Source organism: Paramormyrops kingsleyae, chromosome 22 (assembly GCF_048594095.1).
Source record: "Paramormyrops kingsleyae isolate MSU_618 chromosome 22, PKINGS_0.4, whole genome shotgun sequence".
NCBI lineage: Eukaryota > Metazoa > Chordata > Actinopteri > Osteoglossiformes > Mormyridae > Paramormyrops > Paramormyrops kingsleyae.
In genome coordinates, this window is record NC_132818.1 from 9613547 (window position 1) to 9669281 (window position 55735).

Sequence of the window (55735 nt, forward strand, 5' to 3'; positions counted from 1 at the left end):
AAATGACACAGAAGAAATATAACCGACTTTATTTACATTTACGGCATTTGGCCATACGCAGATATGTGATTATAAGCCCCATCAGTGCATCTCTCATTGAATTTTATTCCATGAAAAAATGATGCAAGATGAAAATAAGGAAAAGGGCATCACGTCCAGTCACTGGGATGTTTGTACAATTTAATACTTAAGGTCCCTTGAATATTATGGAGGGGGGGGGGGGGGAACAGCACAAATTACATTTCCCCACAGCCTTTTTAATATTTATGAGCATGGGGGGGGGGGGGGTTGGGTGTTGTAAGGACCCTTAAGTGACAGAGGCCCTTTAGAATCCTGCCAGGAGAACCACTGGAGGTGACACTAATCCACGACAATGGAGAAAAACATTCAGCTCCAAAGAATGTGAAATTCATTAACTTTTATTTCTTTAAACCAATCCTAGATTACATGACAGAAATCAGAAACCGGAGTGGAAAAAAAGGAAGTATTTTAAGATATTGCTGAACAAACTGAATACTTGACGATATAAAATAAAGACCAAATCCTCTACATTTAAGTATATACAACCTTGATAAATATACAAATACTCTCAGCCATGTGACTTGGGGGGTCAGATCATCAGTGCACTGATGAGAGATTTAAGAGGAACCCACCAAAAACGATAAAGCTTCATAAAACAGATTTGTTTAAACAGCTGGCTCTGTAGTCCCCCCCCCCCCCCCCATTATGATGTGTAAATGAAACGTAAGCAGAACATTATTAAACTATTAGGAACTTTGAAGTCCAGTCTAACCAGTCCATCGTGAGGAGGGCTGTGGCCACGGAGGTGGCAGTCCGAGACTCAGCATTTTGTGCCTTTGGCAGGAGATGAACTCAGGACAAAAGTCAGGGTCCCGTGGCTGCAGGAATTCCAACCAAGCCTCCTGCAGCCCCAAGTTAGGGCTCAGGCCAAGATCTTTCCATGATTCTGACAGGTCACAGATTTAGGAGCTTCCGGAGACCCTGTGGATACTCCGGTCTGCTATCCTTGCCCATTTCCGTGCCGTCTGACAGCTGGACTATACCCAAACACGCATCCAAGCTTTCTGACAATCCCGGTGCCCCAAACTCCCAGGTCACAGCTGAGCTCTGTCTGAGTACCATCTTCATGTCCCAGTCAGGCAAACCAACCTCTGAGGCAGCTTTGGCAAAATAAACTGCATCTTAACTCATCACCATTATTCTTTTGTAAACGAGATTCCAGAAGGGTTAGAACGACCTTTGTGTCTTCAGAACTCACAAAATGTCTCTCAAAATTAACCATTCAAAAAAAATAATAATAATGATAAAAAAAAAAACCATTACAGTGTTCGCTGTAAAAATAGATAGGTTACCTGTATCGTCTATACACAGTAAAGCACATTAGATTGTTTGCAGGATTCTGGTTCAGTGTGCCACACTGTCAGAGCCGCTCTGTGTCTCTCAGTCTGACTGACAGCATATTTGGGGTTTGACCATTAGTGAGGGACAGGATGTGAACCAAAGGCAGTATGGGGTCTGGAGAAGTGTAGGGGAAAACCGCCTTAGAACCATCTTACTGCCCCCTACTGGTTGAGATTGACATGGCTGAATTTCAGAAGTGCAAAGGAGGAAGGGAAAGGGACAGAGAGTGGGAGGGGGAAGGCAGCTACTAGGCCAGCCTAGTGCCTCTTCATGGACGAGACCTTCTTCTTCCGGGCAGCCAGCATCTCATAGAAGGGGTCCCTACTGATGGCAGCCCTGAGGACAGAAGCACAGTGGGGGGTGGGGGGTGTTATGGCAAACTTGCCTATATCTCCTCCTAGAGAGCGATGGACTACTTACACCAGCAACTGGATGCAGCTCTGAAGGTCAAATGCGGGCATCGCTTATGCTGACGTGACAACATGCCTCCCTAAACTGCTGGCATGCACAGCAATTTCCTACCCAGTATTAAGTTCTACATGCAGAGGTACGCAGTGGAAGTTGGACAGCCGCCCGCCCTCAACATGCCGCCAGTTGGCCCTGGCACCTGATGCTCACCTGATGCTGTTGATCCACTCGTCCTTCTCCTCGGCCGTGGGGGCTGAGATGCGGTAGAACGTGTGGTTGCCCTCCACCACCCGGCCGTCAGCCTCTGTCTTGCAGGCCTTGATCACCTGGTCCTTGCTCTCAGAGATGTAGAGCTCGAAGCAGTTCTGCAGCAGACAGAGCCACGAGGCAGGGTCAGACAGAGCCACGAGGCAGGGTCAGACAGAGCCACGAGGCAGGGTCAGACAGAGCCACGAGGCAGGGTCAGACAGAGCCACGAGGCAGGGTCAGACAGAGCCACGAGGCAGGGTCAGACAGAGCCACGAGGCAGGGTCAGACAGAGCCACGAGGCAGGGTCAGACAGAGCCACGAGGCAGGGTCAGACAGAGCCACGAGGCAGGGTCAGACAGAGCCACGAGGCAGGGTCAGACAGAGCCACGAGGCAGGGTCAGACAGAGCCACGAGGCAGGGTCAGACAGAGCCACGAGGCAGGGTCAGACAGAGCCACGAGGCAGGGTCAGACAGAGCCACGAGGCAGGGTCAGACAGAGCCACGAGGCAGGGTCAGACAGAGCCACGAGGCAGGGTCAGACAGAGCCACGAGGCAGGGTCAGACAGAGCCACGAGGCAGGGTCAGACAGAGCCACGAGGCAGGGTCAGACAGAGCCACGAGGCAGGGTCAGACAGAGCCACGAGGCAGGGTCAGACAGAGCCACGAGGCAGGGTCAGACAGAGCCACGAGGCAGGGTCAGACAGAGCCACGAGGCAGGGTCAGACAGAGCCTCTGTGAGAGGGAGGAGGGACTTACAGGCTTCTTGTCCTCCACCTCCCGAATGCTCAGGTTCTCCAGAGGGATTATCCCTCTCGGCTCTTTGTCCTGATGAAAGGGAGACATCACAGAGGAACGTCAGACGGGTCTTCATGGAACCCTGACCCTCTCTACAAATTGGCTCCATAAGCACCTTACACCGCCTCCCTGCCCACCACTGCCCCCCCACCTCGCTCCACCCCACCCAACAAGGCATGCTTGGCAGACCTCAATGGGTGAAAATCCTAATCTATCATGGCACTTTTCCACTGGCATACAGGAACAAAGTCAGACTCAGACAGAAACTAGATACAGCGAGATTCCAGCTGGCTTCGGTTTTCCACCACAGAAGGGTCAGCTCCGTAAAGGCTTTGCTAGCTTTGAATAGCAACAGTGATGTAAAACCAAAAAGAGCCGCTTATTTACTGTTCACACAGTGTAAATCATGATTTACTAAGTGCCAAATTCCACTAGCAAGTCCGTGATAATCGGCATCTTACGCAAGCATTCAGTGTAAATTTGCATTACGAATTCATTCCGTCCGGCTGTTCTACAGACCTTTAAGAAGCCGGTGGGAAATTTTCAAGTTCCGAGTTAATTGAGAAGGCATCAATACATTGTGATGTATGATACTACCAATAATGAACAACACATAGAATATATGCTTTTTCCTTCAGATAATCCATGTGCAGAACACCGGTCAGTGCATTTCACTCAGTTCTTGGTAACAGTGGAAAAACGCCATAAGCCATTCTGGGTACGATGGTGACGTTGTGAGCTGAAAGCAGGGAGAGGGTCACTTACTGTGGTGTACTCAAAGTAATACAGACAGTTGTCTGTGAGGATGAACCACCTCCTTTTCCAGGTTTTTACACGTCCGCCTGAGGAACAGAGACCAGGAGGTTAGTGTCGGGGGTCAAAGGTCGGAAAGTGAAGGGATGGTAGGGGACGTCAGGACACGCGCACACAGCAGCAGCAGCAGGCGGGCAGGAGACACACAAACAGAACAGTGCAGCATCTGTCTCGCAGCAGAATGAGATGTATAATCCTCTCCCAGAAGACAGCAGACCCCACCCCATCACCGCTTCATGCCTGTGGATGCCCAGTGCTACAGAGTTAGCATTCTACGAGGCTCCGGCTACCAGCAGACTGCATGCTTTCAGCACCGACGGCCAGACGTCAGGCCCCCAGACTCTCCTCTCGACAGCCTCTCCAATACGACAAACTCGCAGACCCAAAATGACGCCCCAAAACCATTTTAATCCAGAAGAAAGTGAGATCATTGAGGAAGCTGATAAAGTTCCACACGCTTCCATGGGCTTGTGCACCCCAGACTTCACTCTTCTTTAACATCTAAATGTTCCTTACAGCAGTGTTTTCCAACCCATGTCCTTGGGCGCCACAGACAGTCCACATTTTTGCTCCCAAAAAATGCCCCGAGGACCAGATTGGGAGACTGCTTTAGAGCAATGTTAATGGGCCCTGAATATCTGGTACTGGAGGGCATCAGAGACTCTGGGCTTCTAGACGTACGTCAATCCGGAAATACCTTTTTTAACCCCCCTACCTTATCATACCTTTGCTGCTACAGAGAGCTCTACCAGATCCAGTGGCACTAAACACTAAAGCTGGTGGCACAAACTCAACATTGCATATAAACCACTCTCATATAATCCCATTGCAGAGTCGCTCTCCTGCTTTACTGAAGAAGGCTTAGACATCACGTTGAGAACCTGAATGGTAAAGCCCGGCACTTAGCCAAAGAGGTCACGTCCTCCCAAGTACCACGAAAGGTCACGGTGACATAAATCTCCAGGCCAGGCAGTAACAATCATGGGATTTCTAACCTCGAGGCGGCTTGGGAGTTTACTGCCCTGGATGTTTCCAGAGGAAAGCTGGATGGATGTCTGACCTTCCTGCTGTATGAGATGCTCGCCTGAGGAGTGTGGGACAGGGAGCAGACAAAGGCACTGATGCTGGGTGGGGTGGGGGAGGTGGGCCTGTCAGGAAATTACCCTTACGACCGCGTGACAGATTTACTGCCTGGTGTCAGTGTTATTCATACATTTTAGGCCCAGATGATCACCACAGTCATGGAGAAAAGAAAACAGGGTCTGGGTGTAAAACCCGACCTCTACACAATAACCTCACGTGAAACGGGCACCAAAAGCAGCTGCATATTTTAAGAAATAGAGAAGGAAACACATGACCGACACGGCCACACTGGTCTGCTGCATGTGAAGTTTGCAAAAATTCCATTTGCTCTGGAGATGCAAGGGAACTTGTGTCAGTATTGAAATAACCAATGGAGGGGCTGGAAAAAAAACTGCATCATGGATCTGCAAAATATAGCGCAACGCCACATCAGCGCATTCAGAAACAGTTGAAGGAACCAATGGACTCATGTTTCTGCACAAAAATGCAGGAATGGAGCATTTAAATAAGCTGCTGAAAGTGACCAGTCAAGCTTTATTGTCATTATATCTCTGTTCTTCCATGTAACAAGCACCTCCTTTGGAGAGAAACATGGGAAGTGTTATTTGGCTTCAGGTGTCATCACAACACAGCTGCATCAAACACTTGGTAGACAGTTATCACCATCAACCTCTGTGGGGGGGTGAAGTCATGCAAACCCCATGTGTTCAGGGTGTCAAGGAGCCATGCCTCAGTGGACCAATCCACCCCCCCCCCCCCCCCACATGCCACACCCCCAGTCCAACACCCCTGGGGCACACGGTCAGTCTTTAGATTCCGTCACAGCACAGAAGAGAGCGGAGCTTGGCCCGGATTGGCAGATGCAGTATTACCTCTTCATCCAATCAGAAAACACGGAAGGATCGAGGTACATATGTAGCTCACATGACCAAAGAACTTGGAAAAACCCCTCTGTGTTCTTTACTGCCCACCACTGGAAAGGGTGAGATACACGCAGAAGAGGGGATACTGCAACTTCCAAGACGGACCCCAGCCAGAATAAGCACCACAGCAAAAACAGGGTGACCGTGGCTGACCGAAGGCCAGAGCTGAAAGCACCCCGCCTGGCGACCACATAGAGAGCCAGCGAAACGTGGACACCGATCGGCTTGGAATGACAGGGCCAAACGAAACAAGACAGATGGGAAACCAGGAAAAAAAAAATTAAGACCAAATAAAACTCAGTTTGCAAGTAAAATTAACAAAAGCAAAATCAAACAGAAAAGTATGGCGGACCACTGGAAGCACCCAAGAGCAGAGCGATGGGCAAATTTGAGAAGGGTAAGTGTACATACCTCCTGGGGGAAAGACAACAGCCAAAATCATGGAAACGAACAAACGAGGAAGAAAAGAACACAAAATGAAATTAAAATGGAAATCATTGTACTGCTTACTGGGGTAAATGCCTTACAAAACTAGATAGGTGGCAGCATTATAAAGCAAAAACAAAAAAAACTCAATGGGGTAAATAAAAGCCAAATTAAAAAATAAAATTACACATTCAAGATATGGCAGTATTAAATGCTAAATTTAGTATAGGCTTTTAATACTACTTTTGTAGTACAGCTACTAAAACAATCCACCAATAAAGTAGCCACCAGGGGGAGCCCCAGTTCAGCAATAAAGGACAATAGCTCTGCGACATACTGCCTGCCCAACCATCTGTTATTCCATCTACCAAAATGAAAGAATGACAAACAGATTTTTTTGGAGGGCAGGGGGTTGTCACAGCTAGTAACTCACTACATCACAGTGGATTTGTACTGGACCAAGGGGGGGGGCTGTTAGGTTAGAACAGCGGTGCCAGCAGAGGCACGGCAGGTCCCCAGCTGCCCCCGTGGGCCTGCAGGAACGTCTCGCTGTTAATGGTTCAGTACAAACCACCCTTTTTCCAAACATGTTATTCCAACACATGTTCACCCACTGCGTGATCATAGAGAGGAAGAGGGAAACCCCATTAGGTGATAGGAATGACAGAGAGGACTAGATGGGTGCCAAACGGGGGGGGGGGGGCACGATTCATTCCTCCATCTGCAGGAAGTCGCTACACTGTGTCTAAATGCAAAGATAAGAGACTCAGTGAGCATGGTCCACATGTGTGCTGATCTGCTGGGGGGGGGGGGGGGGGGGAGGAAGCATCAAAAGTATCTGAAGGGTGTCTCTGGATGTGGGCGATTTAAAATTAACACAAACATAATCCACTGTGTACATAGGAGCTACACTTACAGGTGGTGATAAGGGATCTTTGTGTGTGTGTGTGTGTGTGTGTGTGTGTGTGTGTGTGTGTGTGTGTGTCTGGCCCACATCTATGAGCAGCGCTACTACAGTCCTGAAGGTCTTGCACTTAGAAGGTCCTGTGTAGGACCAGGTCTGTCCCCCAGCCAAACTCACCCAGCTTGAGCAGCCAGCCTTCCCGATCAGGGTTGAAGAAAGTGTGCGTGAGGTCATTGCCGTCATCCTCTGGGATCTTGAAGGGCTCATTCTTGATGCTGTCATAAAGGTTCTGCGGGAAGAGACACGGGCCAACACATAAATCAACGTGGGACAACCAGAGGGGCCAATAGACACGTGGAGCCAGGAGAAGCCGCCGCCCTGGTGACAAACCGACCCTGAGCAGCTCCTCCGGCAGGTCGCCTCCGGCATTGATCCCCCGGTTCATACTGATGAATCGCTCCACTGTGGGCTTGTCCTTCACGTTGGGGTTGTGCAGGCTAGTGTTCAGCATGATGATGGCGAATGACAGGATGTAGCAGGTGTCTGTGGGCCACACAGTCACATGACCAAACATCCATCACCACCAAAAAAAAAAAAATGAACCAAATCAGCCGACCAACTAAGAGGATCCACTCAGCGGTAGGAGAACCTAATGGACCGCTTAAATATAAATGGGCACTATACACCGGCCATGAAAGTGATCCTCAGACGAGGACTCTGCACCACTGCATGTTAGGATGACAAGCGTACATGGGTTTGTGTTTCAGGATGTGCTTTTTGATTACACACTGCAAAGGCAGAAAATGCTAGCAAGGGCGTGTCACTGCTGCGTCACTGCGTTGATGTGGGTCCGATCTGCCTGACCGGTCGGGCTCAGCAGACAGTCATTCCCGCCTCCGTCAAATTCTGTGCCTGGTTATACGAGCACAAAGGCAGCACGAGGACACCACACCTTCTCGTGTACCGAGACGGCAGGCGTGTCGAGGCGTAACTTGGTGAAATCAAACACCCTGGATCGATACTGAGAGGCGAAGAGTGAGACTGTGGTTCTGTGTCAGGGACCCTCTCAGTTTCTGTTTCACACACACACACACACACACACACACACACACACACACACCTGTAGACTGGAAGACGCCAGGGTTGCACTGGCAGTACCGCTGAGCAAAGGCTTCCATCATGCGGTCGATTTTTTGAGCCTCTCCTGGAAGTCGGAAGCTCCATAAGAACTGCCTGTGGGTGCAGATGTAGCATGAGCCAATGAGAAGCAGGATCAGTGACATCACTGCAGAAATGAACGAGCACATGAGACCCATGCTGCCTTCCTGGGGGTCACGCGGATGGCATTTGGGCGTCGCCTTACCTGAGGGCCTGGACCAGGTTCAGATCAGTGAACTCATGTAGCTCAACGAAGGCGTGGAGGACCTGGATGTTGAAGTCATCTCTGCAACGGGTATCAGGTCATGAGCATCATTAGAAGCTGCTGGGGTTGGGTGCTGATCTTCACACATTACATCAGCCCTGACCCATGTTGCACTGTGAGCAAGAGATATGCCACACAGGAGGACAAAACTCCCCAGGGAGGCTCTCAGCACTCCGGATGGGCTTTGCGGCCAGTCCTGGCCTGTAACCTATCCAGCAATCTGGGGGGACCATTAAGAACAGGCCTCACTCCCCCACCCCAGTGCATCTCTACCCACCCCCCCTTCCAGCCTGACCAAGCAGACTCTGCTGCAGGACCCCCTGTTCTACAGACATACCAGGCGCTGCCAGAGGGTGTCACAAACCTGACTGCACCACCAATTCTGCTTAGACTGGGGCGCTTCTGCAGCAGCGCAGTCAGGGCTCTGGTCGGGGACACCAGAACAGCTAACATACTGGTGATGAGAATGCAAACAGACAAGTGCTGGTGCTCACCTCTCCCCCAGGTAGTCTCCGATGGCCGTCTTGTTTAGCCCTTCCCCCTTGTATAGGAACTGAGCGATGTCCTCACAGGTGTTCTTCAACAGGTCGTTCTCGATCAGGAACTGAATCCCCTGGGTGAACAACAAACAACAACAGACTCAGTCTGCATGAAATACAAACATCCCCCATAACTCCCCATCTGGCTCGGCACATTGACCAATCAGTATGCAAGATCTTGGAAGCCAATCATGTGCCTTCCAGCCCAGATGCACCGACTGCACACTCATTTTACCTTCTTGGGATCCATGTTGAATTTCTTTCGCCCCATGGCCACCTGTTTATTCCTCTGCATGTTTTTCCTGGAGCAGAAAAACAAGATCGCAATAAGGGGGGGAAAAAAAAAAAAAAAAAAAAAAAACAGAACTTCCCACTGAAAATGCCTCCATCATGAACACGGGTCAGCTTTTCCATTACTCACGTCAAACATTTTCATAATAATTAAATTTACCAGGCTCATTCTCGTAAGTGGGGGGTTGCTATGGTTGAGGGCATTAGGTACATTTTACGGGGGCCCGCAGGGAACCGATGAACCGCTCACGTGGCTCAGCTGAAATCCCAGCCATAAACAGACACGCGAAGGCGCCCATTTACCAAAAGGCCTTTCCCGGACTTTCAGGCTGGTGAATAACTCTTAACGACCTGCAGGGCATCGTCGTCCCTGGGGCCGGCATGAGCGGATTCCATGATGTAATGGAGTCACAGAGGGCTACGCTTCACTTCAGCCGCCCCCGACTAAGGAAAGGGTGGGGCTTCACAGCGATGTCACCCCCCCACCCCAGCAGGGCAGAAGATGGCCCTCTCCACTTCCTCCCCTTCAACTATACAGAAGCGCATTGGAGGTCATTTTACGGAGGAGACTGATGGGGTCACAGCTACCAGTTAGGTGGGACTGCTGCTTGGGTGGAGACTCGTGTCACAGCTATGAATGGAGAATCGTGTGCGTCAGCCTCTTAAAGGACCCACTGAACTGTTTGCCTCATTTTTCATGAATGGTTCTCCGATTTGCAAAAGAACAGCCAGGAACCAAGGCTACAGGCACAGCCACACTGTCCAGTCAGATTAAAACAGAGTATGTGTGACTGAAGAGGCGCCACCCATTACTTTAGCCGAGCCCACACCACTAGGCCCACCCACTGCTTTCCATAGCCGAAACAGGAGAGGATTACAAAACCCTTAAAGAAGACCACAGACCAGCCAACTCCAGAGTATGCCCTTTAAAGCAAACTCATTCAACCCATTAAAGTTTCAAGTAAATTGCCGATCTCCAAAACAACCAATTATGTTATATGGGTGTTTGTCAAAAACCAGGTAAAAGGCACAGAAATCCACGCGTCAGACTGGCTCACCTCTCTTCAGTGGAGCCCAGGTTCTCAATCTCATTGGTCACCTCGGCTATCTCATCTTTGAGGCGCTGGGGAGAGATGGAGAGACGGAGATGAAGGAGCCAATGGGAGGAGAGCAGAACGCCATGTGGGTGTACAGAAGGAGGGAGGACAAAGGGGGCTGCCGGGCCACCCAGGCGGCCACGCGTGGGCGTGCGACAGCAGCCTCGCACGCCACACGCACCCCCAGCCTCTCACCCCCCCCCCCCCCGACCCTCCACTGACAGACCTGCACTAAAGCCACACGTACAGTAGGGGGCAGCAAAGTCAAGAGTCTCGTCCAGTGTTCCCCAATCCGGTCCTTGCAGACTCAGTTGGTCCCAGAGGGCCGAATTGAAAAACACTGGTCTAGTCACATGTAAACGGCGTATACAATGAAATGCAGCTTTACAAACTCAGAGTCTTGGGGAGGTCAGAGTAGTACCAGTGTCAAACCTCGCCAGGGTCTGTGCAGACGAACAGTCTAATGAAGATAAGAGTCCCCCCCCCCCAAAGCAGGCATCTTCAGCTCTGAATGGCTTGTAATCACACACAGCTGTGTGAAACTGAACAGGAAACAGCCAGCATGGGGGCACACAGGCAGCTGTATGCCTTCCTGTGGATATCAGGGGTTCAGCTTCAGCGCATGGGGCCGTTCTGCCAGGCTGATGTTGATAAACAAGCTGTACATGTTGGATGCACCTCCTCTGTACATTAGGGGGCAGCACTGTGAATTACTCTTAACCACAGTGGACTAACAGTCGACCCCTTGACCTTCACCCTACCTCCTCTGGCCCACCCTCCGTCTTGCAGTGATCCGATATCCTTGTTCCTGTGAAGTGTCCAGCCATAACAGAGGCTGACAGCAGCAGCACAGATCTAATAACAGGGGAAACACTGAGCCGAAATGGCCCTTTTCCTTCAAACTGTTTGTTTCTAAATCTAATCATGAGAATGACACTGGGAAACATCTTCAGAGAGCAGCAGAGACTGATCTGCCCATATTTAGGGCTGTGGGCACCGACTTCCTGTCATGGCAGGAAACCCATGGTTCGGGGGACACCCCAAACCCCAAAGCAAGAAGAGCATCATGACAACAAACAGAACTGGCCATCCTGAAGACCCATGAGGAGGAGTGAAGGTCAGGTAAAGACAGGGCGTCAGTAGCCATTGTAGGGCGGGTATTTCAGACATCCTGTGGGTTTGTGGAATTTCGTTTCTGCATTCCGAGAGCAGCTGGAATCAAACCGAAAGAGGCGCAGGATGGGGGATCGTATACTGCATGACACAGCGCTAGAGATGTGGCTGGACTAAGCAGTTCTCAGCCCAAGAAGCTCTCAGTTAAAATATCTGGGTCCTTGAATAAACAGGAAGGGGCACTCAATTGTGAGAGAAATTTTTGGGGTGGGTGGGGGCCAAGCAGCTAGACGGTCATTGAATTCTTGAGATGAAACGGATACCCCCCCCCCCATGGATACCCGAATGTCCTCCAGGAGCTCCAGCTTGCGCCTCCGGATGTTCTCCAGCTCCTGCTGCTCCTCAGGGGTCAGGTCGTCTGGCACTAGAGGAGAACATAAGGAGAGGGGGACACGTTTGTTTGCATCCACACTTGCAATTTGAACAAACGCACCAAAACAGCCAGCAATGACAAATTGGTGAATCTGTCACTTATGGATAGACAGCTCTGCTGACTTTTAATGGCATGCTAGCAGCTAGGGCTATATTTATGGCAAGGATACATGGATAGAAGAAAAAAAAAAAAGACTGAACAATCCATCCACTCATCCTATTCCGGAAGCTACAGGCGCAAGGCGGGGAACAAACCCAGGATGGGGCGCCAACCCATCGCAGGGCACACTCGCATACCCAGGATGGGGCGCCAACCCATCGCAGGGCACACTCGCATACCCAGGATGGGGCGCCAACCCATCGCAGGGCACACTTGCATACCCAGGATGGGGCGCCAACCCATCGCAGGGCACACTTGCATACCCAGGATGGGGCGCCAACCCATCGCAGGGCACACTTGCATACCATTCACGCACACCTCCGGATAATTTGCCATCTCCAATTAACCTCAGCGTGAGTTTGGACTATGGGGGCAAACCGGAGGACACCCCACAACAACACGGAGAGAACACAGTTAAGATTCTCCTATGGTCACACAAACAAATACTGAACTAATCATCTGAACATGATCTGGGTCGCCCTAGTATTCAGAAGTATACAGAACATCACAAGTACAAGTACAGTGCAGGGTTCAGCTGGTTAGGGTGCTGCACTCATGAGCAGAAGGCCACCAGTTCAAATCCCAGCATCACTTTGGATAAAAGCATCCACTAAATAAAAATTAAGTGATAATTCACCCTGTGAACTAATATAACAGAAAACCTGTGAAGTCTAGAATGTTCTTCAAAGAAATCACATGACAGTGTAAGGAGTATGACACTAGAACCCGCACTATCTGCACACGACCAAAACCAACAGTGACAGTCTTGGGGAGGGGATTGATAAGCTGCACCAACAGCCAGGAGAGCAGAACATGGAACGCTCCTCCAGTAACCGGCAGGAAGTAGGAGAGGGAGCATGGAGATTAGCCAGAGGCTCAGGGCAGGCTGGCCTAGTGCGCATTCCGAGCTCCTTAGTCAACTGTTTAGTCAAGGGAGTGTTTGAAAATTAACAGCACAACCCTAAGGCAAAGCAACCTAAACCAGTCCAACCCTAGCGTTTCACCTCGAGTTTAGGCACGAGTCAAATTTTTCATGTGCTAGCGAACAGTCAAGCTCAGACACTGTTCGACAGCAAAGGTTCCAAGCTCGTGGAATAACCCAGCGCATGGAACAACTCAGAAAAACCATTTGGATGATTATTTAGTGCAAGCAGCTGATGACTGAAAGATCTTCAGTTGTGAGTTTATATTGGGAAATCACCAGGCCAATGAGGGACATACAGCACAAAGGTGGACAACTGGACAAAGCAGGGAATTCCAGTTCGCGGTTGGATAGGAAACATGTGACTGTACCAAGTCCTTTGCTGTGCGGGACAAAATTACACCAACATGACATTTGTGTAGCAATGCTGGGAAGGGAGGTGCTTTTGATGGAAATGAGGATGCAAAGCAGGGCATTGAGCCTCTGACCGCAAGCATTACAACTTGGCAGGGATGCTGGGATCACCAGACATGGCTGACGCCGGGCCCGTCTCACTATGAACATGACAGCTGAGAAAGCAGCGCCATTCGACAGTGAAGTCTCCTCAGAGCAAACCTCCACCCAAACCTCCTTTTACTAATGAGTCAGTTAAAGCTACACCCCTTTAGGGTTCACCATAGAATGCTCTGTTTTATGTTACAACTGCAATCGCTACCCAACTCACAAAGGCTGATCGCTGCCATAAAACTCATACCAAGGATCCAAGGGCACGTGCAGCGAGAAACGGCACCAAGTTCAAACAAAAACAGTCTCAATGGAAGGCAGCTTAAATCCGAACTACTGCTTTCTGTGGGAAAACACAGGAATCACACCAGTCCTCTTTGATCTTACAGAATATTAGGCTACAATCTGAGTAAGGGAGGGTGGGGGTAGATCTCAGCACAGAGGTCTGCTCACTTAGATATTGGAACTAAACCACCATGACACAAGTGACCAAGTAGGATAAATGGTGTTCATTAATATTATTGTAACAAGCAAAAAGTAGTAGATGCCTGCTTGTGGTAATCCCACATGAAGAATCACATGACAAGTTAACAGTGAGGGAAAAAAAACTAACATTTAAACATTTCTTAGAGTGGACATTTTGGGTGGAGCTCCAGTGAAACCACACGTCCACCCACAACATTCTTGTGGACCGCATGGCCACAGTCCAGCGTGACAGACACCCAGGACTCGGGAACAGCGGAAAAGGCCGGATCTCCCTCTTCCCAGAACACAGAGGGATGCCCGGGTGTCGAATGCAGCTGGCCATCTTGGAACTCAGATCACCGAAAAAAAGCCAAGTGAGGTCGGTCCTTCAGTTAGCTAGCGACCAATCAATAGGATCTACGGTCCCATTTCAATGAGGCAAATACTAGCGGTGTCCTCAAAAGCAGTGGTGAACTGCCTGAGATAAAGTACTCCTGTGCTTTCTAGGGTCCATTTTAAAACACACACCCTGTAAGCATTACAGAAGCCGTGATCACTACAGCTGAACACCTTACACTATAATGGTTACACACCTATGTACTATAATTGAATTCAACAGATGAAACAGATTACAACCACATGGAGAGCAGCGCTCACCTAATTTCCATCACCTAATCGTGAGAAGATCTAAATTCCAGAATTTACCACATCACAAGGTTACCATAAACTATTTTCCATAAGACACGAAGAGAAAAAAACCCCCGAAATTTAAATCAAGTCATTTTTATGAACATGAACAAAAGGGAAAACGAATCAAGAACCTCCCACGTCTTCTCAAGTAAGCTTTCAGCAAGCAGTTTTGAAAGCAGCGGGTAATTTAGAGGAATCACAAGTGAGAGCTTCAAAAGTCGCTGTGAGGATCAACTCTTCAGGTCTATGTCGAGAACCGAAAAGAAGAACAACTCGAATTACACTGCAGCTACTGGGACATTATGTGGACAGTCTTCAATCAAAATAACACGCAAAGTGGCAAAAGGAAGAGTGGAATAAGGCAGGCCATTAGAGGTCACTCATCTGCATTTTTTCTTTCACACACACAAACAATCACTATGCTGAACAGAGCTGCAAACTCCACAAGTGCTGCCTCAGAGAAGCCATCGCCCAGCTTTCCGGGCATCTGGTCTCCGACTGTTCTTAATGTTGCACTTCCTGTTATCGAATTGTCTTTAGGTTTATGCTGTGCTACGAAGATGTTGTGTAGCTCTTGCTCCGATACTACTTACACTTTTATCTGGGCATTCATTGGAAGGCCAGCCTAGCCACATTTTTTCCTAATTGACTCCTCGACAGCCGTATGTCTAATGTGTTAATGTCTAATGTCACTTTGGACAAAAGCGTCTGTTAATTATGATGCAATGTAATGTAAATAGGAAGAAATCGGTCCCAAAAAACCCATTTACAGTGATTCTCCTTCAGGGGTACAGAAAAACCTGTTTTGTGACAACAGCCCTTCAACTCAGTCAGGACTGCCGCAGCCATGTCTTGTTGCCGTGGAAACGACAGACCGGAGACTTCCGAGCACATGTGGAACACTTGGCAGGGCAGCGTGTAGATATGCAACAGCGCTCTGTAGGGGATAGTGCAGAGTGGGATGGCAGTGGTAAACGGGGATTACTGCAAAACATGGCCTGGCGAAACCCAAACTGATTACGATCTTGACCAGACAAATCACTTCCTTTCAGAATAGCACAGGAAGCACCGCCTCTCAGATCACTGCGCAAAGATTCAAACCTGCAACAAATGTGACCCCCTGCTTTCTCAGCTCCGGCCGGAAACCAATCAAGGCCTGAAAAGGCAAGTGGCCACATCCAGCCATCTTAAAGACTGAAACCTGGATGCTACAGGGTGCTGAATCTTTTACACAGAAACAAGGTGTGAGAAGCAGATCAACAGTTAGTCAATCATAGAGCCCCATACACAGACACAAACACAATGTAATGGGATAACCAGTGACCCTCCTAGCCCTTATCACAGCTAAGTGGAGGGGAAATGTTCATCCAACAGTCATTTTTAAAGAGTGTTTACCTCCCATACAGCATGGAGAAGTGGCAGAAAGTCTGCAGAGATGTTCAGGTGAAGCCATTCCCTTGTAAGTGGCAGTGCGAACGCTCGCACACACACGTGCAAACACACGCACACACGGCTCAATGGTGGCAGCAATTCCAGCCTCTCAATCTTCTCTGAGATCCCAGCAACCTACTTACCATTTCCTCCCCCGGGAAAACAAGTAAATGGAATGAGATGGGATGAGGCAGCGTGTATTTAGGGAGGTGGGGGTTCCCATAGCATCCCAGCGCAGCGCAATCAGCAAACCCTGCAGTGAGGGGGGGGGGGGGGGGGGGAAGGGGCATAGATACCCCTCTCCTCAGAGTAAAGTCAGCACTATGACCACCGCACCCCCCATGCCACTTCCCTCATAGGACTCCCAGAACAACACCTCGCACCTCCCCCTGACCTCAGAGCTACCTTTCACTCCAACGGCCTGTAGCGTGGGTGACCATTTATGCCGGGAAACAAGGACTGGCCTCGGTGAGGCACTCAGGGGTGGACTGAGCAGCCATACCACCCAACAAGTCTCTTATTGAGCTGCTGAAGCACCCTCAGTCTAAGCTGGCACCTATCTTAACAGAGGCTCCTTTCAAGGCGCTCCAACCCCCACAAGACAAGCACCCCAGGACATTTTAATGGCCAAGGTGGGGGTGAGTAGCATCCATTAAAGCATAACTCAGACCCAGCAATAATGCTCACCTCTGGTTGGGTGAACCCATGACCTCTGACCCTTTTGCATTTGCTCCTGGGGGCTTTCAACAAGGGGCAAATCAGGCCGCTCACACGGATAAGGACAATTGAACCATTTAGTTCAGACCTTACCGGCTACCACCAGACTTCGGGCGAGGGTCCGAACTCACAAAAAGGGGTCCGAGCGTATGTAGGCGTCTCCGTGGTAGGAGAATACAGGAGGGGCTGGTGGTGGTGGATCAGAGCCCCCATTGTTCCACCACGATCTGAAAGTCCAGACCCCCTCATGCTGAGAAAAGGGGCCACATTCTTTTCCTCGGGCCCCTGCTGGCTCATCCCTGCCGCACCCGAGCGGAGATCACAATCGCTGCTATACTAACGGTCCTCCCCTCCAATGCCAGGCGCTGTGCAGACAGCCCAGATAAAAATTCATCCCAGAAAACACAAGGCTAGCAGACTCAACTGAAGCTTTCCAATACACGTTTTACCCGGGACTCTAGAGAACCATTCCGCCGCCAGGATGAGCAGCACTTAGTCAATAAGTCGTGTTCCCGAGACACGTGTAGGAAAGCAGTGGCTCCATCTCCCTAGCTATTTATCCCAGCAAACACATGCATACCCATCTGCACACATGTGCACCACAAGTGACTTAACAAGCAGCTGAACCATTTGAAATTTCATGAGTCTGCAGACACACACACACACACACACACACACACACACAATAGCATATCACCAGCTTCCAGCACCTCCAGCACGTACTGCACCCCCCCGCAGGTAGTATGTTAAACAACCGCCTGTCGGTCTTACATTCCTGTAGCCAGAGTGTCTGAAAATTCAGTGTGGAAACCAATCACGCTACCTCACTCACTCAGCCTCTCACGGCAAGCGACAGACAATCTGACCATCCGCTCCCCAGAGTGAACACTACGCGAGAGTGTCCCCTGATCTCCCCTCTCCAACTTGCCTGTGTTACTACAGATCCTGTCCACTCCTGCGCAGGTCCGGTGGTAATACCGGCTGCCCCATGACTGGCGACACCGACAGAGAGAGCGAGCAGAGACCCCGCAGCTGAGTGTGAAGACTGAGGCAGCAGACGGAGAACACCCACCTCCCCTGCCCTGCCTCCCCTGCCGTCGTCAGGATCGAGGCTCCGCCCCACGGCTCTTCTCTGATCCCTCTCTACTTTACAGCCTGTCCCTAAGTGTTCCCCATTTCCTGTCTTTTGTGACAGGGACCTCATCCAGTCAGACAGAGCCATTCCTACACAAGCAAACAGAGCAGAGGCATGGATCCTTAGTAACAAAGCCGGGGGGGGGGGGGCTGTTGAGAAAGCAGACCATCTGCCCTCATCTTGCCATGTTTGATGTGGGGGAAAAAAAGAGGGGAGAAGTTTTTATTCGGGAGCTTCGGTAGGTGCGAGGCAGGGATGGGATGCTGTTTCTGGAAATGGTGACTGAATGATTCACTCTTTCAGATCCGGATGAGACGACCATTCTCTAGAAGGGTGCTGCCCCCTTGTGGCCTATAGCAGGCACTATGCGAATGGCTGCTTTCCTGAAAACTGCTGGTAATTAATTGCTCAACAGAGGGAGCATTTCTACTGATATACGTTCCTTTATGAAAACACTCATTAAAAATCTAAATTACTAAAACCTTAATAATAGCTGCTGAGAAAGAGAACAAACTGTAACCAAGATATAGATAAAGGCAGGACCAGAATGCAAAAAAAAATTAAATGAAATAAAATAAACCCTTCGTACAGAGCAGATGCAAGTTACTCTAGCAGTTGGTTCTGCAAGCTCTGTGCATTCAATTTCATCATCCTTCGCCGTGGGTAAAATATGACTCATCAGCAAGTTAAACCATATTTAGCTTCTCTCTCCTTTCACAAAGAATGAGGTCTCAGGAAGAAAAAAGCCTCAGACGCCATGAGAAGTCAGCAGGCATCACAGAAGTTATTTTACTTTGTGCCCCTGGAACTTCTGAGCCGGAAAAAGGGGGCCTCTCATCTAAACAAACAGGGCAGGGGTGAGCTAGCGTCAGCATCCTGCTACACAGGAAACAAAGAGCACATCCATGTGTGCATGTGCGCACGCGCACACACACACACACACACACACACACACACACACACACACGCACACGCACGCGCACGCGCACACGCACACGCACACGCGCACGCTAGTGTAATAAATTCCCTCCATGGAAGGTTAGCTTATTTCAATCAACTTGTTACACAGTAACCCCCACCCCACCCGAAGAAAAGTCCCAGATTCATAAGCATGGTTCCCCACATGTGAGTCATCTCTGCCTTTCATACACATCTAAGGACCCCCCAAATAATGTGGTCCCTTCTGCCAAACCTTGAAAACCAGCTTAAAGGCTGCCAATCGTGATGATGTCCCATGTCCCTCACAGCCTACTAATGGAGATTAAGCATAAATGAGGGACAAGTTTGTCCGACCTTCAAGGCCAAGGGCTCATATAAACACTCTCCACACGGCAGTGTGGGAGGATATTACCAACCCCCAGTGTGGGCACAGCCAGCCAAACCCACAATACCCATGACGACAACAACCAACAGCCTATTGGTCCAAACTAGCCCTGCTCCTGCAAATAGGACAAGCACAGACCTCCTTCATCAGTCAAGCCCTGTGTTGAGGATCCATGTAAATGGGACCCCATAAGATGGGACACAACTAACAGAACTTGCATGTGAGCAACTGCCTAGGATCGGCTCCAAAAATCTGTGATGAGAAGCCGAAAACACATCCCATATCGCTCCGAGGAACAGTACAGGGGGCACGGGGGTCACCCAAACCACTCGCATGGTTATCGAGCCTCAAAGTGGGTCACAAACAGAGCAGGGGGCACTGCCCTGGGAGCTGGGCAGAGGTGCTCAGGTTTCCTTTAAACCCCTAACTTCTGCATAACAAAGCAAAGGTTCTCGTCAGCACCACCCAGCCGCTGGTGTCTTGTCAGCAGATCTGTGGTTTCCTGCCTTAGCGCACAGCTATGAAGGGAATCGGGACCTGCTGCTACACGCCTGGGTCACTGGGAACACGATAGTTAAGGGCAGAGGGAATGAGGTGAAGCCTGCTGTGTGGAGGGAGAAGCTTCCTGTCCACCTTACCAACTTAAAAGCCTGGACCAGAACCACGTGGAACACACCAGCCACCCTAGGGTATTCAAGGGGAATAGCCACCCATCTGATCGCTTGCATACTGGCACGGCACACCAGTTTCAGTGAAAATCAGAGATGCTCCCATCTCCTTCTGAGACACAGGAGCAAAACCCTAAGATGATTTCAAACAGCAGTTGTTGTGCAAAGCCATCTGCTCAGAGCATGCAGTAGCAAAGGCCCAGGGGAAAAGTGTTTAAACAAGATAGTTCTACTTCCAGGGACAAGCAAGCACTTTACACCTGCCATTCACAGCTAATGCAAATGGGTCACACGGCAGCATCACACTCACACGGCTAACTGAGACCCAGGATGTGGCTGGGGGCCACAGCAGTAGAGAGTTCCCCACAGATGCGGAGATGTTGCAGCAATAACTCAGTATCAGTCATTTCAGATATGTGTGTGAGAAAACACCCTATAACATCAGGTGAAGGGGGATGGGGACCATTGTGAGAAATGTGTCATTAGGGGATTTCATCATTGTGCGAACATCATAGAGTATACTTACACAAACCTAGATGGCATATCCTACTACACACATAGGCTATATGGTATATACAATGAAAATATGGTATAAAAGATTTTTTTTAAATGCTTCAATATCTTTTGGGACCACCGTCATATGTGCAGTCCGTCGTAGACCGAAACGTTGTTATGTTGGGCATGACTATTTTCCAGGTGAACGTAGATCGTTCAGATATGACAGGCAAACAAAAGCAGCTTGAAAAGGATCAACAAAGCTGGTTTTGGATTGGGCTCTGAGAAGATGTGGCTCTTTTCTGAAAGCGTGATTCCTGTGTACCATGCATCTGTTGACCAACTCGAAGGATAATACATTGCGCTTAAGACGCCCTTAAACATAGGAGTTTTGAGTTTGAATATATGAATACACTCATAAAGGAGGAAACATGCCCTGCTTCATAGAAAAACAAACACTCACACCCATCTATTCAATACATTTCAAAATATTTTCAGTGACAAGAGGTGGATATATGTGGTTTGGGGGTAAGATGCTTCTCAGTTTAGCCTAAGTAACCGCGGAGTAATTTTTGTGAGACGAAGGTGAAGGTAAGAGAATGAGATAAACGGAAGTCAGCAGATCTTCATACCATAATTATGCTTTCTGGTTCACTTGGAAGATTTTTATGATCGCCGACAAAAGATCGCAGCACAGGAACGGCCGTGTTAACTTTCATGAAACCGACGGGACACAAAAGCAGAACTGTAACTGGTATCACTGAGGGACGTTCTGGCCTCGAGCCTGGGGCAGCGCTCCGCCGGAGACTGCGAAGGAAGCGGTGACAGGATATGCGAACAGGACAGGAAGGAAACATAACCCTAACAGGTCTGAATACAAGGGGAGAGCAGGAGGGAGCACCCAGGACGAGGCCACAAGAGGATATGAGCGGACAACAGAGCCACCTCGCCTCCTTCAGAGTTATAAATATTAAGAATAATAAATCACAGAAAAAAATATTAAGTCCGGGTTAGTGGGCAGTATGGTTCCAAGTTCCTGTTTATTACTGGATAAAACTGCAGTCTGACAAGTTCTCTTTCACTCATCTGACGGCTTTAAATTCCTCTCTGAACCATAATTACCTCTGAAAGGCTCGAATTGGCTTCTAACATCACGTCAGCATTAGATCACGCATTTCCAGACACTGGACGTATAGAAAGGCGTGGCATCGCATTTTTCAGAAATTCTCTGCTTTGCTGACGGAGTCTTAACTACCCTTAGGACAAAATTTACGGGAAACCCAGCCTGCGCGTCAGCTGTATACTACGCATCCAATGGGAGTCGCTTCAGGAAGCTTCAGAAACACTGGAGGTCAATTCATTACTAGGATTAAGACACCGGCGGCGAAAAGCGCTAACGGGACACGTCCGAATGCAGAAGAGAATCACTGAAGTGCTTCAGACCAGCTCAGCGTATTCAACAGGACCATCGACACCGAAGACCAGCACGTGCTGGAAATCATTCGCTGTTGCTGTGCTCGGAGGCTCTCAAAGGGACACAGCCTTGTCTGGAGCTGACATTAACCAGCTATATAACAGTGTTATAAGTGCACTGAATAAAGCCTTCCTGTTACACAGAAATACTGTAGATTCAGTGAACCAGCCTGGCTCACGGTTAACATGGCAATCAAACAGACCCGAAGCATGTCTAAATAACCGATAAGGATTTTCCACGTTACCTAAAGGCAAGACCGAACATATGCGAATCTGTCACAACTTCTACACTAGTGAACAACTGGCACCCCTCCCCCAGAGTAACAAAGGGCTAGAAAGGAGTGATAAATATGCGCATAGCGTATTAAGAAACAAAATGAAAACATTTTCAGATTTAAATCCTCTGCTCTGTATACCTCCGTGATAAACAATTACATAAACTTCATAAGACGATAAAGAAAACAGATTTGATCCTTTACATTCATCTGTTGCGAGTATGTAACTACTTGGAGTTACATTTTGGTAAACAATATCACTGTACACACTATAAATCATCCCTGAAACAAAACAGATATATATTATGCAACTGAAGTCAGATTACCTTCATATTTACAGAAAATATAACAAAACGTCTCCACATACTTGCGCGAATCTGTAATTTAACATTGATATAATAAATCCTGGTAGATCTTTACATTGAAGCGCTGGAAATATATAAATTTAAGAGTTTTAACCAAGCGCATTAAATGCTGAACAAATACCTTTCGGCTGGCGGCCAGTAACCCGGCTTGTGCCCCCCCACCACTACTATTTATATAAATAAGCCAGTGTTTCTCAAAACAACATCCCACGAAAAATTATTACTGGCGCTTTAAATATGAAATTTGTGTTTTTCCGAAACTTTCTGGAGAGAGGAGGGGGGAGAAACGCAAGCGAGACAAACTTACCGACGCCCTCCTCGGACTTGAGCACCATGGTGTCCGCTGCTGAAATATTCCTGTATTCCTCACGCCGTGAAAAGAGACCTACAGTCTACGCGGAAACGCAAAAGTAACGCTTAAAACGAGAATTAAAGAACAAAACAAGGTGGACAGAGCCCGTATGACAGAAAGAGACGACCATAAACCGGATAGGTTACAGCGAGCTTTTGGGAGTGGTGTGAAGCCGCTCGCCGCGACGTTAGCCGAACTTAGCTAAAGCTAAATAAAGAGGCGGCAGAGGGCGGAGGGCGGAGCGCGAGCGGCTGCCGGGGCCGCGCGCAATGCGCGCTCGGTGTACCGCCCAGCCGGTGCGACGGTGTTCGGTTTCACACGTTCATTAAGATGGCCGGAGGGGGAAGGGTAAGTAACTCACAGAAAAGGGGGCAACGTGTCCCTGATACTGAAAACCTGAACGCAGAATATGACAATATACCCTGGAGGAACGGGGGGAAATGGGATAATATCTATGTACAAGCAATTAACCATGAAATTATGATTTATCAGGGTCGCCAACTCTCAAGCATCTGGCGTTACACTCACGCTTTCATACTCTCACGCTCATATCTCAAGCAAGATATCTTACGGCAAATCTGTATTATTCCATTATTAATCTAAAATTAGCTACATCAAAAGCGTTGGGGTAGTTTGCAAACCCTATAGATTAATTACAAGGTAATAAAACTGTTATATACATGTAAATGTGTGTGCAGACTTGTCTGGAATTGGTCATCTCATGCCAGCCAGCTGATCAGAGTTGTCAACACTCTGCCTGTCTATCTATCTATATATCTTATATTGTCACACAAGGTCTCCAACACGCCCTGGCTTGACAATTACCACTCATGTCTTGTTTTGGGGCAGCACTGTATCAGTTCAAAGTGACCAGGTCTTTTAAATCATATTCTTCACAGAGGCAATGCTGCTGTGAAACAGGTTGCCAATCCCACAAAAAGAAACAGCGACTCAAAAAGCCTTGAATGTGAGTCCCGGTACTGTTTGCCTGCCCCAGCACGTCCATAAAAGGCATAGAAAACCATCTTAGCAGAAATGAATGGAAGATGACAGACAGATATCTCTTCTGCCCAAACTAGTGGTGCATAGATTAACTGGTCAAACTGTTTCCCGAGCAGAAATCTCACAAAGACTTCATTGACCTACCAACCCGCATTCCCACTTGAGTATTTACATCTATGAACACCTACCCATGTTACAGGCCTAGCCTGAACTTAATCGATGTTTCATTAAACCCCAAAAAATTTAAATCTCAAACAGTAAGCAACAGTTGTGCACAGTACATTTTGATTTTACAAGTGAACAAAGGCGCACTGTAAATTATGCTGATACGATGGAAATCAGATTATTGTGTATTAATTCTACGCAGCTTTATGTCTGGTCTTTGTGTGTTAGTCATATAGGCCTGGCTGTCAGCTCTGCATTCATGCTAAATTCCTACAAATTCAAACAAAGACTTGTTTGTGTCAAAAACCTTTCTGAGTCTCTTGCAATACATTGCTCTATGGGATATATCGATATTTATGCGTCAAACATTTCACCAGAAATATGCTGTTGGTTATATACCAGAACATTTATCTTAGATGTTTGCTAATGACAGAATTGTCTGAGATTAATCAATTCCTTAGACACATCGTAAACTTAGTCTTGGTGAGTGAGTGAACTTTGCTTATTTGTTCTTCACCGTACCCTACTTTTCTCAAGATGACTTGAGTTTTTTCATTTTCCATAACCAAAAGGTAGCTGAGAATCCCAGGAAAGCACAGATATGGCACAGGCGGAGAATGCTTAGAGCAATTTCACTCTCTGGGCCAAACTGAAAAACAGGGTGTCCCTCGGGGGTGCAGCCTTCTTTTCGGTGTTCCTCTTCTGAGGCAAAAGGAATGCAGAGTTATTTCAGGAATGGAATTTTTCCTTGAATTGTTTCACGAGTCCTTGTTGGCGCCACATGGCAACTCGGGAGACAGCAAATGAAGATTGTGCAGGTGGTACGGAGTCAGAGACAGAATCACGGGGTGGCTAAGCCTGGGCCTGTCATTGATGATCTTCGCCATCAACAGCATTAAGTCAAATCACAATGTCTTGATAGGCCCATAAACTGTGATTAAAGCGTCTTCTCTTGTATGTTTCTTTTACTTATCAAGAGACATTTCTATTGGAAGTTGGAGAGTACATTAACGTGAGAGTAAATATATAGGAAATTCTACAATCTCCATTATTGTAGATTTCATAGGACATGAAAATAATAATTAGAAAATGACCTTTGGTCTAAATGATGGAAAAAAAACAACCACAGATAAATAAACCCTTTTATGAAAAAAAAATGCAGGGCAAAATAAAATAATAATAATAATAATAAAAAAAAACATAGATCACTATGGACTTCCCCTTTAAGGTGTGAGCTCGGCATAGTTTTGCAATACATGTGGGTTATGTAATCTGTGCTATACGTGACAGAAACACAATACTGTCACATAAACTCTTTATGCTGTGTGGGATCAGCACAGTGCCTAAGGAATTTATAGAGTTTGCGTCCTTAACGAATTCCACCTGTCCGGTAAAACTCCCAAAGACCTCTGACCTTTGGATTCATAGCCAACTACTGGTGGCATGTAAGTGAATGCTGAGTGATGAGGATGCTCTTTGCCTAGAGTCTGTTTTTTCATTATTTAAAGGGAGGGGTCAGAAAAAGAAAGAATGTTGAGTCTTCTCTGACGAAGGTTTAGTAAACCCTCTCTTACAAAGGACTGAATGTTAGTCGCCACTGCTGTGGCAGTAATGACTAAGCTTACTGGGGTTTGGAAGGAGAGGCAGTGGCTGGGTGCCTGTCTGGGTCTGAATGGCACGTGGCAGGACCTGGTGTCTCCAAGCGCCCGCTGAGCACAGAGCGAGAGCCTGGCAAAGGCCTCGCAGTCACGGCGGCCCTCAATAAACCCACAAATGGCACTAACAAGTGCAGCAAATCCATTTACAATCCTCTTACAGTGTTAATGAAGCTTGTCGCTTCACTCAGTGGGGAGAGACAGCAGGTCTTTTCTATGTACTGTTATTTCTGGGAAGCAGAGCTCCATGACGAAAGCATTCATCTTCACACTGTCCAGACCTTGAGCTGGATTGGCAAAAACAAACAAAGAGCCCCAGCTGCCTTGCAAAACAGCTCAATACCTTTGGCAAGCTTACCAGACGAGTAAACATGCCCCATTCCGTATAAAGAAAAGTGCCCGAGGGAGATGAAGATTTTCCTTTTGTGCGTGAGACAAATATTTAACAAGCAAAGGCCGAATCTTCTAATATGTCTACGCAGAACATGTCTGCGGGTCGTTGACACATGGTAACATTTCCTGTTTACGATTTCAAAACACACACAAAAAAATTTTTGCATTAGCACGAACGGTTTTTCTGACCTCCAGTGGTCACATGAGGTATTACTTATTGAAAGGACTACAATAAATGCAGGTATGATCAAGAACTCAATGGTACTTAATCGAGCACATCACCCAGGGTCACTGGGTTCTTTAAATATGATTAATAAAATCCAGATAATTGGTAGAAGAGCTAGAATGTTCTTAAAAGCAAAATTAGCCTGAATTCCCATTAAAGGAATGGATTGGCTATAATTCAGTAAAAAAAAAAGTGGCATTGTATAATACTGACCATTTTTTCCACACTCATTTTGTAAATATTGTCTGGGAAAAAAATTCCAGTACACACCCGTGCTGCCATGTGCCCAAAAAAGAAAATCACAACCTGTCAGGCTGTGAGATCGCAAGCATGAAGGACACTTCTCAGGTCAAAAAAAACAGTTCAGCGAATCGCAGGCGGATGCCAGTGCTTCATCTGCAAATGAGCTAAAGCCGTCCGGCACCAAAGAAAAAAGGAGAATGGAGAAGGAGAAAGTGAGCCGAACCACAAGCCAAAAAAACTGTGGTATATACATATTTGAAAGAACGTTACATTTATATAGCGTTTTACAGAACCAATGGGGAGCCACTTCAGCCGCCCCCACCTGGATGATGCGGAGGCAGCCATTCTGCACCAGTACACTCACCACACAGTGGTGAAGGAGCAGGAGAGATTCACCAGTTAGATGTAGGGGATGACTAGGAGAGGCCGTATTTGATAGGGCCACAGTGGGTAGTTTTACCCAGGACATCGGGGTACCACTGCTGCTCTTGTGAAAGATGGCCAAGGATCCTTTATGACCTTAGAGAGTCAGGAGGTTTGCAGGTGGTCTGGCTGCTAACATTTAGGTTAAATTCACGATTTATTTCCTTCCAAAATATACGCGATTCTTAATCATATGGAATGATTTCATGCAAACTAATAACTTATTATCAAGCTACAGTTAAAATCTCTTAATTCCGTAGGATCAGATACTTATAATGGAAACATTCATACTTTAGACAAAACTTAAGCTTGATGCGTCTTTGTTAGATTATAACATATTATACACGTAATGGACAATAAAGGTTTAATAGCGTGTAGCATACAGATCTCATTAAAGGTTGTTTCCTTCTTTATAGGATATAAAGCTTAATTTTGAAATGAGTTCTCTAGATGGGGCAAAAAGCTAAGAGATTCAGGGAAGGCAGGAAGACAGAAACTATAGTCTGATTACGGAGATGATGATGTCGACCTGGAAGGGGCGACTTGGATTGGATAAACATTTGTGAAAAACACAGGTTGGCCGGGAGAAAATCTCATCAGTGAGAGTGATGCAAACCGTAATGCAATTTAAGGCTGCGGTAATGCGATAGAGATCGGCGGAGGGCAATCAGCAGCTACCCTGTAACGGCCTCACACATCTTCATCTTCTACTGTTGCCCGCATCTTCGACGTGGGGCCATCGATCATGGCGTACTGGGTGATTGGGAGCCCGCCGGGGTCCAGCCGCCAGGCCTCTGCCGGGCTAATGTCCGCTCTGCATTCACACTATTGGCTCAGGACCCACATCATCTGACGCCTTAACAGCCCCACTAATACCCTGTGAAGACACAGGAAACAACTTAAAGGCTGTGAGCTTCTGAACCTATGAACAGACTTGAGAACTGGAGCCCAGACCCTGGATAAGTGGTCCTGACTACTTTATCCATTCAATGAGATCTACTATTAATTGTTGCAGCCCAGTATAAATTTCCATTCATCTTTTAAGTGATGCCAGAGTCATATATGGAGAACGGGATGTTTGGCGGCTTGAGAGAAAGGCAGCAACACTTAGTTGAAAAGATATTTACAGGGGATCTACGTCTTGTGGAGAAAGGACCCATTGTCATGGCAACGCTTTCATCTATGACAGGGCTCTGGCTAGGCAACAGTAACAAACATACAGTCTCACACGCATCAAAAACAGAAGGAAACTGGCTTCCACTCCAACGCAACCACCAGATCGAGAAATGAAACAGATGGCATGTGGGCCCAACAGCAGCTGTGGCATGTAAAAAAAAAAAAAAAACAGCTCAGGAATGTGATAAAAAATGATTAAAAAACAAGCCGGGACTGGCACCTTAGTGACGTGAAGATTTTCGCAGCCATTCCACAGGTGTCGGCTAGGCTCCTGGGTACTAGGCTACATTAGCAGATTTGCCGCAAAGCACCCTATCCACCCATAGGTGGCGCCTTTCAAGAACAGATGGAATAAAGACATTGCCTGTCTAATGGGGTCGTCCCTTTGTGGCCTGGAGTTGCCCGGGAATCTCCCACTGGGAAAAAACAGAGGAAGCTCTTTTAGTCAGAGGTGTCCCCACCCGGCCAACACATTAAACAAATGCAGCAGAAAACTCCAGCTAGTTAAAGCTGCTTCAGCTCATTGTATTATTCTTGTTTTATTGTTTGGACAAGGATTGGTATTTATACCCTTTGTTGAAACTTAAATGCTCAGAGGGTCCTCAGAGTTGGTACTCTCACTTCCACTCTGCTCGTCGTCCTTTCTCTCTCTCTTTGCCTTTTATGTGTTGTTGAGCACATTCAGCCCTTTGCTCTCCTTTGTGAAGCCACACAAAAAGTGGTTTAAAGATCGCCTTACACGTAGTGCAAGTTCCTGAGACAACCACCAGATGGCACTGTATACAAATGTGAACCCTGCTGTATCTCCAGGGAATATTTCACTGATATTGAAGCACGTGGCATTTCCAAAAGAGCATCTTCTATTTATTTATTGCTATTTTTCTTTTTATTTTTAAGAAGAGGTACGCTTTCACCTTGTTAAACATTGGTAATGTTCTGCCGGTGAAGCTTATTTTGAAAAGTCACACTTTGTTTACAAAGACAGAGTGAGTAAAACTGTCATTAAAGTACATAGAGTCAGAAATTACTCAACAGCTGAAGTACTCGTCCTCAGGTCTGAAAGCAGTGCTGGCCTCTAGTGGTACGGAGGAGGAATGACTACAGTGTCATGACTGGTTCTGTCAAGCACAGCTTCTCTGTGCCAAATGAGAGGGCTCGCAATAGCCTAGCCCTAGCCCAACTTACAACCCAGAATCCTTCTCAGAAGCCCAGGAAACTTTCTAGAAAGGCACAAAACGAGGACACAAGTTTGGGGCTGGCTGGTTCTGGAAAGGCCTTTTGCCCGCAGGGAGACGGAGGCGAGATTGCCTGTTACCAACCTCGAGCTCTCAGCTAACAGCCACCAGGGACACACAGCCCCTAAGCGGTGGCTTTTTTCTTCTTCCATCCCACAAACAGCCATCTGTCACCAGGGGAAAAACTGGCCATTACACCCCTCATGTCACGTTCTTGCTCAAAACTAAACCTCAGAAGTACCGGGTTGCGTGACCCCCTACGACGGTCACAGTTTCCGCCTCATGCCGTCCCTCAAATCACACAAAATGACGGGAAGGTTGAGGAACAGACTTGGACTGGGTGCTCATCTCTCAGCAGTCTGCAGGATTCTGCCTAAAGCCCAGTGACACATCAGCAACACATCGCCATCGTTAAAGCCTTTCTATTGGTTTATTACTGACACTTGCTTTTCTGTTTTGAATTACACTCAACTGACAGTCATTACTATTTAAATCAAAATTAGACCTTACAATGGGTATAATTATTCAATAAATGACATGCGATATTCAACACTTTATTATAAAATATGCTTTGTGTTAATGATTTGGCCCAACTGTACACTAATGTAAGTGTTCTAAGCATGTTTATGGGTATGATGTTTGGTAGATTAGGTGTATTGTATTAAAAAGCATTTTTGCCTTATGATAGCATTCTCAGAACGCATCGTAACCCAGGGAGCGTCTGTATGTTTTTACGGAGTGAAATGGCGCTGTTTTCACGGTCACGTGATACTTTTAGAAAAGTCCTGAAAAGCAGGCTGGGACTATCACTGTCCTGACAGCAAAACGGTGTGGTCCGTGGAAAGGACAATGATAAGCGTGAGCAGTCATTAAAGAAAAGAACGAGTCACTTAGACCCCCACTCATCTATGTGGGAAAGATTACAGGGGACACTGGGGGTCACTTCACATGGCTAACCATCCACCGAAGATCTTGTAGCTCAACGGGAAGTGAGACAGATAACGTGGGCTGGTTTAATCAAACATGAGTCAAAGCTGCCTTTTCAGAGCCTCTGGGAAGATGCAGAGGTGGACGGATGCAGTAGGACCACGGAGGAAGAGTGGGTCGCGTTCTTTCCCCCCAGTCCCATTTCAGCTTGACCTGCAGGCCACAGAATAGATCAGAGCGGCCTCCACGCAAATCAGAAGAAGGTCTGGGCACGACGGCAATCCCAAGAGGTGGTGGGATGGACCAAGAAATCAATCCGAAGGAGAGTGATCCACAGAACCGGACATCGATGTTCGATGGAGCTACCAGTACGGGTACATATGGACCATGTGGGTGTTGTGTCGCGTCTCGGCTGAGCTCGGCATGACATTTATACATTTATACACGCAGAGAGTCCATGGTGTGGCACCTTCTCTCCCAAGACACTTACTGCAGCAGATGCATCAGTAGGCCTCAGCCTCTAACTGGGTTCAGCCGGTGAAACACAGGCCCACCCTGCATCAGAAACCCATCCCCCCTCCCCCCCCCAGCGGACGCTCGCTCCGCTGACCCGGCCGTTTCTCAGATGAGATCGCTTCCTCTTTCATAGACAGAACAGAAGTGTCTGCATGTCGTGGGTCTAACCGCCAAAAAGCCGCAACGAAAACACTTAAAACCACGACAGAGTTACTGTCCACAGCACAAACGGCTTCTGCCATGCCCCCCCCCCCCACCCTAAGAAAATCAGAAGAACACATGATCGACTTCTACATTCATACTTTTTTTTCTCATATTGGTTCCCGTGGGAGAATTTCAGTCGGTCAGCCACTTAATTGCAATAAACTGAACTTCGTGGAACTGAACAGATCCGACAGAAAGTAAAGGCTGCCGGCATGGTCCGGTAGGTAACCCGGGGTCATGCTGCTTCCGGACACCTTTCAGTCCGTAATTAGCAACCGCATCTGAGTAAAATTCTCATGAAAAACATGAAAACTGCAGTACTGCAGTAATTACCGCAGTGACACCAGGAGCCCGAGTGACAGAGGACTGAGACATAACTGGTCCTCCGACTCTGAGAAAAGGGACAATGAGCTGAGTGCATGTGTGTGTATGTGTGCATATGTGTGCTTCTGTGTGCATGTGTGCATGTGTGTGCTTCTGTGTGCGTGTGTGTGTGTGTGCGTCTGTGTGCAAGTATGCATGTGTGCGTCTGTGTGCGTCTGTGTGCGTCTGTGTGCGTCTGTGTGCGTCGGAGCCATCAGGCCCAAGGTGGCAGATTGGAGCTTCAAGACAAACATTCCTGGGAAAAATCCAGGCTGAGCCAAAGAGCTGGAGGAGATGAGGGCGGCGGCGGCGGTGGGATCGATCACGTCTCACGGAACTAGCCAGTGGTTCTCCTCCTATTTCTGTCAACTTGGGGGGGGGGGGGGGCTGACCCAGAAGGCTCACTGAAAGTTGTCCTCCAGCCGGTGCACATCTACCAGAGGCCCAGACTGTGCTGGAGAGGCCGCCCATTGACAGGAGGAGACACTGCACTTCCCCACGTCCAAGAGGACGCGGACCAGGCCGGTGCTGCTAATCAAGACCATTTGGGTGTCATTCATGTGAAGGACATAAATAGGCTTTAAAGCCACCAAGCATTATGTTTCATGACCCATAATGCCACACAGATGTGACCAGGAATGGCGGAGCCAATCAGATTTCCTTTTCCATGTTGCTTAGATCAAAAGAAACAGGCTTCTGTTCTGTAAGAATTCGAACCTGTGCCACAAACTGTACACGCCACACAGGGGCCGGCGAGGGACGTCCAAGGTTAAAATAAGGCATGAAAACATTAAACTTGAGTAAGCAGGCAATCAGCCTTGCTATCTTCATAGGAACAGCCTTTGGAACACCACAGACTATGAACCCCAATTCATCCTTCACGGCTCCAGCAAACTCACACCCTACAGCCCCTTCACCACTCGCACAGCCAGACCCGGGGTTCTCAGAGACTCGGCAAACAGTACGTCACCACGGCAACAACCCAACATTAAAATCATCCCCAGTTTCTTTCGCTCCGGCACTCCATCCTCCGCTCTGTTTCTCCATCACTAAATTTCCCTTCATTAAATGCGCACTGCCGGCCCTTTCGTTAAGCTTGGTAAAGTGGCACTAGGCATCTTCTCAAATAATTAAAAAGACGGCCAATCAGATCAAAGCTACAGAGGCGGGGGTGCCTGGATTGGCCGGGCGACGGGGACAGCGGGCGCGGGCCAGAATGGGACGGCACATACCTGACGTGGTACTGGCACTGCTGGAGTGCATGGTGGGGCAGAGAAACGCCTGGAAGCTGGACGCGCACAGCTCGCCGACGGTCCCCATGGCTGCGGAGAAGCCCCCCCGATCTCCTGTGTCCCTGGGACTCCTGCTCGGATGTCGGGTGGTTGATCCTGGAGTCGTTCACGCGCCTCGACCGCGATCCTGTTTGTGCCTCGTCCACTTCCCGCTCACATGCTCTCCGCCCCCCCTCCCTTGCTCACCACTCCGTCTGTGGCTCTCTGAGCTGTCCCCAACAGCCCTTCCCCTCTCTCTCTCTCTCTCTCTCTCTCTCTCTCTCTCTCTCTCTCTCGCTCTCTCTCTCATCACTCTGCACAATAACACACATATACACATAAACCTACCAAGAACAGGCTTTACAAGATTTTTCATTTCTTCAGCCCCTTGACTATCACCTCATATACAGGGGGTGGGGGAATTATATTTTGGTATAACTTAGGTAAATACTAAGGGGGGGGGGGCTCCTTGGCACCTTTTGTCTTTGTGTCAGACAGGCAAGCCAAGACTTTATTTACGAATCGATATTACAAAGAAGAACAATAACAGGACATATTTCCCACTGCATCTTTTTTTTAATAACTTTTCATTACCTGATACGCAAATAAAAGTGCACACTGTACAGATACATAAAATAGCCTCAGCCAGTCTGTAAAGGACAGTCATTTAAAAACCCTACATCTATAAGTCATCCCTCTTTCATATGACCCACTCGCTCTAATGGCCTGAAAAAGACTTTTATTTTGCTGTCACAGAAGGGAAATGTGCACAGTTGTGCCTTTTCAAGCATTTGTGTACAAAGCCAGATTCCACTGTTGCTGGGCAACAGGTTACAGAAATGTTGTGTCCCTAAATATACATTTCCCATTAAATCAGCAGGGAAAGTGCCCCCCAGCCCACTGAGGGGGCTCCATTGCACCCCCTTTTCTAGGCACTTTCTCGCACCCTCTCTTCTCCCGGCCACTCAGACACTCACTGGAATCAGCTCCCTCCATGCAGCCTTTAAAACGCTGACAGGTTGACTATGGTCACAAAGGAAGCGGACGGTAGTAACCTTCGTGCACATGCGAGCAAACTAACTACACAGACTCACGGACACAGACACGCACACATACCCCTGGGGAAGCAATCAGCTGACCCGAGTGGTGCATGCTCAGTCTGCTGGCCAAACTGCTGGCTTTGCACATGGGACACTGCACACTCAGCAGAAATGCTGCCCTTCGGTTATTAATACGAAGCCCCCCGCCAAAATCCAGGGGCCCTGACTTCATTATTTAACTCAGGCTGCAATCACATGGGAAATCATTTGCATGGCAAGTGCATGCATGAATCTGTGCAGAGGGGTCCTATCCTCCTTGTCTCCTCCTGTCCCTGTCAACCTTTGCCCCCCCTTGCACACCAAACACATGCTCTCTAGCTTGTGATTGCTGACCTTTGACCCATCCCGATTTCCCCCGGTGAATTCTCATTTTGCAGGGTGGTTTGGGAATACTTCTTAAAATTCATGAGAGAAGTACCAGCTGATTGGCTAGTGAATGCCTTCACCAGCCAATCAGGAAGCTTCTCTCATGAATATAAATGAGTTTGCCCAAACTACCCAGCAAAATTAAAATTCACTTCACCCATCAGGCTACTTCTATTCTCCCTGTTGCTACGGGGATCCCCTTCGGGCCTAGAACCCTTGACGTACATGGAGCATGTGGCCCAGCACTGCACTGGAGTTGGGGTTTGGACTGGTACCACAGGCCGGCTCACACACAAACCGTCAGGGTCCATCAAGGTGGGTCCATGACAAGGAGTCAGAGATCTGTCATTTTCCTTACGGAGGTGCAGAACACCACTATCTGCTTATTATCATATTATTCATAGTTTATTATAATGCTTTAAATAGAAAGCAACTCACGAGTAAGTGGATAAATGATACATATCATTAATAAATATTCTTATTATTTTTGTTCTTGCTTAACCAGAATCCCCCCCCCCCCCACAAAAAAACCCAGCTTAGCATTTCCCTCTTTTTTTAAAAGCCCGTTTTTTTCTTTTCTTGCTAAACCGCTTCCTGCTGCCTGGCCGCACTTTCAGTTGGGGCCGTGTGGCCTCTGCCACCCCCTCTATGTGTCTGGCCTGCAGGACCACATTCATCACACTCACCACACTCATCACACTCATCACCTACACAAACTCACTTGCTACGGGATAAAAAACACCTCCTCTTCCCGACATAGTAACTGGCCTCTGACAGTGTAGCTAAAACGGGCCTCCCTGCTACACAGCTCACTTTCAGCACTGTTATTTTGCACTGGTATACGCAGCTCATGCTTCTATACCAAGTAGCTGCCTGTCTGATCTGGCTGCCAGGCTTGTGCGGAACAGGACAGTGATGGTGGGATGACTAACAAAGCAGATTCGTCCGTCCGTCACCACTGTGGGCAGTGTGGCTTCCCAGCAGGGGCGCTTACTACACACAAGGTAGAAGAAACAAGGATTTGAAATCTGGGGCAGGACAGACCCGGCTTCCCCGTCAGGACGAGGCTGGGAGGGAGAAGCGAGGCTGGAGGGTATGGGGGGGTGGGGGTCAGAAGTGGAGCCACCCAGGTAAAATTGAAGCTGATTCCTTACAACGACCCACCAGGATGGGATCACTGAAGTGTGGGGGAATCGGACGCGTCGGAAAGTGATCCACAGGTGCCGAAAGTTGGACTGGACCAGGTTCCCCAGCGAAGGGGAAGCGACTTACTGTTCCAACAGTGCTGAGCAAACTGCGGCTGGACTGATGCGGGGGCTTGTTTCATGGCCGGGACTGAAGGGCATGTGAGAGACAGTCATGTGTTACACAGGCATTGCCCCCTCCCCACAAAGCCACAAACCACCTGCTATCCGTCTACAACACAGCCCCACACGCCTCCTCCCCAGAAGTGGTTTGGGCTGCTCCAAAACCACTGTACAGAATCCCTCTTTAGCCCTAAACTCAGTTTGTACAAACCAGCTCATTTGACTGAGCAGCACAGTTTCTGGCAGAATGAATCCTCTGTCACTGCATTCTGTGACCTGAGGGCGCCATCTTATGGCGACTCCAAGTAACAGCATGAAAGGCCTCTGGTCTCTCTGCAGCTTCAGGATTCCTTCATTCAGCTTGCAGCTGGATGGCAAACTTTTCTCCCTGGGGATTCGGTGCACGTGTGCTCAGAAAGTCAGCATTACTTACTGTCGGAAACCATAAGGGGAAAAGGCAGAGCAGGCGAGAGATTTAAGACGTTTGTTTGTTCGCTTCCCACTGAAAAGCCAGGAAAGAGACACTGCAGCATGAAGTATGTGTCTGCCCTGAAAATGAGCCGTGTGGGTGGATGTTCACAACAAATGCAGATATTTTTGACCCCCTAGACCAGTGCTTCTGCAGACAGTCTACATCCTTCCCAGCTCCTGGTTGAGGAGAGGAGAGCACTGCATTTGTGCCTTTTCAGGTGCTGTCCTTAAATCAAATATATGATGCAGGCCCTTAATCACTGGGTTTCATATACAGACAAACAAAGACGTTATTTATATGACATATTTATTGAGTTGGACATTTACTGAACTACTTTGCTTTTTACTTTGAACGGATGGTATGAGTGATACATTAACGTAGCATTTTCCGTTTTGGTTATCACTGCCGAACAGATAACATAAAGTAATGATGATATCGGTAACAAATGTCAACAGTCTCTGCATATCAAAACACAGTATTGACAGTCCAACTGGGGTGGATTAATGTGCTGGCAAACTTAGGTTATATTCTAAGGTAGTGCTATGGAGCTGGGAGGGAGTAAAAACATGGACTGTCTGTCGCTTAAATGGACTTCATATTCGTTCACTTACATTTTGCTCAGACTACCTTAAATCCGACAAGTTACCCCAATAAGCCAGTAACCCCGCTTCGTAGTACAGAACCCTGGTTTCTACACATTCTGTCTGTTCTGCTTTTACATTTTCACATTCAAGCAAACTTATTAAAAACTGCAGAGGTGAGACGAGTTCAAGCTCAGATCTACATCCTGACCGGCGTCACTTGCTGAAGGAGGCGGGGCCGGCTGGTTTGGTGACAGCAGCAGCGTGATACTTTCTGGGTTCTGTAACCGCGACAACCACATGCACCTGCACAACCACCCCCACCCTATTAGACTTCCTTTAAATATTATAATTAACATATTTGAACCAACAAAAAAGGAGCATCTATCCAGTACGTCTTTAAGTCTGTGGTGAAACAGAATAGAAGCTAACAAACTAGATCAGGAAAGGAATGTCAACAGCCGGGATTAGACTGCAGCGCCCGAGACTCTGCAATATCTGCTGGATATCTAATTATAACGGATATCTCGCGAGTGGAAGGAAAAACCACTCACTGCAAGAGGGTGCAATGACAGGCATAAAATTTAAGGTGCTCTTAGGTTTCAGGCTGCAGTCTATTGTCTGGAACTTAACGTCTATTTTTTGCTGCTGAGTAATATCACGAAGACAGACCGTTAACCTGTAAAGTAACGGAACAAAAGGGAGAAAGACAGACAGACACATACTGTATATAGGTAGCCAATTCGAGATGCTTCCGTCTGAGGCAATGAAAATCGAATCTGTAAACTAGTTTTAAATCGATTGTTTTTCTTCTTTTGGGCGAAGCGTCTGAAACGATGACAAAAATACCCCAAAATAGGAAACAACTCAAATGAATTCTAAGTATTTTCTCTACAAACGTACTGGTATAAATGAACAGTTCCAAAAATGCTAAATATTGCACCCTAGTGAATATCACAGCATTAGAACGGGGAGAAAAGACTGAATAACCGAAGCTTTAATTATTATGAACTTTTTAAATCCTCCCCAGGGGGATCAGCAAAGCGCGTCGGGGGGGGGGGGGGATGTGCACGCGGCGTTAGTGACTCTGCATCTTGATGATTCAGCCGCGCGGCTGTAACCTGTAAGTACTGGGCGCATCCAGCGATAATTTTAATTAGGAGCGTCAATCAGTCGCTAAATACAGTGGTTAACATCGAAAACTGTTTATTAAAACAACTTAGTAGGCTACCTACTAAAAAAGAGAAAAGTCGTCGCAACGCGTCATGGTTTTCTATGACTATATTTTTAATTAAAAAAAAAAGACTTGGAAAGTGATTTCTGATTATGACAGGCCATAAGTAGCTCTACAGCGAGCTGCGCCCGTCATACTGATATTACATATTTAACAGGAGTTGCGATTCAACCTGTCAAGGAAGTTAATCAGTAAAAAGGGTGATAAATGCACCAGATGGCCCGATCACAGACAACTTTCGGTGTACACTGCCGCTACATTTTACTCTTGTGTTCAGTAATTCTGCGTATAAAAATACCATCCATTGATCTGGGGTTTATCGCTTAAGGTCACAAAACTTTGTATGTTTTGCTCCGAAATCCTACAGTTCACAACACTTTCTCTTTTTAAAGAAACGTGTCTAGACTTCTTTAGTATCAAGCTGCATGATATTGCCATAGCTACAGAAAACCGGGATCATCATGTAGTTCAGCTTACGACACGCAGACCTGCATTTTATTTATAATAAAATAAAAAATAAAAAAAAATGCCAACGCACCTATCTATAGCATCCAGGAGATACCTGTCCCTTGTAACCGCTGCGGTGTAGAGAGGTGGCAGTAATGCCAGTGCCTACCGTAATCGTCGCTCGCAGTGCTCATGGTGATGCGGGGCGCCTCTCCTGAAACGCTGCAGCCGCTGCACTAAGGAACCCTCCGCTCCAAGTGCGCCCCCGCTCCGCCTTTATCGCTCCCTCACTCTTCCCCTCCTCTTTCTCGGCTGTCACTCGATCCCCTCCCCGGGTTTCCTTGCAGGTGATTTATTGCAGCAAGTCGTTCCGAACTCACGGCGTCTCCATCCCTCTTTGCCTTTGACATAAATGGCAGCCCCTCCCCCTCCCGAGGTGATGTCACGTGTCGCAATCGCAGATGTACGCGCAGATCGCTCAGGTATATAAGTAGATAGTGCGGGACATCTTCCCTATTCTTAAGGAGCACATCTTGTATAAAAGTTTATTATATAGCTTGCATTTGTAATTGTCGCTTGGATCACAAATTCTCTCAGCTGGCTCAATGACTGTAAATTGTAACAAAAGATCAAATGGCAACTATGTTTTTAACGGACAGATGACATCGATCTATAGGAAGAGAATGTATTTAAAATGAGTTAAGCCAAAAGCGAGAAACATCGAACAAACATGTTCACAGAATTTTATTGCACGTTTGTATTTTCTTTTGCAATAGTTCCTACATTAATAAAAGGTATTTTTTTAAATCCGAAACTGTGCAAAATACAATGCAAACTACATACATGGGTTAGAATCAGAATTTCTTTTAAAAAAAGGGTCACTTATGAATACTTAACAATTCTACTCCCCGATAATTACACACAAAACATTCATACAATCTACCGAACACACGATTTGTGTTTCCACAAGTTGCTTACTGTACTGCACTACAGTAAAGGCATAGGAGGTCAATACCAAATACATTGCGTTTACCCCCCGAACACTTTTTTTTGTTAAATTCTAAAATTACAGCCCAACAACCCATTTAAATTTCTTACCTCAAGTTTAAATGGTTCAAATGATTGTAATATCCGAACTGCATTTTGTTGTACTGGTATCACAAGCACAATGTGCATGTATGAGATATACACTAGCAAAGCATTTATTCCATTACTTCACAGGTAATAAGTTTTTGCCCAGTTCCATGGAAGATCCCGGAGATGTTTGTGAAGTAGGAGAGCATGAATGGTCAGAATGTGGGAGATCGTAATACAGCAGTCGGTGTAGGCTTTGGGGGAAGTGTGTGTGTGTGTACGACCATCATACAATCTCAAGTTATCAGTTTAATCGTGCAGTCAAAAATTGCATAGATTAGGAACCGGAACACAGTTTTGAAAACCCAAGGCTTGCTAGGTCTACGCGACGCATGAGCTTCCCAACACAGTAAACCGGAAGGATCCAGATTCTCGGTACGCGCAAATGAGCCGCTCCAGAACCTCCGCTAATTCCCTACTTTGGGGAGGCCGGCGGAGGGACAGTCAGCCCTCCCAGCTGCACCAATCAGACGGAAAGGGCTACTGAACTAACGGTTGGGGGATAACTGTAGAAAGTGTGTATGCAACTAATCCATAGCGCGTAAATATTAATTTGCCACGTTTGTAACTCAAATATATACAGGAAATATACATAGAATATGAATGTTACTTTAAAATGACAATAGAATCACTGGGAATCTTCCCCCCCATGCATCATTTTCCCTGATGACGTGGATAATCCCGATCCGTTCTGTGCGCTGGACCCAACAGCGAATGGAAAGCGGAGTTTACACCTGCTCTCCCGAAGGCAGGAGCTGTGCAGGAAAACGTGTACAAATATGGGAGGTAGATTGCAGAGGAAACAAACGCCTGCAACTGTAGATGAAGGGAACAAATTCCAACTCCATTCTAAAGCCCCGCTCCAAAATGTGGTACATTAAACCATCAAAAGAAAAAAAAAAAAAACTTTGGTGTTTCCCTCTCGTCAAATCGCCGTCACATATAGACACACCATTCAGCTAAACCGATCAGAAGGTAAGAAGTCAAACCACAACTGTAATCCCTGGTTCAAACTGACAGTTTCACAATGCTTCAGCAAAGGGGAGGAGGGGTGAAAAACGTAAGTTTATGAAAAATCGACATCGTTATGGCTCAGAATAAGGTATACACCGAGACTCTTCCTCGCTCGAGCGATCCGCACATGTTCAACGGATGCAAAGATCAAAAAGCCCCAGCGACCCGAGGTAACCTCTCCGGGCCGACAGGCGGCTGCTTTCGTGGTCAGCTTCCTGTTTACGCGCCGCGATCCGCCCCTGCTTTCAATCAGATATGCTTAAATGCATCAAACACGTACATCACAAGAGGAAAAGAAAAGAAACACACTACATGAAGAAGTGAATGTCGTTTAAATCGTTACAATCGTCTGTTTATCAATACAAATCCATTTAGTGTGTCTATATATTATATTATATATGCATATATGCACATCTACAGAATGCATTCCAGTGAACTGATATGAAAATATAAAATAACCCTATATCTCACATTGATATGGTGTGGCTCACTGTAGCTGTCTTCATATGAGTGTCAGTAAGGGAACCATCACAACAGCAGCTGAACTGAGATGGAGGGAAAGACATAATTGTGGTCTTTGTCACACCACAAAGTCCATCTACGTCTAGGGTGTCAAATTTGTGTTCTGTGACTTTCAATAAAGAGAGAAACTAAACACAAAGTAGGGGACTAAGTGAGGGGAGTTGGGCATTAAAGTTGATTCCCGTTTGCCCACCGCTTCATGCCACATGCTGTCCCATAGGGAACCTGCCACCCAATGACATCGGCCAGACCCTCAAACACGTGTCCAGCCTTCAGTGTTGTCATTTCCTTATTTAATTTCAGCTTCTATCGGAATCGACGCAGGGCTCCGTCGCTGCAGCTCACGGCTGAAGAGAGAAACAGCAGGCATGATCGTAGCAACAAGACAATGCCACAGCGACCGATGGGTCCGGTCCACTGTAGGAGGGAACGTCACCGACACCATGCCGGTAATGCACGGAACCCTGTATGATGTAAACCCGTTTGCTGCTGTTCAATGTATTTCGGGGTGGGTGAGGTGCCCACCAGTGACCCCGTTAACCATCACTGCTCCTTGGATAAACAGAACCGGCTCACGATACAGCCGTCCCGTCAGCCTGGACATCCCGGCGGCTAGCTGGAATCTTCAGGAGAGGCTCGACCATGTTCCGGCAGGAAGGGGGAGTCTGGGACACTTCTGGGGGCGGGGGGGGAAGAGAGTCTGGAATCGGAATGGAGAACATGGCACATGTCTGACTCCTGAGTCTGCGGGACATAGGTTCGAACCCCTGCTTACCTGGCTCAGTGGCGGTATCCGAATCCGCTCCTCTTCCCTCCGGTGACGGACCACATGTTCCTCCGGTCTTGGACCTTCTGGAAGATGTTGCCACTCCTTCTCCTCTCTTTCTTGTACTTTTTCATTTTCTTCACCTGCACGCACGCACGCACACACGCACACACACACACACACACACACACCATCCAGCATCTCATCATTCCCCAGAGACAATGAGGTACCTCTCCCCCACCCACCCCCCCAGCTCCGGGCCTTTTAATTCCACACAGGACGCCATTAGCTGTGATCTAGGCCTGAATCGCATTTGGACGGCAATTAGAGGGTAGAAGCGGGGTCTTTACGGGCCGGATCAATCCATTACAGCCATGGCTCGCGGCCCGAAATGCTGCATTAGAGGCAATCAGATCTGACGGCAACATCCTCAGTCCACGAACACACAGCCATGCAGCCAATGAGATGACGGCTACGTTCATGTAGCCAATGGCAGGACGGCCATGTATACACAGAACCACCCACCCACTCCCTGCCCAGCCCACTCACCTTGCCTCTGTCGAACTCCTCGTCCCACTCGTCGATCATGGTGTCCTGCTTGGCGTTTCGTGCGTCCTCCATGGCTTCCCGGCTGATCGCTGAAAGCTCTCCGTCCCAGGTGAGAACTGCAGTGAACATGTCCTACACTGAGCAGAAGCGCAGGCAAAAGCGATAATCCCTGCCCCAAAAATCTGTATTTTTGGCCAATCAACTTCTATCAGAGCTATTTACATTAATTCTAGCCAGGTCCTTTGAACATCAACAGAAACAATTGGCCAGATCTGCATCAGACCAGACAGGAGTTCCGTCACAGGCCGTCACCTTGGCTCCCGTACGCTCTGTCCTCGGAGTTCCGGAGCAGCTCTTCCACCACCGTGCTGGTCCTGGCACCGTCCCAGACAGACTGTGCGGTTTTGGGGCCCTGCGATTCCTGCGTGCGCTTGTACCCGTCCCGGGCTTGGCTGTCCCAGACGATCACGGTCGCTGCTGCAAGGGCGAGGAGGACAGTCAATCGAGCATTCCGATAGGCTGGTCTGCTGACTGAACATTGCCGCTAATGCCCAGCCGCTCAGGACCCTGTACATGGCTTTCTGTATTTAAATAGCAGCAGAACCTTAACACCATGGACCTTAACACTGAGAATGCCAGTACCTTGACTGCAGCCAGCAGTCTTCACCTCTTCAGAAGGCTCCTGAGGGGAAGGTTCCGGGTCTCTGGGACACACTCTCTTCTCCTTCAGCATCTTCTTCTTCTTCTTCCTCCTTTCCAGTTTCTGCCGAAGCAGTTCAGCCACGTCCACTGTGCTCGTCTCGGTCGCTGCTTCCTCCGCCGCTGGCCTGGGGTGAAGCCGGAGCATTTCAGCAGACTGATCTGAGAACAGCATTCTGCACGGGGCACCTCAGGAAACACCCTCCCTGTGCTGAAACTCATGCTGGTTTTATCCTCAGACTCTGGAGTTTCATGAGTCCCCTTAGAAAACCAGCTGGGTCCATTTAATTTATTTATTTCCTAGATTCATCCAAAGCAATATACAACTGAGACACCCTGGAGCAACTGGTGTTCAGGGCTTTGCTCAAGGACCCAGAGGTAAAATCACTCTGCAGGATTTGAACCTTCCAATCACGAGTACAGAGCATGAAACTGCAGAAGCACACACCGCCCCCTATTGGACACAATAAAATATCACAACCTGACATTATATCTTGGCACAGAATAGGGCACCCCATGGAAGAGGTCCAGTCTCAACCTGAGACTGTGAATATGGGAGACGCACCTCTCTGCGGCCGAGCACGGACTCATGGCTTCCTCCAATCCCTTGTCACGTTTCCTCTTCCTCTTCTTCTTCTTCAGCCTTACTGCATCTCCGGTCTGCTCCCACGGGTCAGCTGTGACGCTCCAGGGCTCGCCCACCAGCGGCTCCAGGTGCGATACGAGGTCTTGGGCCGGACAGGCAGCAGGTCCCTCCTCCTCTTCCTCCTCCTCCCTCTTCCTTTTCTTCTTTTTCTTCTTCCTCCTCTCCTCACAGACTGACGTCTCCTCTTCCTGGGCCTCGGGTTGTCCCGGTGGTGGTTGCTGCCCATCGCCCATCTCGGAGTGATGCCGTTTTTTCTTCTTCCTCCTCTTCCTCTTCAGTGCAGGGCTGAAAGGGGCATCTCCCATTCCAGTCCCCAGGGAGGATTGTCCGGGCAGGGGGCTCGTTTCCGTGGGGACAGGGTGAGAGCTTCTGCTCGGGGCTGAGTGGGAGGCGGGTCCAGGCAAAGATGATGACTTGAGCGAATGAAATGGAACTATCCTGGGAGGGGGGGGGGGAGCAACCAGAGACGACGAGGATCACAGAAGTGCCAAGATATCAGGAGCAAATACACCAGGGTCAACTGTGACATCTACCCACACCCCCGGTGCCTGATATTCATCACTCAAGCCCCTAGATACAACCCCCTACAGGCTGAGTCATACCGAGGTTTGTGATTTGGCGGGGTAGAGACCAACAGGGGTGGATGATCTGAAAGCGTGAGGTCACTGGACAAGGGGCGTGGCTGGGAGGGCGGCACATCACTGCTGCTGGGACTCCCATTGGGCCTGGCCTGCAGTTATTGACAGAAAAAAAAACTTGGTGGTCTAAAAGAAAAGAAAAGAAAAAAAAAAAAAAAAAAAAAAAAAACGCCATCCGTGTACACAAAGGGGAAAAAAAATGTGGAAAAACAAAATGAAAGGAAAATGAACGAGAGAAAAAAAAAAAACGAAGAGAGAATGCAGCAGACGGGGGATTAGAGATGGTTAGAAGAGAACAGAAAGAGACTTACAGAGACAAAAAAAAAAGCAAAGAAGGGGATACTTAGTAACTCAGTGTTTAATCACGGCTCGTGCTGGACGCTGTTAGCGTTCCCCCGAAAGCAGCCCCCCTGCCCCTCACCTTCTTGGCAGACAGGGCGAGTTTCTTCGCAGGGGGTGGGGAGGTGGGATTGGCAGCCTCCGACGCGATGTTGGTGATGGCCGGGGGCTTTAATTTGGCTGTTTTGTCCTCGGCGCCGGGTCCCGACCCGCGATCCACCGGCTTGGGGGGCTCCGAGCCCCGGCGCGGAGAGCACGTCCCGTTCAGGCTTCTGGCAGTGGCCGACCCCGTCTCCCCAGCCGGAGCGCTCCGAGGACCACCGGCGTGCTGGAGGGGCAGCAGACACGTCCAGTTAATCACCCCCCCGCAAAGCTTATAGGGGCAGTTCACCCCAAAACTGAAACGTTTCTGCTCATCACAAAGTCTGTGGATTACGGTGAGTAACCGGGTCGCGATTTCTCATGAGACGTCGCTGTTGAATTTTTCCAAGTTTTTTTTTTTTTTTCCCCTTTCCAGCCGCTTTAGCTACAATCGATGTCTCCAAGACCAGGCAACTCCCAGCAGAACACCCTACAGTCGACTGACAGATAGCACTAAAGCCACTCTAACAGATTGTATTTTAGTTTTGGGGTGAACTGGCCCATTAAGACAAGCAACACGTCAGGCTTATAAATGACATTTGAGAAGAGGGACTGGCTGTTTGACCCTCACAAATCAAAGAGCTGGCTCTCCTGTCCTCACTGAACAAAGCAGGCGAGATTTACACATCAAAAGGCCTGTGAACATATAGCACTATTATAATTTTGATGTTTTAAATTTAGTTTTACGTTTTTGTGTCTTCTGAGAATCCTGCATGAATATACAGTACATTTGTACTGTGTGTGTGTGTGTGTGTGTGTGTGTGTGTGTGTATATATATATATTAATGATAAACCATTACTTTAGCTAAACAGCACAGAAACAGTAATAAATATTGCTTCCAAGACTAAGGGAAATAAAAAGAAATGTTGAATATTTCTAGCACATGTACTTAAAGTTATTTTTTAAAAACTTATTTTCATGTCTTAGGTTTATGAAAATGCTGCCTTATGGTTTTACCTTCGACTCGGACGAGTCCCCGGACGACTCGGAGAGGGACTTCATTGAGGTAGATGCTGCAATTCCCACGCTCTCCTGCGAGCGCCTCCTGTCGACATCCGATCGGCCCACGCCATTGGTGGTGATGGGCGAGGACACGCCTTGGGTCGGGGGCGGAGCCTTTTTCACCTTCTTTGGCGGCTCAGGGATGAGCGTCGGCCCTGTGGGCGAGGTCAAGGCCGAGCCGTTGGCCGGTTTGGGGGTGACCCGGGGCACGGGGACTCCCAGCCCCCCATCCAGTGAATGGATCTTTCGCAGCTGGGAGGACTCCAGCTTCTGCACAAAAAGGGGTGGGTTAGTACATCGTTTAGCCCCTTCATGGTGACCTCCAGGCTAACACCCAGCCCAACAGGCCCCCGGACCACTCTGGACCACACCCCCTCCCTCACCCACACACCTTCGTCACCTGGGGGGATGACCTCGGCCCAGTCAGTGCCACCTTCTTCAGCTGCTCCGCAGTCGGGCCACTTTTCCCAGAATGCACTGCTCCCGATTTCACCACGGGCGTCTCCGCATTCTTCTTCGTTTCCGGGATTCTAGGTTCCACACAAAAAGAAAAGCAGTAATGAAAAACAGCTGGCCTGACACACACCGCATCCATTAGGGAGCCAGACGTCATCTTACCTCAGATAGAACAGCACATATGCCTGCTGATTGAGAACCACCTTGATGTTGCTGGAATGTACCATAGAGTCATTCATCTGGTACCACTGGCCGTTGCTTGCCTGCAAACACCCAGTGTCAGATTTCAGAATCAGGCCTCAGGCCTGACAGTATTCAGGGTGCTCCGGGGGTGCTACGGCTCTCACCTTAACGTAGCAGTAGTAATGGCCAGCGTGACAGCTGTACCCAGAATGCACCAGGACTGCATATAGGCCATACATGATTGGGTCCCCTGTGTTCTGCGACATGTAAGGCCGAATGTTCAAGAATTCTGGGTAGCCCACATCCTGAAAAAACGAAGGATGGAAAAATGTGTGACTGACTGGGTTCATGGTTAAGTCATATAATGATGGCGTTCCTCATTAACTCAGACCCAAGAGGGTCCCAAATCGGGCACCATAAAGCCCACATTCCCACGCTGAAGGATCACCTTGGTGATCTTGCCTCCGCTGAAGTTGGCGAACCTCTTCAGCGACAGCGTAAGCACGTTCGACGTCCGGTGCACTGTGAAGCGCTTGGTTGCCGGAACTTTCTTTTTGCACCTAAACAGTAACCGTGACAAGATGTCCTGTCAGTACCGACAAGGCCACCAAACGCAAATCCCAGACTGGTGTCCAGGAAAGCACATCCACGAGCATGTATCTATTAAGGCGCTACAGTTAACGTCATGGTGAGCATGATCACAGCCAGTGGGGCATGATGGGAATTCAGAATCACCGTTTTTTTAACGCCTGACAAAGCCAGACATTGTTGACAGTGCTCTTCAACGGTCATATTTTAGAACGTTACTCCGATTTTTGACAAACTAGATCGTATCAATAGGGCCAATACTCTGAGCACAGACAAAAACACAAATCATCGTGAATATGTCTCACCGTGTTGGACTTTACTGTGGTGGCTCCGTAACTCTTATCTTCTAATAAAAACGTCCAACATATCAGCTTGGCCTGCACATTTACCCATAATTCCACACAACAGCCTTAGGATAAGTATACTCGCACGTACACGCTTAGCCTAAGCCCGTATCTGCTGAGATCAGTTAAATATTAACGCCCCTGATGCGCGGACTCACCTGGCACACATATAGGCATTCTCGCCACTCAACACGTCCGGCTTAACGAACAGCTCCAAAGCACGGACGATGTTTGCCGCTTGCTGTAGGGGAAACGATGACACTCAATCCCACGGCCAATTAAAGAAAACCGATCCACCTTCTCACGCAGATCTCTGAGAAACTTCCGCACGACCTTGAAGAATTAGTTAAAAAATCCCACGCAGTGCCCCGAGCCCGGGTGAGCGTGGAGGACAGAGCCGGCGGCCATGCCTTCGGTTCAGGAGTTAGCATCATGATTAAAAACCCCGGTCCCAGTGAACACGGAGTAACTTAGGGCTTATTTATGTTTGGCCCGGTTGCCTTGTACCATGCCCAAGCACAACTGTCCCCCCTCCCCATTCCCACACTGGTCTGCACTCATATTGTGCTTAACATTCTAAGCCCGAACATGCTTTTGTCATCACCGTGCAACTTTTTCATGTCGAAGAAAACATAAGAAGAAAAGCTCTATCGCACAGCACAAGTGTCTGTATACAGTATACGTGTGCGCACGCAAGTTCCGGTCACATCATTGATGTCATGTCTGTGTTCCGTGCTTGGGTACGGCCAGCGATCACACTAGTCAAACAGACTACACTTCGGGGTAGACGGATCCCCCAGTGTGAGGACACCCTACACTCCATTTGCCATGTGTCAGTCGTACTCACCCTGATCTCCACCGCAATGTCCAGGTAAGGGTCATAGGTATCTGACACACTCTTACAGATGGAGCACTTCACTGAAACGCACACACACAAAATATTTTTAAAACATAGTATAACATTACCACAACTACTCTTTGCAGCATAAACAACTGGATGCCAAAAACAGATCACAGTTTGAGCCACGTTATGCTAGTGGCTCCATAAGAAAAGCATACAGTCCCTCTCCTGATGGGGTCCCAAATTATAACCCTTCAACTTGCAATTTATTCAGCACAGGCTTTTATTTAAAACAAGGCATGACCGATGCCGCAGGGTCAGGCAATCCCTGGAGCAATTCAGGGTTAAGGGTCTTGCTCAAAGATTCAATATTAAAAGTAATTTGCTGACTCAGGTTAGAACCGCCGACCTTCTGATCACAGTGTCCTAACCTGCCGAGCCACACACTTGCCCCCTGTATAGCATGGCTAAACTGGCGGTTCACCCCCCACCCCACCCCACCCCACCCCACCCCACCCCACAGGGCTGACATACCTCGTGACCTGAGGTAACCTCCGAAGATCTGATGGACCAGGGTGGTGGCTTGAGTCTGCCTGTCCACCCTATGACGAGAAGCACCACCCAATCACTTCATCCCAACACACACAAATTAAGGTCAAAGAAAACATTGGTTGAATTCAGCTTTAATCAACTATCTATCATCATAGCCAGTACCGTTAGCATGCACAAGTTGAGCTACAGATATACCAGTTTACATGCACGGGAGGGGAATCGATTTATCGACAGGAGTATGTCCCACTCTGCTACAATAGGTGGCTATATGGCTCTTTCCAGCTTTTTAGTATTGGGCTTTTTCCGGTTGACCTCTTACGTCACAGACATAAATTTTTTTTATAAAAAGTAATAATGGATGCATGTGCAAATGAAGTGACACAAACTTTAATTGCGATCTGGTTGGAAGGACAGATACAACGGGATCAGGGTAGCATAACAAGAAATAAAGTATTTTGTATAGTATACCATGACAGCATGGTATTGGAAATTTTTCAAATATGTGATTTGTTGTAATAAATATTGGGGTATTTAAGAAACAAAAAGGAATCCAATATAAACATGAACCCGTCTAGGAGTGATTTAAATGCTAAGAATGAAAATGATTATGATTGTTTCAGAGAACGCATGCAGTGCTCATGCAAAAGCAGCGCAGGTAAACTTTAAACTGATTTTTAAACATGTACTAGATAATCTTCAAAAGGAATAATCATTAAAATTGCTAAGTTGTTTGTTCTATGACAGAGCAAAAATATTTTTGCAAGACTTAAACCGCTATAATATCCACACCAGATTGAAGGTAAGAAAAAGCCTGATCTTATTCTAGCTGACTAGCGATGTAAGAACAGGACGTGCATAACATGCGATGTTGGCATTAATATTGCACGGAGTCCAGTCCTACTACAGCCATCTTTCAATTCAGTACGGGTACCAGTACCAGTTTTTACACCAGTGTAAAACCAACCCCTTGAAGTATTGTACTTGTGGCACCTTTTTGAAGTACAGCACCTGGTGCAGTGGAAAAGCGCCCTTTAGTCGAGCGGAGAACTGGGCAACTTTACAAACGCTGCACATTTCGTACGTGCTGTACGTTCTCTGCTATGCTCCATGCTTCTTCTGTCACTTCCGGGTCGTGAAGCATCCGCAGAGCGCCTAGGCCAGTTTGAGTCCGATTGAACGCATACATGCAGGAGTAAAATCGACAAATCGACTCCCAATCGCATTATCTGGGTGTTTTAGGCCGACTTTGAGAAATTCGATTTAGTATGATTTCAGTCAGATTAACATCTTTACATGTACTTTAAAAGTCCGATTTTGGTCGGACTTACACAATAATTCGATTTTCATAGTGTGCATGTAAACGTACCGAGTTTCAGTCTCCTTATCTAATCTTCAATGCTAATATACTTACACGTCCAAAGACACCAAGGCTCACCAGTCGGGGAGCCACTTAAATAATGACAGAGGACGCATTTGAATGCCGAGAGACGGGGTGGAGGTTTGAACCTGCTTCCCCGAGAAGACAGACACTCACATTCCAGGCAGAAGTACATAACCATGAAAGTCGTTAGACCTGGAATAATCGAGTGTTTAAATGTCTCGCTGCCGTCTATGAGGGTTTCTAAATGGCCCCGTGCGGCATATGGAGAAAGCAGCCCCGAAGCGCCCTTACTTGGGGTAGCCGTTGAGACAGGCCTTCTGCATGGCGTCGATGGTGTAGCGCAGGAACTCGTGGGCGTCTTCCTGGCTGCCGAAACGAAAGTGACGGGCGATTTCTGGAGAAGAGAGGATACTGATTGTTACCCAGCCCACGAAGGCTAAATGGACCACTGGGGGGGGGGGGGGGCAATTAAGAGCCCATTAGAGGGGGAGGGTGGGCAGAAAGAGGATCGATAGAAACAGGATCACCACCACGGTACCCCCCGGGGAGTCACGCACGAGCGGGAAACAGTGAGAGAGAAGGGAGAGGAGCAGGTAGGGCAGCAAGCAACACATGCTCACTTTTTAGGTCCCGGATGAAGGAGACCGGCTTGATGGCATTGCCGGTGTTGGCGAAGGCTTGGATGATGTGGTTCTGCATGATGCAGATCATGCAGAAGCCAGACTGGTGACCTGAGGGAGAGAAACAGTGCCATGAGACTCAGCGTCCAGTTGACACGCCCCCCCCCCGAAGAAGCTGCACTCTCATTGGTCTAAAACAGCCCTCGGCCTGCCTCCTGCCGCTTCAGCCAGGTTATCAAGCGCTTTATAATCAACTGACAAGTAAACTTTGCCAGGCTGTTAGGGAAAACAACAAACGTGGTCACTTCATTGGCTAGTCTGCGCATAGATTATAGACACAGCCAATAGGAAGAGTGGGGGCGGGGCTCGGCCGACTCACAGGCACGGCTGTGCTCCTTGGAGAGCAGGTGGTTGGCGAGGGGTGGGGTGTAGGTCAGGCACTGCACCGTGGAGTTGAGGAAGCAGGTGTTGCCCAGGTTATGGAGGCCGGCCCCCACCCTGTAGGTGCGCTCCCACTGCAAGGAGAGTCTGTTCCCGGGGAACAGCAGTTTCTGGGGGGCCGGGATCCCGTCACCCTGCCCGGTTACTGTGCCCTCTGGAGCTGGAGGGGTTAGAGAGACACCAGTCTAACTTTATCCCCATGGTGACAGGCTAAGCACACTGACCAATGGGAACAAAGACACACATTTTACTTTATAAATCTATACAAACAGATCTTCATGGAAAAAAGTCTAAATCAAATATGTATATACATGCATAAATGTTATAAATGCTCACCCATCTCATCTACTGATTATTTTCTACTGCAATACAAAACACACACACACACACACACACACACACACACACACACACACACACACACACACACACACACACACACACACACACACACACACACACACACACACTGCCAGGTACCAAACGTACCCTGGCGCTTAATTTGGATGTTCTCTGGGGCCTTCTGTCCAGCTACGCCCTCAGCCTTAGGGTTGAGGATGACATATTTGCTCTTGAGGGCCTCCAACTGGTAGGAGAAGCTGCGGCTGGCCGGCTCAAACTCGATCTTCTGCAGCAGCACCTTCTTGGCCGAGGAGGCCAGCAGCCGGTTGAGGTCTCCCTCGTCGGCGGAGTCCTTGCGGCCAGGCTTCAGCACCTCTTTCAGCTTCTCCACGATGGGCATGGCGCATCACTGAGGGTGGAGACGGAAAGGGGGCGGGGTCAGCGGCCATGATGGACAGGAAGCCACACCCACACCCAGGCTCAATATTGTTAGCTGCATAGCCCGTGAAAATGACTCCCTCCCTCCTGTCCCGAGACACAAACCACTACATCCCCAGTCACAAGGCCAGGCCCTGAAGGCCGCGCTTCAGAAAAGCAGTCTGGCCACATTTTCCAGTTCACCACTTTAACCCACCTCTACCTGACTGGGGAAACAGGGTTGGCGGTGACAAACCACAAAAATCCAGTCTCCCTGATGTGGGACGGCCGTAGGCGGCTGCAGCAACGGCAACGACAGGCTGAGGTCAGAGAGGAGCGGCTGGGCCTTGGCTGCCATTTCCAATGATTATGCAGAACAGGAGGGGGCGGGGCCTGAGACAGGGGCTTCCCTGATACGCCGAGCTCACGTGGACTTTGCACTGGAGTGCAGCACAAAGTCAATGCAACGTGCGGCTCGGCACGGAACAAAAGGGCCAGATGTTCTCCTGCACATCTGCCAACTCTCTCTGGCTTCACCCTCTCCATCGCTCTCTCTATCCCAAAACATAACTAGTCTGCAATCCCAAAAAGAATTAAGTGGTTATAGGATGCACTGATTTTTATTAATTTATCCTTTAATTTGCCATGTGTTCAAGTCTGAGTACAAGAACACTGGGATGCTTCTTTTCACAGATCTCATCTGACTCCCATCAGGGGCTGACAGACTGCCCCCTCCTCCCTGTTATCGACCTGGCAGAGGGGAAGAGAATGGTCCCCGGAAACGGGGCGATTTAGAGTTCGACCGACTTGCATGTCATCCTGTCCCAGATGCTGGCCAGTAGGCGTATGCACAAAGCATCACACTCACTAACGGGCACATACACTCAGGCCTATGGCACAGCTTGTGCGGAACAGGACCTGCGCACTGACGACCTGCAATGGCCAGGGGGCGCTACGGCGACAGCAAGAAGACAGAAGATGCCTGGGCTGGGGGGGTGTTCCAGATTTTAGGAATGGCTCAGGATTAAACCATGGCATAGGAGGGCAGAGAACCAGACGACACACACAAGGACAAACCGACCTCCAGGTTACCGTGCTGATGCCATTAAAGCTGACATCACGAGGCGGCTCGTCAGGGCGACGACCCCGTGATGTAACCACCCTGCGGGGGGGAGGGGGACAGGGGGCCCCTTAAGACACACGGTGATGTGAAGGGAGAACTCCACCCAGGAGACCAGACCCACCAAGCGAGAGGAGCACCCAGTAACAAGCATGCCATAATCCAATTTCAGGCCGACAAGCCCAGCAATCAGGCGAACAGCTGCCGTGAATCTGCACGTAAAAATACCCGCAGCGCAAGACGAGCCAGCACACAATGAACTCTGAGAAAATCCCCAACGGGTTTCAGTTCGCTGCAAACGAAGGCCAAAACACACCAGAAACTGGAGGACGAGGATGTCACGATGGCAGTGCTAGCAGTGCGGCCTGAGTGGCACTAAAACCACCCAGTTTAACAGCATCCGAGTCCATAATAGAGTGACTAAAAAAAAAATAAAAGGGCTATCAAGCTCATTTCTAATTGCGATGCAGAAAAAACCTTTTAAAAACGTCCTACTGAAGCCATTGGATAATAATCACTATTAGCTACTATGTTTACTCTTCCTGACATTTGATCAAAATAAGCTTTAATGACATCTGATTTTATATTTAGACAAACATTATACAAAGTAGACAGATATCTAACAAACAAAACCAGCCAAGCTGTAACATACAGCGAGGGAGCTTCACCGGGTGGTATCTCCCAGCTACAACAGGATATATCTGTTGCACGTGCACACAGATTCATGCTCCTCATACTTAAGTGTGCAGATGATCCACAGAGTGCATTTCCAAGGCCAGACTGTCCCTCATATCAGCCACGTGGTCAATTACAGGCATATTACACATCACTAAAGTCACATCACTTTTTCATTTGGCTTATATAGCATTTGCTAGAACATTTTTTATGGAGGGAAGTAAATTCATGAAGCCAAAATCTTTGTTAAAGAAGTAGAAATAAAATAACAGTAGAGAAAAAAAAACAGATTAAGAAAACTGATGCGGTGAAAGGTTATTTAAAATGTATGACTGATGTAATGCAGAGTCAGGGCGGCAATTTGTATTTTAAATATTTACATTAAGCAATCAACGATAAAACAGAAAAACACCACGGAGACATACTAACAGGCAGACAAGCGGCGTGCATGTGAAGGAGAAGCTCGGCGTTAAATGAAACTCGCAGCACTGACTCTGAACCGAGAACTTAGGGGTGCAGGTAGAGAAGTGTGTCTGCTTGCATAACCTTGGGGAGAAAAACCGTAAAGGGTCCCTTTACAGCATCGATCGGCGCTCCCAAAACCCATGTAGAATTATAAACAAGAAAAACAGCATGGGGTCGATGTGTTTTTACGTTTCTCGCCGTACTGTATTTTAACATTGACTGAAATTGTACGAATTAAAAAAGAATCACATCAAGGCTGAAAGTTAAAGCCAAGACATGGCGATGGAGAGTAAGGCTATGAAAATGGCACACATGATCATCTAGGGCGCCCACGTTAGGCCCGGCCACACATGGGCGAGTAACAGCCACGATCGGAGCAGCACACCGGGGGGGGGCACTGCCACCCCCCAGCAGCAGAGGGAAACGGCGGCCCCCATCCAGCACAGACGCGGCCAGGCTAAACCCCGTGCCTACCCTCCGGTAGGCACGTTTCGCCCTCAGCCCACCCCGTCACGCAGAATCAAGCATGTGATTATTTAAAAGTCGATAGCCGCACTGAAGCGCGGCCAGTCCGGGAGAGGGGGGGCAACACAGCGGCGTGTTACTTTGGTTTCATCGGGCACGATTGTTTGGCGCTTGCGAGGACCGCGACCACGCCGGAGCGACGCGTGCCTTACAGTCACGATCCCATTAGGCAAGGCAGCTGGAAGTCAGCAGTTAGCACGTCTACGGCTCAAAACGCATAGCACACGCCGCCAGCCGTGTCCAGCATCACTTATCGCGGACACAGCCGTTATACAGAACCGAAGAGGAAAGTGGAGATGTAGCACCGATCGCCCATCGAAACTGCTTCTCATCTAGCTGACACGATGTGGCACGATGGTGATGGTTAGCTAACAGGCTAGCGAGGTGGTCGTGCTGTGCCTCTCACCCATTTCTTTTCGAGAATTGATTACATCGTTGCCTGGCATGCTTAAAAATAATCGCCGACTTTTCCGCAATTACCTTCCTTTTATCTTTCCGGACGGACGACCTTTCTTTCTCGGAGACAGATTACCTTGCTTCTGTACCTGAAATTTGTTACATTCTATCCTCCATGCTGCAATGTGAAGGGGCGTGGCCACGCCTTGATTGACACTACTGTAGAGCAATCACGTTGTCAGGAAATAGTTCGAGTCCCTTCCTCGCATCCAATCAGGGGCAACGACAGGAAGATCGGTTGGTGACTTTCCTGTGGAATCCATTTTAAACTTGCTTTGTTTACGAATGTCACTTATGTTACTATGCGGTGTTCAAACCCGCATTATTCATTTAACCAACACGAAAATAAAATTATAATTAGATATTATACAGACGTTCAATTCCATCACATATATATTCTTTTTGATAATAAAATAAATAAAATAAAATAATTAAAATAAATCTCTGAAAGTAGCAACGTTGCTTCTGTCTAAAATGTAACGAATGTGTAACATATAAGAGAAAGTAGTCTGTACTCTATTTTGTATTTTTGCTCCTTTCTAAATAAAGATGTAATTGATAGCCGCACCACGTGAGGGCGCACTTAAAATACTTGCTAACTTTCAGCTCACTTGCTAACTTTCAGCGGAGGCGGACGCACTTCTCTCCCTCTCCCTCCCCTTATCTTCCCTGCTTTGC

The 55735-nt window shown here is 48.1% G+C and overlaps 2 protein-coding genes across 7 annotated transcripts; both read right to left on the reverse strand.

The window, feature by feature from the left end:
* Positions 1 to 403: 403 nt before the first annotated feature.
* LOC111853183 (cytohesin-1-like) lies at positions 404 to 38569 on the reverse strand. Of its 4 annotated transcripts, none has more exons than XM_023829836.2 (13): positions 38370 to 38569; positions 11828 to 11910; positions 10335 to 10399; positions 9221 to 9287; positions 8941 to 9059; positions 8387 to 8467; positions 8144 to 8256; positions 7418 to 7566; positions 7200 to 7312; positions 3640 to 3718; positions 2836 to 2904; positions 2041 to 2195; positions 404 to 1758 (listed from the first exon to the last, which is right to left on the reverse strand). In XM_023829836.2, the coding sequence occupies exons 1-13, from the start codon at positions 38392 to 38394 to the stop codon at positions 1680 to 1682; spliced, it is 1197 nt and encodes a 398-aa protein (XP_023685604.1). In that variant the 5' UTR covers positions 38395 to 38569; the 3' UTR covers positions 404 to 1679. The 4 variants fall into 4 exon arrangements, with proteins under 4 accessions (XP_023685604.1, XP_023685602.2, XP_023685603.1 ...); XM_023829834.2 differs by lacking the exon at positions 38370 to 38569 and adding an exon at positions 32655 to 32893 and having other exon boundaries at positions 3640 to 3716; positions 7201 to 7312; XM_023829835.2 differs by lacking the exon at positions 38370 to 38569 and adding an exon at positions 22850 to 23120.
* Positions 38570 to 38929: 360 nt separating this feature from the next.
* usp36 (ubiquitin specific peptidase 36) lies at positions 38930 to 55418 on the reverse strand. 3 transcript variants are annotated; one of them, XM_023803686.2, is made up of 21 exons: positions 55082 to 55418; positions 51547 to 51808; positions 50996 to 51217; positions 50617 to 50727; positions 50288 to 50390; positions 48598 to 48665; positions 48070 to 48140; positions 47381 to 47463; positions 46739 to 46850; positions 46455 to 46595; positions 46270 to 46370; positions 46052 to 46181; positions 45607 to 45921; positions 44590 to 44835; positions 44133 to 44260; positions 43450 to 43968; positions 42828 to 43012; positions 42498 to 42662; positions 42186 to 42301; positions 41646 to 41779; positions 38930 to 41546 (listed from the first exon to the last, which is right to left on the reverse strand). In XM_023803686.2, exons 2-20 carry the CDS (start codon positions 51797 to 51799, stop codon positions 41651 to 41653), a joined length of 3198 nt encoding a protein of 1065 aa, XP_023659454.2. In that variant the 5' UTR covers positions 51800 to 51808; positions 55082 to 55418; the 3' UTR covers positions 38930 to 41546; positions 41646 to 41650. The 3 variants fall into 3 exon arrangements, with proteins under 3 accessions (XP_023659454.2, XP_023659453.2, XP_023659452.2); XM_023803685.2 differs by having other exon boundaries at positions 46043 to 46181; positions 55134 to 55417; XM_023803684.2 differs by having other exon boundaries at positions 46043 to 46181; positions 55082 to 55417.
* Between the last annotated feature and the right edge of the window lie 317 nt (positions 55419 to 55735).

Coding starts and splice junctions, on each gene's coding strand:
- usp36 (XM_023803685.2), bottom strand. CDS start 51,799: ATGCCCATCGTGGAGAAGCTGAAAGAGGTGCTGAAGCCTGGCCGCAAG. Junction 46,596..46,738: donor GCGGAGGCAAGATCACCAAG/GTGATCCTTCAG, acceptor TCGTTTTTTCAG/GATGTGGGCTACCCAGAATT. Junction 44,261..44,589: donor TCGCCCTGTCTGCCAAGAAG/GTGAGGGGCAGG, acceptor CAATAACTGCAG/GCCAGGCCCAATGGGAGTCC.
- LOC111853183 (XM_023829834.2), bottom strand. CDS start 32,742: ATGGGGACCGTCGGCGAGCTGTGCGCGTCCAGCTTCCAGGCGTTTCTC. Junction 9,060..9,220: donor TCAACATGGATCCCAAGAAG/GTAAAATGAGTG, acceptor TTGTTCACCCAG/GGGATTCAGTTCCTGATCGA. Junction 8,257..8,386: donor AACCTGGTCCAGGCCCTCAG/GTAAGGCGACGC, acceptor CTGCACCCACAG/GCAGTTCTTATGGAGCTTCC.